At 43.3% G+C, this 72,089-nt stretch overlaps 4 protein-coding genes across 4 annotated transcripts; 1 reads left to right on the top strand and 3 right to left on the bottom strand.

The window, feature by feature from the left end:
- Window positions 1-2,794: 2,794 nt before the first annotated feature.
- On the bottom strand, window positions 2,795-5,428 carry LOC128717846 (nuclear pore complex protein Nup153). The gene has a single exon (XM_053811519.1). The coding sequence runs from the start codon at window positions 5,426-5,428 to the stop codon at window positions 2,795-2,797; it is 2,634 nt and encodes an 877-aa protein (XP_053667494.1).
- A 26,205-nt stretch (window positions 5,429-31,633) lies between these two features.
- Window positions 31,634-40,573, top strand: LOC128719856 (ataxin-2 homolog). Its single transcript, XM_053813494.1, has 8 exons — window positions 31,634-31,809; window positions 37,013-37,289; window positions 37,361-38,449; window positions 39,060-39,209; window positions 39,286-39,821; window positions 39,939-40,144; window positions 40,223-40,335; window positions 40,505-40,573. The coding sequence occupies exons 1-8, from the start codon at window positions 31,634-31,636 to the stop codon at window positions 40,571-40,573; spliced, it is 2,616 nt and encodes an 871-aa protein (XP_053669469.1).
- Window positions 40,574-51,148: 10,575 nt separating this feature from the next.
- On the bottom strand, window positions 51,149-53,033 carry LOC128708257 (beta-catenin-like protein 1). Its single transcript, XM_053803218.1, has 3 exons — window positions 53,004-53,033; window positions 51,522-52,925; window positions 51,149-51,430 (listed from the first exon to the last, which is right to left on the bottom strand). Exons 1-3 carry the CDS (start codon window positions 53,031-53,033, stop codon window positions 51,149-51,151), a joined length of 1,716 nt encoding a protein of 571 aa, XP_053659193.1.
- Window positions 53,034-61,840: 8,807 nt separating this feature from the next.
- On the bottom strand, window positions 61,841-67,437 carry LOC128710302 (acetylcholinesterase). Its single transcript, XM_053805352.1, has 7 exons — window positions 67,107-67,437; window positions 64,970-65,110; window positions 63,382-63,919; window positions 63,098-63,295; window positions 62,317-63,024; window positions 62,050-62,222; window positions 61,841-61,962 (listed from the first exon to the last, which is right to left on the bottom strand). Exons 1-7 carry the CDS (start codon window positions 67,435-67,437, stop codon window positions 61,841-61,843), a joined length of 2,211 nt encoding a protein of 736 aa, XP_053661327.1.
- Between the last annotated feature and the right edge of the window lie 4,652 nt (window positions 67,438-72,089).

Below are 72,089 nucleotides of genomic sequence, written 5' to 3'. Positions count from 1 at the left end.
TTTTTTTTTTGCTGTGGCCAATGGAGCATAATAATCGCTTCCATTTTTCATGCCTATATATGAACCCTTAACCCTACGATGGGTCGTGTATGGCCGGGACGTATAAGACCCCCTTTGCTACTTCGCAGTCGGGGCTTAAACCCGTTTATCGATGATGCAGGATTTGCAAGGATTTCGGCCCGAACCCCAAAAGCAGACAGATCCAAACACTTTAAGGCCTTGAAAGGGGGGGGGGGGGGGGGGTCTCTCGCTTCCTTTTTCACCTTTTGCTCATATTAACCGGTTAGAATAACGCACCATTCTGGCCAGGGGTGGGGGGGTTCGGTGGGAAATTTCTTATCCAACGATTTTACCGTTTCGCAACACGATCCTTTTTTTCCCCTTGTGCACGCTCGTGGTTATGCTGCCCCATCATTTCACCAGAGATCGCGTTCGCGTTTGTTGTGTTTCCTGCTCTCTTGCTTTAACTCCGTCCGTTCTGTGTGTATGGGGGGTTGTTTTTTTTTTTTGTAGCGAGCAAGATCTGACGAAATGATGTAAAGCTGGCCTCAAATTAAACTACAAACATAGCTGAAGGGGGGGCGGCCCTAACCCCTAACCCTAATCAAGTTATGCATAGTGGTGCGGTAAACGTGTAAAACTGCTGGCCGGGCCTGAGTGTGAGTCAGCCGCCTTTGGAAGCTGTTCCCGACTGTAGCCTGTGTCCCGGAGACATAAAATTTGATTTCATTTGCAGCAAGGGACGCAGAAGATGGAGAAGAGCAATTTGATTTAATGTCCTAAGGCTTCGGCAGCCTGGGAGGGTTGTCCTCTGTTGTCTATACAGTTGAGTTTTGTCTTCCACAAGCTTAAATTTATTTCGTAGACGAATGAAAGCGTTATTGTCCTTCGGTTCTTCTGCTCATCCGTCATCATTTAGATTCGCTACGATATAACCCCCCTCCCCCCCCCTCCCCCCATCCAGTGGATCTACGGTCGGAACAGTTGGTGTTTCGGTTTGCTCAGCGGCGTGGTTATGAAACTCTGCTTAAAGCAGCTTTTAATGGAATTTCCATCCCCGTTTCACCAAACATCCAACAGCAGGACAGTGAAACAGGCACCAACAAAGAAAAGGCACAATCCCTACCGCGAACGTCGAACAGCAAGTAGAATCGAGCAAAGGCCAACATAACTAATGCCGCTTCCTTGCTCTCGCAGCACTACTACCCGCACTGCTGTAGAATCTTTTCGCCTTGTACGCTACACACGGCCAGATTATGTTCGTGTAGAAAAGTGAATTCTGTACAGGTCCAGACCCAAACACTGGATGGGAAAGTTACCCCTTCGGGTTCCCGTTGTCGGCGGCTGTCGAATGATTTAACGCTGTTACGAGCTGGAAAAGCGAGAACGCGTCGGTACTACATGACGTTGAGAGCGAACCGTGTGGGGATACTTGGTTTTCTATTCCCTTCCTTCCGAGCGCTTCCTCCACACGCCTAGCCGACCGGCACTTAAAGGTGATGGAAATGGTCATCACCGCACAACGGACATACGAGAGCCACCAACAGTTGTGTAGCAGCAGTGGTTTCGTTGCTGGAGATGTGTTCCTTCTTTCACGTAGTGGTCGAGTGGTTTGTGTGTGTGTCCTCCGGTCGTTCCTTTTGGCTTTGGCCATCGTGTTGTTAAACTAGCAAGAAAATCGATAAGCGTGCTGTGTAAGAATGTGTTGTGGAAAATCGAAACACAGAGACAAATGTTTCACACCGCTAAATTGTCGCTTTTTCAAGCTCGACGATCAACAACAGTGGCAAATGGACGATTGATGGGGGGTGGTCCCTCTCGTGCTGTAGAACATTTTAAATGTCGATTTGAAGGATGCTTGGGAAAATTATCACACAAAACCGAGGAAGACCCTGAACGTGGTAATTGTACTTTCTTTCACTAACGCAATACAAAATGGTGTCCGTTTCATTTTTTTGTTTGATGATGTGTTTATTAATATATTCTGATTTAATAACACCAAGCCATAGACCACAACGATCACGTAGTATTACTTCTTTCCATTTGAATTCAATATCAAAATGATCAACCCGTGCTGGGACTAACGTAAATAACGAAAGGGCGAGTCGTTTAAGAATGCATGTAAATTTTCAGTTAAATGTATAAGCGTTTAATTTATAAAGTATGTCCTATTTCCGGTAGATAAATGTAATGTAATGAAAAAAAAACAGTTCGCTTTATCATGCTTTAACAACGAGCAACTGCCCCATCCTGTTCAATCATCAAACATAATTATGTCTTTTCGTATTTATTTATCTACGTTTCATTCTATGGTTCTGTGTTCAATTTCCTTTCTGTTCTAATATCCTGCAGAAACCAAACCATTCGGGAGCATTTGGTGCATTGTGTTACCGATCTATTTGCCGCACTTTTGCTTTGGGACTGTTTTTCGTACCCTAACGTTCGTTTTACTGGGACCTTCAGTGTTGTACAAATCTTCAAACATTTTGAAGCATTTGTTTGACTGTCCTGTACTGGTACTTTTATCTATCAATACCTGCGCTTCTTGCAGCACTCTTGGTATGGCTAATCATTCTCAATTAGCATGGAAAGGTGCAAAATGATGGGATTTTTTTCCCAAAACCAAAAACAAAACAATGCGATACTATAATCCATCATATGGCGCACTGAACAATGTTAATCCTCAAGCGATTATGTGTCTTATTGAATCGGATCCTGCAATCATTTGCCAGCATACCTATACTGCCCACTTGCTTAATGCTCCTTCCTATGAACTTTGCATCCTAATCCTCTTCTATGCCGTTTTCCCGGACGGTTTTTCCGTTGCACAGCAAACACAAACCGTTGCCGTGGGATCGTTTCGTACGCTGCATGCCTCACATTCCCAGCGACTAGACTGCGCGTTGACAATCGCAGTAAAGCTGCCGGAAGTTGTGGTATTGGCGATGCTGGTACCAGCTGGAAGAAACGCTTCTTTTTGCTTCGCTGGCTGCGTGGCCGGCTTGGGACTTTCGCATGCAACGCACTTCTGCTGGTGTGGTTCGTTACGGATCATACAAACATCACACGCCCATTTGGTGGCTGATTCGGTCATCAGATCCTGGAACGAACGTACCTTTGGTGCGTTCGGAACTGCCAATGGTTTGGGATTTTCACATGCAATGCACTTCTGCTGGTGTGGTTCATTACGGATCATACACACATCACAGGCCCATTTCGTGACAGATTCCGCCACAAGATCCTGGAATGAACGTACCTTCGGGGCGTCCGGAACTGCCAACGGCTTGGGGCTTTCACACGCAATACACTTCTGCTGGTGTGGTTCGTTACGGATCATACAAACATCACACGCCCATTTAGCGGCTGATTCAGCCATCAGATCCTGGAATGAACGTACCTTCGGGGCGTCCGGAACTTCCAATGGCTTGGGGCTTTCACACGCAATGCACTTCTGCTGGTGTGGTTCGTTACGGATCATACAAACATCACACGACCATTTGGCGGCAGATTCTGCCATCAGATCCTGGAACGAACGTACCTTTGGTGCGTCCGGAACATCCAATTGTTTTGGTGCTGCAAATTTGAACGACATGGTCGCTGCTTGAACTGGTTCAGTGGAGTTACCAAGCACTATAGTCGAGGCAAACACAAATGTTGGCTTTTCGCGAGGAAAAGACAGAAACTCGTTGGACTTTGTGGGACCTGAATTGGCGATTTGAGATGAATCATTCAGCAGTGCAGGCGACTTAAATACAAAAGTGGTCATCTCACGGAACAAGGAAAGGGAAGTTTGTGGTGCAGATGAGTCCGAAACAGCAGGAACAGTATCGGTAACTTGAAATGCGTTATTAAGCGGTATCGGTGATGTAAATCCAAACGAACGAATCTCCGCAAAGGTTGTAGGTGTCGGTGCGTTCCTTTCCAATTCACCATGTTGCTTATTCTCATCATTTGCGGGCAGCTTGTTCCCATTGATACTCTTGGTATTTTTCAGTCCTTCCTCCTTATCGGCCGAAAGTAATGGTCCCTTCATCGGCACGATAAAATCGAACTTAGGCATTCCCTCAATCAGTAGCGGTAGTTTCAAATTTGGCAGCTGAATCGGCTCCACCGTGTCCACATCTCGCTCCTTTATCGGGTCCGCGTGCAGGCGTGTCTTTTTCGTCATCTGCTTGCCACCGGTCGATTTCGGTTCGTCTTGACGTATCGGGTTGGTCGGGCTATCGACGTGCGATGGAAGCGTATACTCCATCAAGGGTACCGTCGGTGGCTGAGGCGGTTGTGTCGTATTTTCCGACTGTTCCGAACGTTCCGACTGTTGCGAGCGTATTAGATTTAGCATTTGCAGTGTTCGTGGTTTGCGTAAATCTGGGTATGAAACAATTTTCTCACGTTTGGCTGACGAACTTCTCGCGGCATATTCGTCCACTATCTCAAGGATTCGCCGCGAAGGGTAAGACATGGCGGATGTATATGTTTCCGGCTTTGCTTCCCTCTGTGCATCTGGGAGCGATTGCGCTTTGACGCCTGGGTGCGACTTTTTCACCAGTACGGTAACGGCCGGACGCGATGGACCGTGGGTGGCTAGCGTTCGTGCTGAGGATGCACCTCCGAACCGGGTAAAGCCTTCGTAAAACGGTGATCCACCGTACTCGGGCGGAATCCACCCATTGCTCAGCGATTTTGACATCTTGGCAACGGAAATGTTAAAGGATGGGCGCCGAGAAGACGCGACCGAATCGTTCCTGTCTTTGGTGGATTTAAGGTGCGAGGAACCGAAAAGCGTCTGGTGGGTATAGCCACTGCGCGTCTGTTGCATTCGTCTGACGTAGGCTGTGTTACTGCTCATCAATCCACGAAGACGTTGACTTGTGTTGGACGAGTTGGACGTTTCTGTTCGTGCTGTCTGTGTTCTGAGTGTAGCGGATGTAGGGCGTGTGCTTTCCTCCTCGTTGGCGTTCCATTTTTCACGCAGTCGGGGTCGTTTTCTGATCATTTCATAAGTACGGTTATCGCTAATGACGACATCGGCATCAGCCGAGTTTGGTGAATGTGGTCGCTTCCTTAGATCGATTGATAATTGTTCTTCATACTGCTCATCTAAATTGTCCTTCGTGTTGGAGAGCGGCTCCGATGGCTGGCGTTCCTGTGTCAACCTACCGCTTTGTTTGCGTTGACGCACCGGTGGTAACAGTACGGACAACATACCCGAGAAGTTGGAACGAATTTTGCCAACAAAGGAACTATTCCCATCGCTGCTATTGGACCTGCCATCGTTTAGAGAATGATCGGAATCATTTTTCGCTTCACTGTAGTCATTAATGCCGGTCTGTGCGTTCACCGTCACGGCATCCTCTACATCAGAATTTTCACTATCGCTATGTTCCGTACGGCGCATCGAAGGTGAAGCTGCACCCGTGTGAGGCATTTTGCTACTGTCACGCACACCAACACACACGAGCGCGCATTCGCACACAACACCGCTTGCTGCCGAGGTCGTCCCGTCTGCTGTCGGCAGCTACTGCAACGAAATGATGAACACTGACGATGGAAGATAAATCATTTGGCCCCGAAAGTAAACTAACACCGCACTCACGTTTCACGGCACTGTTGTTGCACTGCCTGCTGTATGAAGCTTTTTTTTTCACCGTGCGTATTGATTATTTCTACTTTTTCACATTCAACGTGCGAGCACGCGATATACTCACTGACATGGCGAACATGTCATGCCGGGTGAACTGGTGGTTCTCTCTCTCTCTCTGTCACCGCACTGTTTTCATCCTGCTCGCTCCGTTCTTCTGCTTGAACCGGTTGTAAAACTGAACCGGTTCCTACTTTCAGCTGTCAGCTTTGACAACGTCATGCAGCCGTTGTTTACAAATAGCAGTGGAGCATTTTCAATTTGGCCGTTGACGTTAGCGTGTCGGGTGATTTGTTGCAATCTTTATTCGAATATTTTTGCATAAAATATTGCATATAAAAAAGAAGTCATATTTCTTTCGTATTTGAAGTCGCATATTATTGTTGTATCTATGTTTACTTAGTTTTAATGTTTTTTTTTTGTAATAATTTTCCCTTTGGTAAGTTATCATCAATAAAATAAAAAGACCATTGAAAAGTAAAACCGTAAGGATCACAGAGGTAGAATTAGTTTCTTATTTTTCAATTGAACTAAAGTGAAGAATAAAAAGCTATTTAATTCGCCGAGTGTCAATGCAAGAATGGTAGAGATTCTGGTTGTGTCCGGGGCATTTTAAATTCCGCACACTCTATCACCAAAGGTAACAACGAATAAAAAAGGATGAAATCACTGCCCCAAGGAACGCGTCCCTTCGTTAAAGCACACAAAAAGGTTTCGGGTGGGTTCGGGTTAGAAATGAGATTTTAGGAGCAAGAATGTCGAAAAGTGGCCTCGTTTAAGGGTTGTTCCCACCCCCACCCCGCGCGTGTAGGTAGGTGTTAAGAAAAATAACAGACGTGTTTTTAAAGGTGGCCAAATTCCGGTGACATCGGCAAAAACAAACCCATCGACAGAAAGGTTTGGAAATCAGTTTTTTTCCCGTACGATAAGACAACCGTTAAAAAGGCGAACCAATTTCGCAAGACGTACCGTCCGCTGTTCGTGATAAAGGAAAATGTTCACTTTCCTTCCTGTCGTGCAGAAGAAAGTGAAATTTTTATATGCCGCACGATGATAGCGAAGAGACAGGAAAACTTCAAACGTCGCGCTTTATTTTATGAGTGCTGTCGATAATTGAACTAACACATACACACCGCACAACAGCCCTACCATTTCCCTGCTGCATGTGGGTGTGGGTCGGGGTAAAAATAAAAATGGCCCGAAAAAAAAAAACGACACCACAGAGCTTTCTGTCGAGCGTGGATAAGGATGAGGTTGAGGTGCTTATATGATGTGATGATTGGTAATGATGATAGCGATGGTGTTGATGATGATCAAATCGTATTTGCGGTCATATCGTGTACTAGTTCTTCCTTTTTTTTTATACACCTCTCTTCCAATAACTTTTCCTTACACACGCGCACACATTACAAATACATGCAGGCGGAGAGATCCCATTTCGGATTCGATTTCCCACAAGCCACAAGTTATTATATCCTCCCCTATGTAGTCACCGTTCAACATAATTTCCTTTCCATACATGCACACAAAACACACACACACACACATCGGCAGTTAAGGGGGCACCGTGAAAACCAAAATTGCTTTGCGTTTGATTTTTTCCTCCCCTGTTGCTGTCCTCCGCTTTTTATGGGTGATTTTAGCTCTTTACGGAGATTTACCGGGCCCGTGTGCCCAGGATGCCCTGCTACTACTGTTTGCTCTATCTGCAGCTGACAGCAGCTGATAGGAAAGTTAACGTCGTCGTTGTTGTTGTCGCCGTTGATCTTTCGCTCGTACAGGCCTGCCCGCGGGGAGCTTTCATGCGTTGTGTAGGTTGGTTTTGGGGCTTGTCGAGCTGAAATTGAACCCGAACTAGGGCAGTGGAAGAATCGGAGGAAAGGGCGGAGTGTACATTTGTGGTTCGTGTCAAAAATTTTAACAAATTTTTATCGCAGCCGACACGTTGAAAGATTGTCGGAGTAAAGATTGACACAAACAGGGGGTTTTGCGTTCCTGTGGCAGAGTTAGCTCAAAGCCTGGAAGTGGAATCAAAGCCTCTTAAAGCCGTACCACACATACATAGACACTTCTTGAAATCTTGAAATCGGTCCCAATGTCTGGAACTTTGAAAATTTCAATACAAATCTGTGCAAAGCTCTCTCAATTCAGGCACTTGCAAGGCCCTCAGTGTTTTAGTTGAGAAAGCTTTGAACTGTGTTGTGCTCAATGAATTTTTTAAGAAGAGTCATTCATACGAATCTTTAGTAAGTAAGGCGTAATCGACTGTTAATAGACTCATGAATCCTAAAAGCAGAGGCAGATCATGCTCCTTGGAGCCCTATAGCGGATCGATAATTGAGGTTATGTTTGGAGGATAATGTCTTGGATGATCTTAGTGAATGTGGATCTTAGAGGATTATATTCCATTCGATATCTGATCGTATATCATCAGTTTCTGGAATATAGTAAGAATTTCAGAGCTATCTAGAAACATTCTAAGTTCAAGTAGAGGGGAATCAAGAATCCGCTATCGCTAACTTTGGCACTTGAACTAAAAAAACCTTACAAAGCGGTTCACATTGGTGTGCCGTGTGGTAATTTGGTGCCTTACCAATTTAGCTAAAGCAATTCTTGATGTTCCAGTGCTCGTATAAAATCCACCCATCACCAGGAACCATCAAACGCTGTTACGACCCATTTGTAATCTAATTCAATGATGTGACCGGCATTCACCGCCAATCATCAGCGTAGTCATGGGGGTCGGCAGTATTAGGGGCCCGGAATCGTACCATTGCCGAACAATGCTCTGTGGCTGGTAATTACACACGATTCAACGTTTCGATATAAATTCGCCCAACTATGACAACCGACACGAAACCCCCCTGACCGTGATGTGTAGTTGCCGACGAGCGGGCATTGGTGTTCCTTATTAAATGGTTCGATCTGGTGGTTTGCTGTTGTATCGCTGTGTCTCCTGCTGGTCCCGGCAGGAGAGAACTTTAATTAATCAGGCTCATCATTGGCGGAGACATGGAAAACAATCTTGGCGCACAGCACCGTTCGTTGGAAGTGCGTGTGTGATGGATTGGGTTGAATAATTAAATTCAACCTACTCCCGTGCCGTTTATGCTGGTTAACGTCTTGCGCCTTGTTTGCTGTGACATTCCTTTCGTTTAAGCAAAACATTTTCCCGAAAATGGAGAAAATTTCCCATTTACTTAAAGCGATACGGCGGGCGAACTGTGCAGCTAAATGCACAATCACTCCACTCGCTTTAAGTTAAACGATGAAGCTAAGCAACCCTATATACGGCAATCATCTGTTTAGCATAATTTTTCTCTCCCTCTATGCAGCAATGGTAGCAAAAAGTTTTCGGCGAGCAGCCAGCTTTATCGACAGTTCGCGCTAAAGCACGCGAAAGAAAAAAATGCGGAAACGTAAAGATAAGCGGAGTGGGATTGTGCTTAAACTCGTTGCCAGTCAAGGTGGAAGGAACGGGAAAATATGCAAATAATACCTTTGCCATAAGTGTTTTAGATTTGCCAAACTTTCGGCACCGGCAGCACATCTTACTGGGTTGCAATAATAATAACAAAAAATAGGTTTCTTTCTGTGGCTAAATTTACATATTTTAGCATCCAACGAGTCAATCATTTTGTGCATTATTTTGGTACGGATTGCGATGACACCCGATGACAAACTTGATCGCTTTGGCTTTCGCGGTTAGAAAAGTAAAAATAAATAGTGATAAATTAGCAAAAGTTATGTAAAAGTGTTAAAAAAAGAACGGATTTGTACAGCAAAACAATAACAGAAAGGTTAAAACGTTACAAACAATGAGAAACAACCAGTACGAGTTGGAAAGAAGTGCAAAGAATGGAAACAAAATTACAAAACTGAAATTGAAATAAAGTAAATACACGCGGAATGGTGTAGTAAGGAAAGTTTCATCATTTGCTACGATCCTCATACACCACGGAACCCAAATTCCAAAGGCAAAGATTAAAAAAAGAACGAGAGCAAAAGCACACAAATGTAAACAAAAGTGGAAGAAAAAAAGCTTCCATAATTGAATTTAAAACATCAGCCCGCTTGTCACATCCTTCGAGAGCACCCGTCCGTCCGGTCTGGGATGAAAAGTAAAAGCTGTGCCTGGCTGGAGTGTCTCTGTGTGTGGGTCGCTGGATGCCACGAACTTTACCACCCCCCCGGTGGCGGCTTCCCCTTCCCGGGTGGTGGGTACACCCAACAAGTTGGCGTACTGTGGTGTGCTGTTTGCGTTCACCTGAACGAGGAAAAAAAGTGGAAAATTCGAGGAAAATCCCACCTTATCATTCCCATCACCACCCAGCAGCACACCTGTGAGTTGATGGGTCCCCGTGAGAAATGGTTTCGTTGTGAAATTGCGTTCTTGCCTACCAGAACTCCCAGAAGCCAGCGGCTACCTATATGGGTGTTGGAAGGATGCGTGTTGGGCGGGGTGGGGTGTGTGTTGGGGGAAAAGATTTTCAATTAAATTTCCTTTCCACCAGGCAGGAAGCAGTACTGGGGCAACGTGGATTGTGCGTGGGTTTGCGGAAAGCGTGAGTTAGGAAGAGATTCTCACACTGCTCTCATTTAAATTGAAAGGTTTTTCTCGGTGTTTTTTTTTTGTCTGCAAATGTTCCTAATTTGCAAGTAAGGAAAAGCTCTCCGACCGAAGTACAGCAGCGTGGCCTGGGTAGACAAATCTGCTGTAAAATAGGTGGCGTTTGTTTGTCGCAAAATCCCATGGTACTACTCCTGCAACGCGAACGGTGATGGCAATGTGGATGACGATGATGAAGGTTGAAGGATGTTATCAATATTAAGCGTTAATCGCACTAATGGATGTGTGTAGACGCGCTGTGCGCTGTGTACGCAAGGAGATATTAAGTGATATAATTTCCATACGAAGAGTCCATTAGTGTGGTTAAGCTCTATGTGCCGTGTGGTGTGGTGCTTGATCTTCCCAGTCTTTGCACGCTGACTTGGCTGGTTCAGATGCGTTGAATTATACCAACATTTGCTCAAAACGGTTCCGCTTGGAGTAGAAAATTAGTGCTCAAGTGGAATATGATGAGGATAGAAGCTCATTTGCAACATAGAGGAAAGATTAATCACCACCCACCATTAGAAGGCATCGGGATGACGCTTGTCTACCAAACATGTAGGAAAAACTGGGAAAAAGCTCTTTTACCACGAAACGAACAACACCCTTTCCACCCGTGGAATGGGCATGGGGGGAACCTCAGGAAATACGGACAGGCAATTTTTTAAGTCGGGCTGACCAGCAATACGGTAAGGAAATTCTTCAAGAAAGCAAGAAAAGTCTCGAGATGTCTGTGGTGGTCTCTATTGACTTTGCCTGACTATATTACCTACCCGTAGTTGAATAATCAATCCTGTTTAAGAATTGTACTTTGGTGGTAAATGATTCAGTAGCCGCTACTACAATCCACCAGGCCACTCCTAAAGTTCTAAGGCCGATGAGAGATCAAATATAGTATATTAGTTTTTCTAAAAGCGATAACTTGATACACAGTCAAGTCTCTCTAACGTAGTATCTCTCTCAAAGATAGCAAGTCTCCGTAAGATGAACATTTTTGACAGTCGCTTCATTTTCAATACATTTTATGTCTCTCCAAGCTGCAAACTCTCCCTAAAATCACTTTCTCTAAGCTGCACATGATGTTAGTACACCAATGACTCTCTAAAGTAGTCGTGTCTTGGGGTTTGACAATGACAATGACAGTTCGTGATGGCGTGATAGCCAATGACAGCTCGTAATGAATGCGTTTACAGAGTATGGTTGAAGACTTTCGCCATACATAAATGGTATACTATCCCATTGTGTTTGTTTCCAAAAGCTGCAGCGGTCCCTTCAGCTAGCAGGTTAGAGAGAAAGTATGCTCCAACATGTATTCTATTATTTCCTGTATTATTCCTTACTAATTTATTTTCCTTTTTGTTATAAATGAATACCATTTTGACTAACATGTTCCTATGTGTTTCTTATTTTTTTCCAGATGTTTCACTGCCATCATTGCGAAGACAGGCTCTAATGCCCTTTCCCTTTTTCGGGGGAAGTATCGGCAGCCGCAACATGTTCGTGTCCTAAACCCAAACTAGGTCGAATAGCACCAATGTCCCGCAATTCGTCGTAGCATCGTCGGTTTGCAGAGAAATTCTCGCCTCTGGCCACATCGCTGGCCACCACCACCAACCACCCCTGCCAACCTGCGGAGTGTCAGGCGCCACATTTAGAGAGTATGTTTTAAATATTTATACTCGCCAGTACTACGGTGTGCGTTTGTGTGTGTGTGTGTCTCTCTCTCTTTCTCTACGTTTGTGTATAAGCTTTTAGTAAGAAGTTTTTCTTTACAACGTCCCCCCCCCACTTCACGGCCCCTTCCTCTCATTTGCTACCCTGGCCCTATCTAATCGATCATAGATACGATATGGCGTTATGACGCCATTGCGGGAAGGTTTTTCTTCAGTTGGGCCCTTTTTCGATTTGAACGATCTTGGTGTAGCTCCTTTTACCGAATGTCCTAATTTGACGCGAATTTGCTAACGACCAGCCTAATTTAAGCTCTTAATCTTTCGGGCTTGTTAAGTATGTATGTATGTGTGTGTGTGTGCTTATATGCACACACATTTCATTTAAAGCCGGATATCTAGGTTTGGCCACTGTTCAAACATATGCTTTTTTGCACCTCGAAAAAAGGTATTAAATGTCAAACATGTCCGGTCAATCCGGTCCACGGTTCAAAATAGTGCCCAGTAGTGCTGGCCCCCATCCCGGTTTCACCTATTCTGCGAAAGGCTCATGTTTAATAATGAAAATGCAATTTGAATTTCACATTAGCATGTTTTGTGCCTGGCATTGGGAAAAGTATGCTCCAGAAGCACATATGTTTTTGCCGGGTTTTAGACAAAAGATTACTCACATTATGATGTGTGTAAAGGGAGGAAGGAACAATGAAAAAAAAAAATTCACCCTCTAGAAAAAGCCATCGGTGGGTGTTTGCATGCGAGCATGGCTAATCCTTGGGTTTAGCCACCCCTTTTACTGGTGTCTCCCACTTGCACCAAGGTTGAAATTAAACTCTACTACCTTCATAATATCGCTGGAACTACACCTGTTCCCGGTAGCACCATGGCAAGGTTTTCCATTTTTCACCCTTCAAACCACTGACCCGTGTTAGTAGCGGAACCGAAAACCGTCACACAGTAACAGGGTTGAGATTGTTTTTTTCTGCGATCGTGTTTGTGTGTGTGTGTGCTGTGGTGGGGTATTGCTGGCTGAAGGCAATAACGAAGCACTAGCGCTTTAGCGCGTTGTACAGAACCGAAACGAAGGAATGCCGTTGGGTAAAGGTTAAATAATTCATTGGCAGTTAAATTAAGTACCACCACAACAGGCCCTGCTCTACCCGCTAGGTCGCCCCATGCCATGGTTGTACAGGGGAGTCAAATGAAAAGAAAGACTAAAGTATTTAGTGAACAAGTGTTTTAGCATATACCGTGGGGAAAGAATCCGAAACAAGAAGCAAATAGTTTCGTTAGTGAGCTCACGACAACCATAATACGCAAATTTACCGCCAGATGTCGCTTGGCAAAACGGTATTGTCAACTGTCAGCGCAACGGAACTTTTTCTTGTTCAAAACTCTTGCCAGCGAATTTACTGTGATAAGATTAGCGGTTTATCCATCGTTCTTGCCAGAATAAATGTACGGTACGTGAAGTAAATTTATAAGTAAAGACCGGACAGATTTACCTGAAAAACACCGATACCGATTTTCGTTCTGTTTGTGCTGCGTATTTATTTGGTGCTAAATGCCGGGGCGCGCGTTGATATCAGTAAGCAAACACGGCAAGCGTAAGCTTGCCGCTGCACCGAATCAACACAGCGCGGTTGAAATCTTGATTGTGATCAACGGCAATGGGGCTTTGCGTGCCCTTTTCCAACGGAACGCCAAAGGCTACCGATTCAGCGGTGGACCGACCGCGTGCAAAGTTAAACAAAAATTATTATCTTGTGCACACACAAACGAAAAGGATACAAATATAAAAACAAAAAAATCCCGGCGTTCTGTGCTTGTGGCACGGGGTGTCTCGATGGGAAGCGGTTGTGGAGCGTGAACGGTTTCGGATCTTGCCCCCGATAGCGTTCGTGCCAAGGCGCGTAACCGCACACGGTCTGTTTATCGTAAATTTACTTAGGTCTTATAGGTTCTCGTATCGAGTTTGTGATATCGTTCGTAAACGTCCCAGTGCGGTGGGTGGTGAGAACATCTTCGGGTGTTATTTTAACGACGTTTGCCCTCACGAATGCCTGCAAACATCCGGCCGCAGACCATTTGTCAAACTATCTTTCTGATGTTTGCCCCAAACGTTGGGCGTTGGCGATAAGACGTCGACCCCAAAATTCGGATGGTAGTAGTTGATTGCGTTACTTTGATGCACTCCCTGCCGAACGGTCCTGATTCGGTCCCGGACTGTCCAACAGTGATGTCTATTTTTTGTTGACGTTCAAAATCATTGCCGTAAGCTGCTTTTGGTGAGGAATTATTGCTGCACAGGAAGCAGTCGAGTCGAGCGGTACATCATCTCCGCCACAGACAGAGTTTTTTTTCCGGGGTGGGTTTGACTATGACCAGACTATGGGGGGGAGGGGGACGGTATTATCGCGTTCCGGCTCGTGTGACGGTTCCCTTTTCCACGTGGCGTCTACTGGGCTGAACGTGTGCCGGACGTGCTTGGAATTACTGATAAGCGGCGGGCACGGCCGAATGGCCTGGTTGAGAATGTTTTGTTGGCCGTTTGGTTGTAACAACCGCCTGCCAAAGCTTAATTTCCCATAAATGTAACGGGTGATGAAATTAAAATCTAATCATATGACAAATGGCGCAACACTCCAAACATTCGGCGAGATTGTGTTCCTAAAGGCTCCGCCTTAGTTTACTCGCGTTGTGGTTTCTCGCTTGGATTGTGAGAAATAATGTGGTTTTAACCTCAAATATTCCTATTCCCGATAGATCCCCCAAAATCACTCTTTACTTTCGTTCAGTACTTCACATTTGGCAGAGTGCTTCCTGACAGGTCTTTGTTGCTTTGTTTTCCGTCCTCTGCGTTATGAAAACACTCATGCATCGAGTACAACGCTCCGAAGGAAAAACAGGACCGATTGAGCTGCATAACACAGCAGCAACAACCCAACAACTAGTCAAACCATAACTCATGATTATGATGCTCCGTTCTGTGGTGCTTTATTTCACACCCGCGCCCGTGTATACCCAGCGGCGCTCGATGTTGATTATGGAAATGGGCGCACAATGGTTAATGCAGTAACGCAGCATAAAAGCATGATGGTGCATGAAAATCAACAACCATGACCCTACCCGGTCATCGACACTGTGCTGGCGGGGGGGTGGCGGAGGCAAGTACGTTACTTGCCGATACCGATGGCACTTACTCGTAGTGGGGCTGTGCGTCGTCATCCGGATCGTTGACGCAAATGATTGTCGAGCGGCAGTGTGTTTGTTGCTGCTAGGTGCTGGCCGAGTGTATCGACAATCCGTGCCACATAACATTCATGTTGTGTTTTGTTGTTGTTGTTGAGTGCACTTTTTTGATAAAATTCAGCCATTTTCCATCCCATCGCTTAAAGTTCGGAAGGATGTTGAATGATTCCTCTTTATTAAGTTAAGAATTTTCACACCCCACTCGAGCACTGACACTTAAAAGATTTTTTTTTAAACTTTTGAGGTTTATTTTCCAGTTTCCTAAATTGAAAAACGAAAGGATTTTGATCCCTTAAATGTTCGTGGGTTCCCGTAAACGATAGGTAATTCATCCATCATCGGTAGGGCTACAATGCAATGGAAAATTACATTGGATGACGTGCATTTTGTTTTTTTTTTTTGCGCTTCCTTTCGTCGTAGTTCCCACATTCCTCTTGGTGAAGCTCTCAGGATCTCTTCAGCATACGGGGTGCTATTAGTGGGGTGCACATACTTTCGTTGGGAGTGTTGCGTGTGTTTCACTGTTTAACTTTTCGTTCATATCGCCATTTGACGAAGGATGGCGGGGACGCCAGTTTGCCGGAGACAGAGGATGATCGATTGGTTGCCATTGAAAGCGTATCAATCCTTCCGGTCTCGCAGCGTGATATGGCATAAGTGTTTTGTAGTGTTATTCCTTCAACTTTGCCATATATATATTAAATGCCTCTTCGTAACAATAGCTAGTTTAGTGTTGTTCACTATTCACTATTTTTGGTTTTAGTTTTCTGTCCTTCTTAACCCTTCACACCCCTTGTGCCCTTGTAGCTTATTCGATGCTGTGTTTGGTGAGAATTTCTTTGCTTTCGGCTCCATCTTTGTATAATGCCCTGTAACTGCACAACGCTCGGTTGGGGATTTGCTCGCTCTCGTCTGCCACACGGAACCGAACGCTCTAACTTTCTCCCTTCAAGCACCCCGGTGACAAGTAGACGATGATAGTGGCCATACATGTTTTGGGGATGTAAAAATGTGACACAGTGCCATTGTTACGGGCCTACGCCTGCACAAAAAAGGGGGTTTATGATCAACAACAAACAAAAAAAACTCTTCTCTTCGTATCGCAAGCGCACCTTCCTTCTTCATTCTGCACACACACATCATCATGCTCTACCGCCAGGCGCGCAATAATCACTCAATGGCTGGTTGACGCTATTTCCGAACCCGGTGCAACATGACTCACAACAAACGGAAGTGGATAACAGTGGTGGCAACATATGTTATTAAAGTGTATTTTTCTAATGAAAATGAAATTTACAGCATCCCATCGACACACCGTACTGTAAAGCGGCCAAACGATTCTCAAACATTAATAGTTTTTTTTTTTATAGGTGTTTGCGTGTGTGTAATTGTTTGCTGGAGAGGGATGTGGGGAATAATTTGGTAAAAGATTTTTGTAGTTCCCTCCCCATAGGATATGAAGCTACCTTGGTCATATTTGTGGCGCTATAGGCTCGAATTGGTTATGGAATGTGACTAATTAAAATTTTAAGTGGTTTGCTTAAATTTTTTTTTCCGTTTGCTCTAATCGCTACAAACGATGACGCTAATGAAAATTATAATAAATTAGAGAAGAAAATTTTGAAAATATTAAGCGATGAACTTTAACAACATGAATGATATCATGATTTTCCGATGATGATGTAAATAATAACATCAAAATGTTACATATATTTAAATGAATATCTTTCATTACAAAAAAATGTTAATTAAGATTTTTTTTTCAATGAATTTATGTTTAAATGATAGGTACATTTTTTAGATAAATTATAAAGAAAATTCGATTCGCCACGGAAGTATAAACTTTCAGCAATAAAGCCCTTAACTAACAATAAAATACATTTTTTAAATTTAATCTTATCTTTAACTAACCTTACCCCCTATCACCCTTTAAAACTACCTTTGCAACGGAAATTTATTAATTTTTATTTGTAACCTTCCATACAACCACGCAGTGACCCATAGTGCCAAAAAAAAAAAATGTGTCAATTGTAGCTTCAAACTCTTTGTGGGGGGTGGGGGTACTACAATTGTTTTTACCGATAATTTTAAAACACTACTATCATTAACTGTTATCGTTGTTAGCTGGACAAAAACAAAAACCCCCAAAAACCATTACGATTCTATGTACGCAACCCGTTTGATAAGCTTATTCATAAAAGATTTAACACATAATTTAGTTATTAGCATTGCGACTATAATATTTTATTCGTTTTGTGCAATAGTTATACGGTTCATCGGTTCGATTCTGTTGCATTATGTGTACTTGATTGCGTGCCTCCGTACCACAACACACTGTAGGTGGGTGGATAAGTGTACTTGCAATTATTGTTTACCGTAATACTAGCATTAAGTGCGCATTATGTGAACATGTTTTCTTAGGGGTTTTGCGAATATAACACTTTACTGATTTAATTTAATTCGTACTTATTTATATACATGCATGTTATATACTATCTGTCTTACTATCTTTATCCCGCTCTCTCTCTTTCTCTCTACCACTTTCGCTCTTTCTACACCGATTGAACGTTTCGCATACTACTTCACACAGTGTTAAGGCTACGGTATGAGCCAAAATAAAGTAATGGCGCTTTTCTTTTGTTTTGCGATATGCATACTCCATTATAGAACTTTTAATACTTAACCGTAATTGTGGCTTTTCCGAAAAAACAAACGTACAAAAAAACAAAAATACCGAACCCATCCCATGTTCTCTCGATGGCTGTGAATAGTTTTACGAATGCATTTAGGAAGCTTTTACCTTTTTCACCGTTGCAAATCGATGCCCCGATATCATTTAACAAACAGCTACGACACAACACACACCTCGTTTGTTGTATGCTGCGTACGAGTGTTTAGCATACATCACATTCGGTGTACTATTTTAAAATGATTGTTATTAACCATGGCTATAATAATGCGAGTGCAAGGAGAGGAACAACAGCGAAAATGGTAATACAAATAGTGGCTTTTTGCGTTAAATTGTAAATCAGTTTCATACCAAATAACCCTAGTACCTTTTTTTTGTGCAAGTTGAACGGCAAAGCATAACACCGACCATTTAGAAACACGCTGTTTAGAGCTGACGTTATTAATTTTGTAATATATCTATATTTATACATTTACGCATACACACATCTACCTACACACGTTACAAAAATAATACACACAAACACACACACACACAGACGCTCGGAATAATGATAAATTGTGTATGTATGAATTTGAACTGTATTGTATGTATGTGCAAGCTATTGAACAAACGTGGAATAAAATGTATGTTTATAGTGCAATAAATAGAAGAAGAAAAAAAAAACTAGACACCATTTCTTTCGTATCGAACTTTGTTTCTAAAATGAATTTGCATCTGTTTGTTCGTTTAATCTACCTTTTTTTCCGACCTTCTTTTAATTTTTTTTTGCTATCCCTATTGCGCTTCTCCCAACTGCCAAAATCTATAAGGGTCCGTTTGCTGTCTACTAACCGTAGTGTGCCCTTTCCTTTGCACATTATCCACTCCCACCGTTAGCCATTACACCCGCAAAGTACCAGAACTAATCTTACCACGGTCGGTGGGGTGGCTTTATGTTGTGTCCTGACCGAGTCGTTGCGAGTAAGTTTCGATTTTTTCCTCCCCCAAAGTTGTGGTACATGGATTGGTGGTTAATGAGCTCTAGTATGTAAATGCCTTTTTTCATCTTTTGAGTTCACGATTAGCGTGTTATGTAATATGTTACGCCATTTTACCGTTTGGGATTTGTATGTGTTCTTATGGAGTGGCTGCAGTTTGGCTGATTGTTATGTCCTACAATTGATTAAACATATTCTCTCTCGCATTAAAGAAATTGTCGCCGCTCTTTTGAATGTTTTGCCAGTCTCGGTTGCCAGCTTCGTTTCAGTTCCATATTACGGGATAACATTAGGTGCACATTTTGTTTCTGTCGGCTTGTGGAACCGGTGCTGGAATAGTAGCTTAGCATATGCATGTACTTCTACGTTGTGCTACTATCAGGTTTGCTTATTGTTTTGGGTTAGTCAATTGTTCACTGTTAGTTGGTCACTTTATTTCGCCAAGTCTTGCCTTGTCTTGCATGCACACCAGGCGTTTGCTCGGCAAGATATGCGGCAAATTACAGGGTTTTCGAGTTGATCTGACAAGATCCGGACCAAGTTTCCGGTTCAAGCTAAGACTTAATTGTACCGAGGTAGATTTAGAATACTGAATCGCATAGTCTGTGTTTTATTATTAAATGAATTATTAATCTGAATCTTACACACTTTGCACATGTATGTGAAATATGTAAATTTAATTCTGTCAGTGCACAAGTAATGAACTTTTTTTTTATAGGTTCGATTTCAGCTTTGAACAGTTCCAGAATATCGGGAAGTATTTTAGACAACTAACTCGACACATTTTTGTTACTTAACGTGACCAGAACCTAGAAAAAGGCTCCGACTTTAGGCTCTATGACACTTTCTATTAGTGTTTTTGAATGACTTTTGACGTTTGGAAGCTTAAACAGTGGAGTCTCCTCTTTGAAGGCTAAAGATCCAGGATAGACACATGGTTCTCATATATTGTTTAAAAAAAAGATTTATTTTGCATGATACTATGTTGAGGATTCTTCAAGATTCTTGGCGTGTGTATAAAGTCACAGAAAGCCAGAAAAGGCAGACCTAGACCTCTTGAGGTTGTTCGATAGAGAAGAAGAATTTGATACTGTCAGTGCACAAGTAATTAACTCTCTTTACAGGTTCAAATTCAGATTGGAACATTTCCAGAATATAGGGAAGTATTTCAGATCTATCACGACAAATTTTAGTAAACCTTAACCAGAACCCAGAAAGAGGCCCGACTTGACTTTAGGCTCTATGACACTTTTTACTAGTGTTTTTGTGTGACTTTTGACGTTTCGAGGCTTAAATACTCCGGTGGAGCTTCCTCTTAGGAGACTCCTCGATCCAGGTTAGACCACAGTTCACTTATATTGTTTAAAAAAAGATTTATTTTGCATGAAATGTATGTTTGAAGATTCTTCAAGATTCATGGCTATCGGATAGATACTGTCCGGAGGCTTAAGCCTTCTAGCCTAAAGTATCGTAGACCGCTCGAAAACCCTGTAAAATGGGCTTACAGAATAAAGATTCAGACATTCGAAATGATGAGGCATGACACGATCGCTGAATAAAGCGTTGTATGTACGTGTGTATTCACACGTGGTCTTAATTAAAGACACATGACACATAACTCCCTGTTGCACAATTTAAAACAATGCTAACAATCATATCCCAGCACTGGTTTTGCGACCATTTTCCGAAATAATATTTAATGTTCAGTTTAAACACCGTCCACATTCTACTTCTGTATGTGACTCCACATTGTTGTTTTTTTTTTTCGTCGCTGATCGTTCGCACTTTAGCGTGCTCTCAGTGCACGGCTCCTTGCAGCACTCGGTATTTAACTAATCTCGAAAGAAAATTTACTTACTCCGCACTGGAAAACTTCTGTTTGTTCGCAGTGAAACAATGAAAACAGAAGGAAAAACTCTGTTGTTTCTGGGTATGTTTCAAAGCTGTTTTGCACAATTCTTCCCTTGATGGTGTGACAAGTTTAAACCCTAGTGCATCACGGTTGCGTACTATGTCGTAGAAGGTGTGTGTATGTGTCTTGTTTGCATTACCTCTCCATTCAGCTGTTCAAACGACAACACCGCTTGTACAGTGACCCGTTCCTCCATACCGCGTTCCGTAGTGTTTGTTGAGAAGTACTAATAAGTACACGTACACGTTATTGCATCCCTACTTACCTCCACTCGGCTGCGTGACGCTTTGTTGTTTGCCATTAGAGCCATTACTTCGTTCCGGTGCGAATGCTTTGCCACCACCGTCCGGGCGTTGGGTGTACGGTGTAAAAGACCTGCGAAGGTAACTATAGCTTGTAAGACAAATTTTAATAAACCGGTAGTAGCATATTTCCATCCCAACGAGCGACCAATATCACATTCCCTCATGTTGCTTAGCATTCGACGCTTTGGCAAGCTCTTCCATTGCTTTCGGAAAGAAATGCGTATGGAGGAAGTACATGTACACTAATAGTATAACCGGGTGTAGAAAACACGCACACACACACACACTTTCCTTAGCAGCACATTTTCCGCATCCTTAAGAAAAGACGCATTCCATCATCATAGTGTTTTATATTAAATTGTGTTCATGTAAAAAAAAAGTATCTTTACGGTGTGTACGTGCGGTTGTGCATTTTTTTATGTTTCTATCAGTTTTAGATCTGTTTTTTTTTTTGCAGGTACTGGTACTAGTTTACGTCTGTGGAGACGCTTTCTGACACGCCAACATTGATAAACTATTAGCTCTGCTGCATTTCCTTCGGTTTTGCACCCATGTTGTTGTGGTTAATTGTTACATTGCTAAACTAATCTAAACCCTTACTGTTCTATTTTGTTTTTTCCATCTTTTTATTTTAGTTTCATTTTGCTTTTATTTATTAATTTTTTTATCTACTTTTTGACTACTTTAATCGTTTACTTCATTCCAATTGGTTTGTTAAATAGTTATATGTATTATTTTACTTATTTGTTGTGTTCTATTGTATTATTTATACATTCTTATTTTACTATTTTATTTCTTTTATATTTCTTGTGTACTTAGTTTCCACACCTATTTCTCACAGTTCTTTCTTTCTTTTTTTTAACTGCAATAGTAACTTATTAGTTATTTTACACATTTCCTTGTTAATTAGTAAATGTTGAGCTCTATCTTACATCTTTCTTCTAGATTATACTTTAATCGCCTACAATTTTCTTGCCTGGTGTTGCCTGGTTTCAAATGCATGTAGTGACGTGTGCTTCAACAAACTTATTCATCCAATGACCCATTAAGCAATGCATTAAAACGACCATCGAGATGTTAGGGGGGGGTGTATGGCGGCACGCATCCACTATGGAGGCGCTGCAACTACTGCCGCTACTACTTCTTCTACTACACCTACAACCACTGTCAGCTCATCAATATCTATCCACACTCTAGCGCTTTCACGTCATGGGTTGGTTGTTGCTCCACGCAGGCGACAGGTTCGTATAGTACTGGGTAATACTAGTTAGTTTTAAGTACTTCATTGTCACGGTGTAGTAATACAGTAGTCACCATATCGTGTGTTATGTGTAACAGTATTTATAGTTAGTGTTTAAACATTTTCCAGCTTGTTTTGCTTAGTTTTGGTGGGTCCGTTTGATGTAAGAAATGTTCACTTCATTGCGGCTAGTTTTACACTAACCTCTTCCAAACCCCTTTTAACGTTCAACATTTACTGCAAACAGCACAAATACGACCATTTCTGATCCTAATGTGACATTGTTTATACGGTGGAAATGAAGGCACCCGCAAGACTTTGCGTTCGTTTGTTTGTGCCTCATTTGGCGCCACATGAAGCACAAACAGAATGCGAAGGAACGACGAACGTCGCAGTGGGAGATGATGTGCAGTCGGTCGCCACACAACGTTGGCAGGCGAGCGCTTTGTTCGCGTTTGAACGTGACACTTTAAACGAAACGTCCCGTCCCTCGGGGTGCGAGCAGAATGTGTGCGGATGATGTGTGATGCCACTTAATCCGCCAGTGACTGATTGGCACATAACCGTGCGTGGTAAAGGGATGTTCCCGGTTCGGTGTGGGTGTCCTTTCACCGTACGAACGAAAACCGAGGTATGGAAATGATCCGTATCCGTTCACTGCCGCGCCTCTATGTTGTGTGAAACAATGGGAAAATAAAACCAACCACTGTATGCGCACACAGTTACGCCCGCGACTTTCCAGCGACTAACGAGGTATGACATTTCGGTTCACGTTCTGTATAACAGTTGCGGGGTTTTTTTTTCTTTTCGTTTGTCTCTCGAAGTGGATGAGTGTGATATTGATACATTTTGGGGCATACATTCCTGATACCACGTGCGAATTGGGTGGCGTCTATTCGGGCACACGTTTGACCTATTCGGTGCAATGGGGAGGGGGAATAAATGCATATACGATATGGTTCTGTGCGGAGCCACACATTTCGACACGATAATAATCCCTGCCTCGGTGTGTGGTGCGTACTTTGATGACTTTTCGATGAACGCATTGATCCACCCGGTTCGATGAAACTGAGCGTACGCGGGACGATTATTGCTATCAGTATTCTGTGTGCTATCGAACACATCGAAACCGTAACGACGTAATTGATTGATTGGCATCCAACCATTCCAACCAAGGAAAATGTGTTTCCAATGGAAATTTCATCACTTAATTGAGATATGAACGAGTCGGTATAGGTAACGGTTGAGCGGCGTGCGAATCTATTTTAGGCAGATTGACGCATTGATCCATCTCCATCGATCTATTGAGGTTCACAACAAGTTACACTAATAAATTAAAAGTCGAGTTCTAAGGCTTTTAAGTTCTATTGGGAAAGTGAGAGTCAGCTCTGGGTTCGTTCAAGATGAACTACAGTAAGTCGAGGCACTTCTGGAACGCCAGTTGATCTCGAAAATCCTGTATGTCATCTAATTTGAATGGTATCATTCAAATCATTCAGTGTATCATTTTAATTATGATTATACACCCATAATAATCCGCATGTTCCTAGTACTCGTCACAACTAGTGTTGGGTCAAGTAGACCATTTTAATGAGCTTAGCGAACCGCTCGCGCTCAACAAGGCGAGCGGTGAGCCCGAGGTAGCTCGAAGCATTCAATCAAGCGCTTGAGTGCGTCAAACTCAAACAAGCTCTTTGAAACTTGTACGAATGAGCGGTAATTTTACTCGAAGCCGTAAAATATTTTTATATACAGAGACTGTATTAACTTATTTTATCAAAGTCGAAAGGTAAAAGGGTGTACAAAAGAACCACGGTCTTACTTTGACAAGAGCACATACCGAAGAGCCGTTATCGATCCGTTGATCGATCACACGAAGCCTTCGTTGACAGCTCACGCAGTAGGCGGTGAGCGATTGCTCGTTTGAGCGATCGTTTGAGCTTTGAGCTACTTATTTTTCTGCTTTGAGCTACTCTGAGCTCGCTGTTAGTTGAGCTGAGCGACTGAGGTTGCTCTAGTGCTCACAACCCAACATTAGTCACAACTAACATTCATCTAATGGAACACTGCTATAGTGCTACATTGCTTTTCGGCCAGTAACTTTGACACTGAAAGTCTCATGAAGTTCGGGAAAAATTAACGATATAGTAAACAGGATTGTTCCAAGTTTGTAGAATTTTTGCCTTAAACTAGCCGGGTTGCGCAAAATATGGAGCTTTGAAGATTGTGAACGAATTCTTTGATGCTAACAGTTATCAAAATAGTAGTTTAGACCTAAAATAATATCATTTGACACAAACAAAAAAAAACGCATTTCCACTGAAGATGAGGAGGAAACCCGCTTATTTCTTTCCGTATCTCATTTTCAGTGCTTTCGATTCGGCAAATTTGGTAAATGTCTTGCCACTCAACTGTGACTCCGGACACCGGACCGTTAGTGTCAACCGGCATTTGCTTGCGTTCACAAGCGTTTGTTAAGGTTTTTGCAAAAACATTTAGCTTGAAGCTGTTCTTACGTTACCGGTAAACCTTCAGAACGATCCCCGGGTTCTGCCCACGTCCAATGCATGGTTGAAAAATGGGCCGAAAGTATGGTTTATCGCTAGGTTTCCAGTTGACGCGGGTCCAGGGTGGGTTTCGTTCATCTTAAATTTATGTCCTTCGAGGAGCTTAGTTTTTTCTTCCTGTTGTTTTGGGAATTTTAAACGATTAAGATGTGTGTTTCTGTGTTGAAGGATGGCCAATAATCGGTTGGTAGATGATATAAAGCACTAGAAATGATAAATAAGGCCGAATGCTACCTTAACCTTTCATTTCTGCCACCCCTGCAGGCACGATAAACTGTGGTGCAAAGGTTTTTTTTCGACTCTTTTGCTGTTTTTTTTTTTTTGGGGGCAGAAATACCGCAATCTCGGAACCATTTCCACCATTTCACGATGGAAACCGAAAGCCGTTATAGGGTCGTGTTTCATTTTGTAAGAGCATTTTTATGATAAAAATAAAACGCAAATGAAAACAAAGGGCGGCAGGCAACAGCAAAATAGCTTAAACAATCTTTCTACACACAGCGCCAACCACTGCGCCATCATCGTTTATTCGCGGGCTGGCAGCTGCAGGATAATAAAAAAGAAAAGAAAACGGCACAAGATGAAAAGCAAACAGCGGCAAACGCTGGTGCCCAACGGTGGGCAGGAGATTAGAATTTTCGGGAGAAATTATTTTTCGCATCATCCTAAACATCGTTATTACCGACCACCGGTTTCAGTGTTTTTTTTTCCCCCTCCATCCTTAGTTCGCGGCGTGTTTTGTTTTTCCGCCATGAATATTGCGTAAAATGACGTAAAAAATCGGCATTGACGCAAACGCGATAGGATTTGATGCCGAGCTTTGATGAGTTTCGTTCGTGTGGGTGTGTTTGCTTGACCGGCAGCAGGATTGCACCGGGTTTCGGTTTCGCTGGTGACATTTACCGGACGATCTCGTCTAACGGTGTGGCTCTGTGTGTTTCCCGCTAGGGGGCGCTTCTTGCAATTCAATCAACAACTCGCCCGGCAATCACATTAAGTAGTTTCGCTAGCCCCGGAAGGTGGCGATTTCAGTATTCAGCGGAACGTGCTTACGTGCCCCGTGGAGTCGAAGCTTCCCAGACGACAAATGTGATGCGCGTTGATGAATCACCCTTGGACTTCTCGTTTGTATGAGTGGAAAGCTTAAGCTCAGGGATGTTTTGTTCCACTTCCACGAAGTGTCCTGATGTTTCTCGGGTAACGTTGCCTTCTCTCGCCATGAATAATGATGTCAGTTGCTGCTAATGCTCATATTTACGAGTTGCCAGTGTATCCAGCTGGATTTTTATGCGAACCAACAGCAAGATTTTCAAGGCCGCTGCGTTTGGCTATGCAAAACAATTAGCGCATCGTACTGGTGATCCGCATCCTTGGTAGCTGTTGCCGCTAGACTTTTACACGTTTCGACAACCACCTACAAGGATTCTACTGCGTGGCAGCGCTCATCGATGGTTTCATCGATAAATCATCGTCTTTGCTCCACGGCTACACAGTAACAGGATCCTTTTTGGCCCACGGGAGGTGAGGGACTGGTGGGGAGCGAACAGGGGAATGGCCAGCACGGTAGGCATTAGTGCTTCTGATTCGATTAATTTTGAATGGTTTTAATGAGTATCATTCTCCCGGAACGCGATTTCATTAGGAATTAATGTGCTTTCCATTATGCGCGTTGCATAAAAGACCCGAAGCTTAGCCAAAACAGGAAGCTCCACCGTGTCTCAATGGTGTGGAAATGGGTTTCCCCTGTTGGAATGGACCTCCCCCTCTTCCCCCCTCGCCTTATGGTAATGTGATTCTAATGCTGTGGCGAATAGGTGCGTTAAATGTGTGTGTCCCTCCCACGTACGCTTGCTGCAAAACGGCAGGAAGGTGTTCCTCGTTACGTGTCCTGATGATTGGGTGACTTCCTGTTGAGCGTAGCGTTGGCCCGTGCGGTCACCGTTGTGCTGTGATACGCCATGCCTTGCTCTCCGCCAGCTAAACGCTCCCTATTGCCCACCTGGAATCGCCACAATGGAATTGTATCGATAAAACTTTATGTTTCTGCTTGCGCGCGCGTACCCGTCCTAGATGAGAGCGAATGAAAGTCTAAATAACGAACTAATTAATCAAGTGTCGTTTTGTTTTTTTGTGTTTTTTTTGGTTCCCGTCCAGCGCACGTAAACAGAACCCCGGCGCAGAGGCGGAAAATAGAAATAATGCTGATGATATTGCTTTTATGCACGAAACGTGCCCGTATCATAATCGATGCTGTGGGTGCTTTACCCCCCCCCCCCCCCCCCCCCCCCCCCCCGGTTGTGTTCTTGTGTTGTGATCCTTTTTGCACGGAAGGCACGACTCCCGTTTGCCCTGCGAACTCAATCTCCCTGCGCCTTGGAATGCATCTGAATTCATTAGTATTTGATGAATTAATTGCCATCGAAAATTGAGTCCCATGAAACGTGAACACTGGACGGAACCGGAGGACCGAGTGGAGGGGGGTTTACGGTTATTAGTGACGCACGGGCCTGCATAGCAATTGAGTGTGGATTTGATTTGTTGATTTCGGGTGGCTGATTTTGGGGTGCAACAAATGGGGAACAGATTCTCAACCCCCATCTCGTCTTAACAATTATATTAAGAGATCAAAGATAATGCTGTCGATGATGAGAGCGACTTACGGTCGACGGTGATTTATTATTATCGGGGACACTTTTATGAGTTTAGATTTATATCACCAGCGATAAGACATTCTAGTGACGGATAATAGTTTCAGTTGTAATTAAAATTTAACTAATTTACACTACCGTTTATCTGGGTGATCTTTGCCCCTTCGCATCACTATCATGATTGTGTTGCGCTCTTCAACAACAGACCTCGGAAGAACTTTCATCTTCAACGCAGTTTAAAAAGAAAACGACTCTACCCGTTGGTGGTAGTGTTGCTGATGTGAAACCAAAAATACCACCAAACATAATGTGTGCTGCGGTAGGGTGGACAAAACCCCACGCCATACGCCATCAGCATCGATTAGATCGTTAATACCATATCAAAGAAAAGATAGGCGAACGAAGACGGACCGGTCTGCTAGTCGGTCCTCTTGCATGCTTTCGAAAAACACTCGCTTTTCTCATCAAACTACCGATTTAATCCCCCCTTCAAAACCACCCCCACAGGGGGGTGGGAGCATTATGTGATGCTGGCGGTGAGGTTTATGCTCATAATCTTCAAAGCTGCTTTTGCTGCACCAACAGTAGTCAAATGAGAGCAGCGGTACGGTGTCTTATCGTAAGCGGGGCGAAGAAATGTTGCCCAAGCCAATCTGTTCATCGGATGAAGCGAGGCCGAGCGAAGATCTATCTGCTTTTACGGGGCGGCGGGAGGCTTTAGTAAAAGCGGTAGGTGTTAGTGTTCTATCATTCAATCTAACTTGCAGAGCTTAAGACAGGGTGTTAGGCATATCGAGGCAATTCTTCTTCACAGAAAACCCCCCGGACCCATCGCCCCAAGTTGTAGCACTTCAGCAATTCCCCCGCTCCAAGCACTCAAGTGCTCGGGAACGTACTAACGAGCTAGCATTGTTTCACGACAACAGAGAATCCTTTTCATTATGCGCCTCTGTGTCACACATATACAACCCGGTCGATTTTCCACATCGACCCGAGCGTAACGCGTACTGGTTTTCCTATGCTCCCGATAATTGCCACGGTCCCTGTCCCAACCATCATCATCATCATCATCATCGTCCGTTTTCTTCCCAAGTGCGGTTCTCACCAACACGATAGCGGAGTTAGATAAGGAACACCCTCTTTTCCTATCATTATCATCAACGGCTTCACCACCGTCCTTCGTTGATGGAGATGGAGCGTGTGCAGCATTGGTACACTAGTCCTCCACGTAGTCTTGGTTACGTTTTTACCACTGTTGTGCTTTGCCTGCTCGCAATGAACCGCATGCTGTCCGCTATCCGTTTTACTGCACACCCATTCCGACGGTTGATTTCAGTTTCATTGTCACGTGGGGCGGTTTGCTGGTGGGCCAAGGAAAAGGAAAAGCATATCGCGTATGAAAAATACCATCAATTCTCAAGCATCATCCATAGTTGCTATCATCAGACTTTCCATCACCTATTCCCGGTAGCCGTACGCGTCGTAAAGCAAGAATAAAAGCTTAATCTTCCTGTGTTGTCCTGGTTCTGGTCGACCGACAGCACCGAAGCCTTTCCCTTCGGCGAAGGATTCTTGTATAAATATTGCATTGCCTCGCTTCTCCCTTGTTTTGGGTGCAACGGAAGGGCACACGAAATATTGAAGCCCTCGGTGTTTCGGCGCATGTGCCTCACCATTCTTTTATTTGCCGGGGCGCGTATTGCGCAGCCGTGCGTCAACAGTGACGGATTTTAGTAGCTTTGGGGTTTTGTGTTTTTTGGATCGGAAACTCTACAGCTATTGTTTTTAATAGGGCTCGCGGAAAACACCCATCCGTGGTTGCGCGGTTGTTCATCGTACGTGAAAAGCTTTTCGTACGATAGAACAATTCCAACGCTAAGCGGTACCGCATTGGTACTGCTTCGAGTTCTGTGCTCGGGTTGAGTGAGACCACGAAAGGCTGGTGGTCACAGTTCTCTAGTGCACTGTTTGGGCAGGTGACAAGTGTGAAGAGTGCTCTACCACACCGGAATGGTGGCTTTTGTAGCTAACGATGAAGATGATATTTTATTCGCGTTGATGTACTCCGGAAACTAATCGTCCGAATTGCTGCGAATTGGTGGAAAGACAGGTTAAGTGTTTAGTGTGTACATCAGGGTCACCATCTTCACCAGTCGGTTGCCAATTGCACCGAGAGAGATTATGTCGATGTGTTTACTTTCGTTGCGTCGTTGTTGTGATCTCCCATGATCTACATTGGCAGATGGAGGTTCTCCCAGATCTACAAAACAAAAGCTGAAGATGCTTTATCAAAACGTTTGGAAGGGTAAAAAGAAACTTTAACATAGAACGAAATCCCCACATTTATTTTATCGATTCGAAAACCGGCTACGAGATAAGCTCAAACTTACCCCCATGAAAGTGCTTGCGCGTCGTCCTGTGTATTTGTTGCGGGATGTTCCTTGACAGAAAAAAAAAACATCAATTCCACCAATTTTCCTTGCCAGCTCTCTAGTGCCACCAACACACCAGCAAAAGAAGCCGTGGGAAAAGCGAATCTAATCAGTGTTAGTTGCTTTCTCGCCGCCTTCCGTCGACTGGTTTTTGTGTTGTGCTGCTCTACCGTTTCGCCCGTACGCTCATTTCTCTTTCCTGTGTGCTTTCGTTTGGGCTCTTGCGTAATAGTGTGTGGGAAGGGAAGGGACACACATTTCTAGGGCGACCGTGTTTAGACGCCACATTCCACGTGAAATCGAAAGTCGCTGATCGCGGAAAGTGTTTGTGTGGGTTTGCGTATTGCACGGGGCCTGCTGTGTGCTCACCGTTGCGCTTCTCTCGCACGGTGTACGCACACATCGAAGCAACCCCCGGGTGCGCTCTCCCGGTTTTCGGGGCGAATTGGTTGAAGTTTGTGCGTGCCGCACTGTAGTAGTGGTGCGGCGTGAAAGCACTCATCACACACGGAACACGCACACACATGGGGACGCATGATGCGTTTACTTAATTCCACCGCGTACCACATGCGTTGTTCGGTTCGCGGAAGACCGTCTAGACGGCTAGTGTGTAAGCTAAGGGTGGCGCTGTTATAATGTTTTACTCACAAAGTGTTTGTTTATTTTGCATTGTTTCTTTTCAGGCAGCACGGCCACCAACCAAACGCAGCATGGTGGCATGTAAAAGGAGAGATGGCACCGTAAAATGTAACAATCACCATCAAAAAGCTCTCGCGCTATGGCTGAAACCGAGTGATGTGATATCGTGTTGAGTGTGTATCGTTGTGGTAGTGCACGGATGGTGTACCATATTTGTTTTGCGAAGGCAAACCACGAACGAACGAAACATCCTTTCCGGTGTAGATAACGGGCTGCGATAGTAGTAGTGAGAGCTATTATTGTTTACACAGCACGCTGCGGGGATAGTGCGTGAATGAAAGCCATCTGGGAGCGAATTATGTTCGCATCGTGACTGTGTAGTGTCAAGCTAAATATATATTTTTTTATATCTTTCAACAGAGGCCTGTGCCCTTTTTCAGCAAGCATCGTGTGTCATCGAGTGTAGGAAAAGCAACAAAAAAAAAACTATTTCAAGCGTGTGCGTGTATGTCGTCTGTTAGTGGTTGTCTGAAGAAGAAAAAATAGTGTACAATTTCGTGTGTGGCGTAGTCATCTTTTCAAGCCTTTCTGTCTCGTTTTCGTCATCGTCGCAGCGTATAGTGAAGTAGAAAGTCATCAATAGTGTATCAATATTACCGAAACGTCAAAAGGACCGAAAAACAGGTCAGTTGTGCCGATGGCGCTACTGTAAACAAACACCAAGCAACGCAGTAGCCGAAGGGAATTTCATTAGCAACGCTGTCTAAAATGGTGTAGCAAAGTGAAGTTTGCCAGTAAGTAGTTGGTGCGGTAGGTGTGATACATACATTCCACGAGCACCGGTCGTTTTGCTCGCATCTCGGTTTCTGCAGAAACATACAACGGGCTACCATCAAGCCAAGAACCGTGCGTCAACTGTGTCTGGTTGCTGGCGCGTGAAGTGAAGTAATTCGGAGAAGATACGAAAAAAAAAACAAAAAACAAATCCCACAAACCGTTCTCGTGGCGACGACGTCCCAGTCCATCCCCGCTAGAACTCGCCGGCAGCAATGATGAATCCGAACCATTCCGGTGCGTCACGGCGCCCGTACTCACGCGGGGCCGTACCGCGCAACCGTTCACGGATGCCGTTCTCCCCGCACCATACGCATCATTCGAACCGGAACCATGGTGGACACAACCAGCCATGGTACAATAAGGATATGGAGAATAGCTTTAACTATGGGTAAGTTGTTTCGTTGTCCAGGTTAGCGCTTCGTAACCATGCTTGGTTTAGTATACTTGTCAAGGGGTTTTCTTTCGTACCAGCACAAGTGTAGTAGGCCATCTTTCTAGCATTTGATACGCGGGTTTGCATTGCTTTGCACACAAAACCCTTTACACACATATACCGCAAAACACATACACAAGCACACACACACAGCGATCAGTGTGTGTTTCACTTAAGTTAGTTACGAAATAAATAGGAGCAGATTTCATACATATATTTTCAACTAGAACACTTACAGTAAGGTTAAGGTTGCTCGGTAGAGGGTGGTAACAATTATGGAGGCACATGAAGAGAATGGTATCAATCGGAATAGAAGAATAACCTATTTGCTATCGTTGCTCAATGTGTTAACAGTTTATCGCGTGGAGCAAATAATCGCTAACATAAATGCTGAAAATATATCAAAATATTTTCGATAGATACTAAAGTATCGTCCACTGCAACGTGTGCAAGTACCTTACAGGGTTTCGCAATAGTTAACATAAAACGAACACACGGTAAAGGTAATCTCCGAGATACACTTATATAGTGGACCGTGGAAATGTGCGTAACCCGAATTTCCGCGTTTTCTTGCATTTATTGTATTAATTGTATCTAATCCGAGTATCTACGGAAACCGCATCAGGCACCTTCAGATGTTCTATTTGTACAGACATGATATGCACGGCAATTGATATGGAAACAAAAAAACAACTTTACTGACTCTCGAAAGACAGATTATGAATTTCTGGTGCACAATTTAGTGAATTTCAAGGAATTAAACGACTGTCATTGCTGTGTTTTTGGTCACTAAAGTAAAAAATGTTTAACTTTTCAAACTACATTTGATGGAACTGCACATGATGTTAGTACACCAATGGCTCTCTAAAGTAGCCGTAATTTGGGCTTTGTCAATGACAGCTCGTGTTGGCTGCGTTTACAGAGTCTGGTTGAAGACTTTTGCCATACATAAATGGTATACTATCCCATTGTGTATGTTTCCAGAAGCTGCAAATCTATCTAAGATACCGGTTCCTTCAACTTACAGGTTAGCGAGACTTGACTGCATAATGTTCTTCTTATTCGGATATTCTAAAGAAATCAAACAGGATATCACAAAAAAGTGCTAGCTAGTAAATAGTTTGTAGTTTGGTAAAAGATTTTTTCATTGGCAGAGTGCACACCACTCCCATCAGACAGAAACCTGCTCACCACCTTAACTGTTCTACTTAGCCACTTTTGATACCATTCTCTCTACTGCCGTTTCCTAGCGGGTGGGAAATGTATTTGCAATCGACTCAAAGCAAAGTAAAACTACTACCGCCATTGCATTTGAATCTATTGCACATACTTGCAACTGATTGCGTTGTGATTGTGTTTGTGCGAAAATTTTAGAAGAAAATCTAAAAAGGTACTCTTAGGTGGGGTAAATGTATTTGTCAATCAAAAAAACCAACTCTTCACACCTGCAACTGTCGTCCTGTCTGTCGGCTCCTCAAATAATAATACACACCTGCGATTTCTCTCTCAGATCCCATGAATTGTTTTTTTTTTGTTTTAAATGATGCAAAGTATAACGTTGTGTAATGAGATCAGTGTTGCTACCCACTCTTGTTAAAATATATTTACTATTATTGTTATTGCTACAACTGCTACTACTACTACCACTACTGCTACTTACTACTACCACCATTTCTATTGTTATTGCGACGCATATTTATGTAACTGTTGATCACTGTAATCGATGCTTGACTTTAAAGTGATGGTTATTTAGTTTTACATTAACAATTTCACCCTTGTTTCAACGTTTTGAATCGTTTAATGTTTCGTTTAGAAATGTTTATTTTGTTTTCATTCAAAATTTGTGTCGGTGTAATGCTGTAAGAAATATTCCTTTTGGTTTTGTTCGTTCTGGCGAGGTTATTTGACATCGTTTTGTGTTATCATGATTTTTGATAAGATAAAGATTTATTAATAATTCATTTTATGTACTATTTATCATTTTTTTTTTGTTCAAATAGAATTTTGGACTGAAATTGATTTCTATTTAGCATATATTGATGTTCTAAAAAAAGGATATGTTCTTAAAAAAAGGACCCTAGTTTTATCGTCCAATGTTGGATGTTTGTTTTTTCTTTTATTTTACATTGAATGTAAATGTCAAAACAATTGCAAGCATACTTTTTCGTGTTAGAAAAAACTATACGTTCTTTAGGAATTACTTTATCTCTTTGCTTGGCGATCTAGCAAACGCTAAATACACCGTACAACCGCATCCTTCTTCAATACCGTACATACGTATGAGCAGCACGTGCCTAATTTCCGTTTGGTGACCTATTCTAGCGACTGTGTCACTTCCTATCAATTATCATCGGTTGAGCGTATCTCGCTAGTTTGGTTGCCATTTTGCATTGGAAGTTATCAATTATCTTTTTCTCTCATGGCATGTGATGCGTTGATGTTGGGCAAGATTTAAATGTTGGTGGTTCGTTACCTTTCTCCCAAAATGTGCGCATTACACGTTGTTTAAGTTGCATAGATATTAACATACGCAGAGCATACGCCCATCCACCCACTGGTGCCGCGGTAGTTCTTTATCAGCAGCAGCACTATTACCTTCATACACACCCAACACACACTTGGTAGGCAGAATTCAGAATGAAATTTACGCTAGTTGTGTTGCCCTTGTTCCTTACGATTGCCTTTCTCCCAACCGCCGCAGGTACTTACGTTGCTATACTACGATGGTTCGTACAGGATTTGTTAGCAGTACTGTTGTGGTTGCAAAGAGTGGTGCCATTTGTGATATAAATTCTTCATTTCTGTAGCACAAACATTACTGCTAGAGCTTGTTTTAGTTTGTAAACATGACAACTTTCATATTTCGGTTCACCCAAGATGCATACATAGTACAATGTGTTTACTTGTTTCTTTACACACCTTCATACCTCTACTGATCGGTATCTGTTGTTGCTCGTATGTTTGCAATTAGCATATGGTTTGTTTTTCTTTTTGGTTTACTGTTTCATGTTCACATCGTATTAGGCAACGAACAATTCGCTTCCAAGTGAGTGCTTGTTAAGCTCTAACTTTTTCTTTGTTTTCTTTACATGTTCAGCTATGTATCTTACGCATATCAGTATAGATTTATTATCAAGGACATACTTTCTTATCCTAGTGTTTGTAGCTAATGTTTCGGATTCAAGTGGTTTCATTATTGTTAAGCAAGTTATTATTAAATTTTGTATGTTGAGAACTATAATACTGCTTACACAAATTTTTCATTGTAAAATTCTTTCAATCGGCAAGCAGTTGTTTGTATTAATCATTAAAAATCGTTTAAAAAGATGAGAAATTAAAAAAGCATATAATAATTATATTTATGTTTTTTTATGTTAATAAACCAAGCGATAAATTGTGTAAAGCTAATTCGATAAAATACGTTCTTTTTGCCTGCGTGGGGCTAACGCTTTTGGGTCATAACACCAGCTGCAGGATGACAACTTTAACGGCATTCTGCTGATCGGCGGACACCATTGAGGTCGCACCGTTAGAGCTAGTACAAAATCGTTGTTTTTTTTCCTTAATCTACGATTAACATCCTGACATCGTACGTAGGATTTTTACATTAGCCTGAAAATTGAGAAGGTGAAAACGGTTTGAAAAAGAAAAGCTGGGTTTCCCACTTAAAAATGAACGTTTTTATATTCTATTTCTATGTTTTGTAATAGTCGGTTATAATTTGATGATTATTATAACAGTGTCCTACAGACTGCTAGTACGTCAAATAATAAGTTGCATAGTTATGCATCATATATATATTACATAAAATGCTCATCTTGTTCAAAACCCAAAAAAAAGGTGAAACTTGCTACCTAATATTTGTAGCATCGAAACACTAAACCAAAAACGCATTAGTTAATACACACACAGATACAACAGTCGTGTTTTCTTCGTATATATCGTGCATCTACCGCTCTTACCTCCACATTCTCCCATGCTCATGTGCAAACGAATGTCATGTATTTTATATCACAAATAGCTTTTTTGATTAATAATTTACCGCAACCCACGTGGTGTAAGAGTTTCCGTTTGTGGTTTTTCCTCTACCCCCGGTATAACAATTTCTTCTACATGTAGAGCAGTGCAGTGATTGTGTGTATTGTGTTATCGTTTGTACAAGTGCAAGAAAAATTACCAACAACAAAAAAACAAACACATACACACAAACAAACACGCTGGAACATATTTACATAAGCTTACCGTAATTGTAATTGTAAATTATATCATTTTAATTAATACATAATTGTTTTTAATTTTTTCTTCCGCATGCTTTTTGTCCTTTGTGGTAAATTTATTGCGAAATATATCAAACTGAACTGAAACTGAACTTCAAAAACCCTCCCAAAACTCTGATATGTACAACCTGCCACCATCACTACAACTCCTACCACCCAAATATTATCTTCTGCAATGTACTGCGTACTGCTACTACTATTATTACTACTACTACTACTACTACTACTACTTCTACTACTAATCCCTACCTTTTGCTACTTCATCTTCAAAATGGACACGCATCAAACATACCCTGTGAATGTAAAACCCAACCTACCACACACACACACCACACATGTTATCGTCGCAATTTATTTGGTTGAACTCCCTTGCCCTAATTCCGGGTATATTTTGGTATTTTTTTATATAATTATGCTATCGATTTGCGATTACGTGTTTTACTCTGTATTACTGTTTTTTTTATCACTTACGCTCCATATAAAATGCGATAAACTCTGTATTTGCCTGGTTCTGTTGCGTTGACACCGGTTGCAACACGTGCTTTAATTTCGTATCTTTCTCCTGTACAATATTACGACGGTTGGTTTGTAATTGTTATTGCCGTGCTTCGTATTAACCCCCTTGTGCACCTGTTTCCATTGTTGGGTTTTTTCCGTTTATGTTACTTTGTTGTTTTATTTTTTTAAATGTCTTCATACGGTGGTGCATACCAACGTGATAACTTATTTTTGAATTATGGTCTCGGAAAAAAAAAACAAATCAACCACAAAACATTTGTGGGCGAATACACACGCACAACACCATCCATTTTCCCAAACCCTTCCTTGCGCCCCTACTAAAAACACATAAACACACACACACACACACACACACACTGCAGTGATAATGGAAGTAGTCCCAAAGAATCATCCTTCACCTACACGTCCAAGTCCCCGCCGGTGCAGTTGCATTCCCCTCCTGTAGCGGGCCGCCAAACGGCGGCAGCCATACTCATGCCTTACGGTGCTGCTGACGATGGTAGTATTAATAATAGATCTCAACAAATTCTTAGAGCCGGCCCGAGCCACATTGACCGACACCGGATCAATATGGGCGGTAATAGTATGCAGGATCGCAACCGGCACACGATGAGTGCCTCGACGATCGATCGCCATTCGGTGAGTGACAAGCGCTTACCGTTTTCTCCGCCGTTTCTAATGATTTGTTTTCCATTCCCAATTCGCATTAGAACCATTTCGAGGGACCATCGAATTCGACGCGCGGTTCGGATCTGCACGGTGGTGACGCACGTTCGGTACTGTCGATGGACTCGATGCGGAACAGCCGCGATAACAATGGCGGTGGTGCTCGGGAGCGGTACAGTCCGCATTATCACACCGGCGGTGGCAACGGGTCCGGTCCGGCAGGCGGTGGAAATGGCAACCAATCGTCCTCGCCCCCGTACTGCCCGGTGGATGGGATCGGTGGTAATGGTGGCATCAAATCGGACAGTCCGTCCCGCAAGCGGCGCCGTGTTTCGTCCCGACTACCGAGCCAATCACCGCCCGCCGCCATTTGGGAGCATCGACGCTCACCGCGCAATGGCGGCGGCGGCGGCGGTGGCGGCATGATGTCGCTGATGGGAACGAGCGGTGGTAATGGCGGTGTGAATGGTGGTGGCAATGGTAGCAATGGTGGCATGGGCAACCATGTGATGAACGGGCATCATAATCTGCCATTGCAACAGCAGCAGCAACCACAATCGTCGCAGGTCTCTCAGCAGCAGCAGCAGGTCCATCCGCCACAGTTACTCCATCGGGACCATCCTCAGCAGCAGCACCATCATCACCAATTACACCACCATCATCATCTCTCGCAGCAGCATCAACAGCAGCAGCAGCAACAGCAACAGTCACACCACCACTCGAACGGTGGTGGATCTCATTTGCATCCGGGGTCGGGCGGTAATCTGGCTGCTGCCATCATTTCGCAGCTGCAAACTCACGCCCACCACCCGCAGGGTAGCCCACCATTACGGCGACCACGCTTTCACCGTGAGCAACAGCAGCAGCAGCAGCAGCCTCAGCAACAGCAGCAGCAACAGGCACCACCGCAGCAACAGCGTCCGTGGGAATCGCTCACGCAGGTATTTCAGCAGGCACCGGCGGCCCAGGCACAGCACCAGCATCCGGCCTCGTCACTGATGGTCGATATCAATCAGGTGCCGGTTAGCTTACCGCTCGGCCATCACCATGAGCAGCTGTGGACGTACTCGGCGGGTCCACATATTTCGATCTGCTCCGGACATCCAGTCGCACCGCATTTGCCACCGTGTCAGGTAAAGATGTTTATTGTTTTAATTGTTTGTTTTCCCGCCGTAGGACCCTTAGGAGAACTTAGGCCGCCTTCTTAGTAAGGAGAGCGAAAATATATCACTCAGAAGAGAGCGGACTTTGAGTTAGAGGGAAATCAAATTCCAAGAGGTGATGTGACAAAGAGGTGAAAAATGATTATGGAAGTTATCCTACGTGATTGAGTACTGCACAAAGAATAATTGCGCGGAGTCTTTTAAGATTAGTGATCAAGCGAAATAATATGCCATATATCCAGATATAACATTTGACGCTTAGTTAAGGAAGCGTTGACGTTGAAGTGGATGTTAAAATGCTCTGACCATTAGCGAATAGCAAAACAGCACTTAGTAGGAAGAATATTTACACGGTCATTGAGAAAAAGTGGACAAGGTCTGCTCCTTTTAGGTATCAGGCTGTCTGAGGGACATGATATCAAAAGAATCAGAGAGTGAGAGGGAGAGACCTAGAGCTTTACTATAAAATATTTATCATTGAGGCAAGATCTAATGTCATGCTTGTCGAGTTCTAAGAGCATGAGATCTATGCAAATACAATATGATTGATATCGTCGGTTTTGGGTTCTTTCGCTCACAGGTTCATGGAGTCTACCCACAGCCTTTCGCGCAAACGTGTGGTATCGGAGGGCACTTTGGAAGCTATACATCTTCCGCAGGTCCGGCACTAGCCGTTCCACATCCAGCACCGCATCAAGCGCATTATCAGCATCCACATCTGGCGCAACAGGTAGGACAGTGCGCATACAAATGTATAACATTCCACAATGCTTACTTATCGAAATGTTTTTCTCCTCCTTCGGCAGCGTACTGATGGTCTTTCGCTGGACGGGTTGGAGCATGCGGGTGCGTCACCGTTGCACCTATCGCCGCTTACCACACACGCGCACCATCTGCACGGTGCGTCACCGCAGATGACGCAACTGACCGCGGCGGCCCAACCGATCTACATCTCCACCGAGGTAAGTGCCGTGGGTAGTGAGGTGCCCCGTACGGGCGTCACACCCGCTGGAACACTGATCCCACTGATCGCGAACGTCCCGCAGGGTCGCAACTATGAGATACTGCACCGGACGGTTCGCCGGGCGATCACGGCACCGCGGCGCAACTTTGCCCGCTTCCACTGGCCCGGTCCACCGCCGCCGCCTCCGCCGCCACCACCGCCGGCCCATCACCAGCACCATCATCCGGGCCACCATCCGACGCATCACCATCGGGCACATGCTGCACCACCGCCGGCAGCACTGCAGGCCCATCCACAACCGCTCGGCCATCCGCAGCCGGCCCACGTCACGCTGTCTGCCACGACGTCCGCCTATTCGGGCATTTTGCTGAACTTCCTGTAAGTGTGCAACTGGCGAGCTACGAATGGCTCTGACCTCTCTCTCTCTCAAACTTAAAAAATCTTTCCTGCCTTATGGCGCCACACACATACGTCAATACACTAACGCAAACTCAGACCCGTCCGATGTCCTTTCAGAGCGATGTTCCCGTTGTCTACGTACGGTCCACCGGATCTCAATTCACCGGATTCGAACGAAACGGAAAACTACGAAGCTCTGCTAAGCTTGGCCGAACGCCTTGGGGAAGCAAAACCACGTGGTTTGGCACGGCCCGAGATCGATCAGCTGCCGAGTTACAAGTTTAATGCGGAAACTCACACCGGTAACGTACATTCTGGATGCGATAGTAGGCTGGGCACTTTGCGTGTTTTTATTCATGTGTTTCGTATTTTGGTTTTAGGTGATCAAACATCGTGCGTGGTTTGTATGTGTGACTTCGAGGCCCGTCAGATTCTGCGAGTTTTGCCATGCTCGCATGAGTTCCATGCTAAGTGTGTTGATAAGTGGCTACGGGTAAGTATAATCAACCGGTTGTGATAATACATCAGTACGTTAGTATGTAGCATACCGTTAAAAGTTACCATTTAAATATCATTGTGCTGGAGAATTTAATCCGTACGATAAACAAAGTTCAAGAAGTGCACCCAGTAATCCCTCTTTCATAATAATCCCTCTTTTGCAGTCCAATCGTACATGTCCAATTTGCCGTGGCAACGCATCGGAGTACTTCGAAAGCAGTGAGGAGCAGTAATCGTGTTCCATGGAAAAAAACCGTAAAACCTAACCGAAAATCAATGTTCTGGATTATCCCAATTCTCGGTATGTTGTCGTGCGATACACGGAGATGCACATTCGCGGTAAATTTGTCGGCGTGTGACACATTTTGCAATAATCCTCCAATTAGAGTCTCAGTAAAACATTCTGCCTCATCGGAAAGATTGAAGATTGTTCGTGAAATCCAAAGTTTTATTTTGTTCAGTAGGAGCTACATACAACATGCAATCAATTGAACGCCAAGGAGTGTGATTTGCCGTTTTACGCTTTAATTGTATACGTTTCCTTCACGCAAAACCGTTCCCTCCGGCCCCAGCCAGTACCGAATAAGAAAAACAAAATGTGGGCAGCTCGTAACTCATAATCGTCTATTAGTTAGTTACATGCAAAACAAAGAAACTGAATATTTTCCTAACTAGTGATTTTTTTTTCTTCAAAAGGGTGAACAAGAGGAAAGTGCATGTTTCAATTTTTAGGAAAACACAGTTATAAATAACTTGAACTCACGTTACACTTAATCATAAGTTGAAGCACGCATAATAGCTGCTTTCTATTTTCAATTCGCAATGTTATATATACTTTTTTGTCGTCAGGAACGAAGGTGGATTTACTGCTGGGGGACCGATTTGAAATGCTTTTTTTTATTTTCTTGCTAGCGGAAACTATATAAATGAAATATATCATAATCTACAAAACCCACGTTTATCACAAAGATAATTAAAAACGATAGAGAAAACGAAATGATAACGCAAGAGCCATTTCGCAAACCACCCAAGAGCAATAATTCGAAAACAACAAACACAGCAACCAGCTCAGTCAACGTATACAACAAAAGAAAATGTTTTCATAGGCCATAATATAAGTAGCGAATGGGAGCGAACTAATATTGCTAACTATGTATAGCATTAGAACAAATATAAAAGGGGAAAAAATACAATTGAACACAAAAGCAAAAAAAAAACCAAGCCACGTTACAAAAAGGAAGCGACTCCCACACACACGCGCGCTTTTTTATGCCAATATTAGAGCGCTTGGTGATGTACTAACGCAATGGTCAACGGTAGCAATCTCGTTTTGCTACGTGTTGCGATTTTAATGCAAAAACAAACACAATCATTTTATTGCATACGATTGTTGATTTTAGCTTTGATTTTATTATACTATTCTATTACTCTCATCTATCCTTTTAATCGGCATGCCACAGTCGAAGGTACTTTCGTTTGTTTTTACTCCTTCAAGTAATCTTTAATAATTTTTCTGTTCGATTGTTTGACCCAAACTACGAGTCCGGGTTGCGTCGAGTATAGATATATGTGTGCCATGTGTATGTGCGTGTGTGTGGACGGAGGGAGGGGGTGGCTCTTATATCGGGTTTTTATGTTGTCGTGATTAGCATAACTTGTACACATCGTTCATCGATTGATATAGCTACATTGCATGGTTGTGGTTTTATAATCAGCATTACTTATTGAAATACTTGATCAACGAAGTATCAAAATGTCCCCCCACCATCCCTCCCGAGCTGGCTAGGGGAAGCTGGTATCAATTAATTGTTAAACATACGTAGGACCAATGCCATAGTAGCCACGATTCAATATATAGTCACCAATGTTATGACTAAAAGAGGATGTTACGCAAAAGCTTTTATCTACGACACTAACAAAATCTCAGTACGGATAAATTTCAACCAGAGTTACCTTAATCAATGGGGTTTTTTTGTGTGCATCGGTAGCATTTAATAGTTTTGTTTTGTTTTATTTGCAATAATATTTAGCATGAGCTCGTATTCTATAATCACTATTCACCAAATGTAACGTTTTGCCTACGAGAAACGAACTAGTAGTAAGCAGCAATTTTAGTTCTGAATTTAGTTTAGGTTGCGGGTAATGTGTTTTTTTTTCTCTCTCCACCCATACACATACACGATGAGCTTCAAAATCGTTATGCTGCTTGTACAAGTTATGTAATATATAGGAAACCTTTTTGGAGATATGTTTATATTGCTTCTGTTTTAACATTATGGGTGCACGCGTATTAAGCAAGAACTGACTATTTCAACAAAACAAAACAAAAACATTCCAATTTGTTTTACTATTAAGGCAGTATCATTTATTGATTGGGAAAGGATTTGCGATCCTTTTCCAACCTGAGCATATTTTAATGATAGTTTTTCTTGTTTCTCTCCATAACTCTATGTAGCAAATGCATTTTAAATTTCCCGCTTGTGTACGTTTTTGCACATTATGCTGCTGCTAATGTTAGCGCTACATTTCGGTTTGTGGGAATTTGCTGTTTCGTAATAGTTTTTTTTCGTGATTGTGCTAGATGTTTATGCAAAACTTGACTCATGAGCTATGTAACAATCATTTAAAAGCAATATGCTAGTGAGTTCCTGGCACAGGGTTATATATGTATTTTTTTAAACCTCTGGACCGCTTAATGATCTCGAGTGAATTGTGTGTCTAAAGGTTCGCTAAAAGTAATACATGATTATCATCACCTTTATTATTCATCCTCTTATCGTGTGCATGTGTGGCGTATTTCGTAACCTACCTTTTCGACACATTTTCAATGCCATGCAGCTTTATTAAGATAGAAACGTAGTAGTTGTTGGCCCGGTTCCGTGGCTCGGCAACTTACGCTTCAACGATTAGCTCGTCCTGGGTAATCACACGCAGAATTTGAACTATCGTCGTATTTAGTTATGATATTTAACATAGGAAAGGAAAATTATGCGTTTATTGGTTAGTTAGTTCCCTTTTCTAATACATTGTTATTCCTTGGTTTTGCTTGGGAATTTCTTTTAACACGACACGTATCACTATTAGCTGGTAAAATGCATACGATAAACTGTTTCGGCGTGTGAAAATCGGTATTACCACAAACCTGCCGATGATAGAACCTTTTTCATTCATAATGCGGAAAAGTCCCATTCTGAAAATATGTCTCAATCAAAATCCATTTTTCACTCCCTTCCCGGTAGTTTTTAGTTGTTAGTTTTTTTGTACTGTTGTATTTCTAATAAATGCAAAACGAATTAAAACGCTAATCCTATTGAATGTGATTTTGGTACAATATTAGCTTAGAGGAACGATAAATCGAACCGTTTTGTATGTAATGTGTGTGTGTATGCGCATGTGTGGCGAAAAAGGAGGATGTAAAGGGAAAACAAATAAAACAAAATCATACACATTTTAAAACGTGTAATAAAATCCGTCATAGAGTCCAAACAAAATCGCAATGAAAGTGTAAAAGACAATGAATGTGAAGGGAATGATAAACTGAAATAGCATTTCCTACAAGAGCGACACAATAAATAGGCCGACACGCAACGGTTTGGAGTGTATGAAGCAGGAACCTAAATATATCTGTAAACAATTATGCATAAGAAGAGACAAGTACATTTTAAAACGGGATCAATGGATAGGTTTAACGAGAATCACGCTTATGATCGCGCGCTTGTGATGGGTTTTTCGTAGTACTATCGTTTTCGAGTTTAGGTTGACCCTTTTGCAAACTTTATACCACTTCCTGTTGTTTAAAATAATAACCCTAACCGAACGGTAGTAACACGCAAACGAAACGAAACGAATGAAGCATGGTTTGATTCGCAACAGCAAGATACACCTTTGTACGACGGACTGTTTTTTCTGGACAATATTCGAATCCTATTACAACTTTCGACAGCACAAAAAACTTCTATCGCTAGTCTACACACTGTTGTTGTAAAAAATAAAATAAAGTAAAATAAATGCAATCTTGTGCGCTCACCTCTATCGAAACCACACACCACACACTCTGCACGCTAAATGTTGTAATATTACCGCCTGTACCAGAACTGCCGAATGCGTTAGTTGCGTATGAATGTGAGGCGCGTGTGGTTGCGCACAATAACGGGGGCCCGCTTATCAGGCGGGTTTTTGGTTGTGTCGGGTGTGAATGGGTTTGTTGCATGATCGTGAACAATATTAACACAAAAAGAAAACCACAAAAAAATGTTTAAGTAAACAAGGTAACAGCAAAGCATTATTGTGTGCCCCTCCTACATTCTGGACTGATCTTTATATATATACATATGATGAACAAACATTAAAAAGGTACATATTAATATACATTATACGGTGTAACGCAGAAGTCGTATCGATGCAATGGGCGCAAGTGAACGAATATATAAAATAGTGGCGTGCGAAACATATGCGTAAAACCATATATCGATGCATTGTTTTTGTGTTTTTTTTTCACCCCACACCCGTGCGAACAACATTCCGCAGTATTGTCCACATTAACTCTACTCCCCCCCCCCCCCCTCCTCCTCTTTGAAGCCAAATAGCGAAAGATGCATGTGAAATTTAATTACACCAAATAAAGGAACAAACCACTGTGCAGAATTTAAGGAAATTAAACAAATAAAAACAAAAGCGGCATTAAGTAGCATATGCGCCAACCATTTAAATTGGCTGCTTATAGCAGAGAAGAAACGAAAAGAGGAACAAAATACGGAGAAAAGTATAGTATGGTAACAGTTTTTGTGCGCAATCTTGCTGGTAGTGCGTCGTGTGTGTTGTGTTGTGTAGCGTGACGACTTTTAGTGGTTTCCATGTTGAGTATTGTGCGAAAACAGAGTTAAAAAAAAACAAACCAACAAACAATATTATATATAAATCAAAAACACAGAAACGAAACATAATGAAGAAAGTACATCCGCCCTGTTTAAAAGTAGTCTTCAACGGACCGCCCTTTATATTGTTGCAGCAAAGGTGTGCAATACGAGCGAAAGCGTTATCCCCGCGCGTAACCTTTCCAAACCATCGCGGGCATCGCACGATCGCTCACAGTATATCTTGTATCTTCCTTACATTTTAAAACGATGTTCAATATTTATTAGCAACGTGAAATGACCGGGCGTCAGTAAATCAATAATCATTGACGCCGAAGGACGCCGACCGAGCTGTCGCAACGAAACAGGAAATTTTGGAAGAAATAAACAAAGAAAACACCCAGAATACACACACACAACTAAGTGCACTAGGAGATGTGCCGTAGAGTAAAAGAAAAGTACATAACAGAAAGAAGAAGTGGGAAAAAAACACACACACACAGCATACAAAACAAAAATTAAAATGCATTTTCGCTGCTGCTAGATGTGATAAACTTTAATGAAGAAAAGCAAACATTATATATATATATGAAACAAACGAAGGAGGAAAACGAAACACAAAAGAAAACATGGAAAAACGAACAAAACAAACCCATTAACAAATAGGTTTAGAGTAATACCAAGATGTCCAAGAGAGAGTGTGTGTTGCTAACAAAACAATAAAACTAAATAAACCACCAATGCAAATCTCTCTTTCTGGCTATGACCCCACCCCACCATCCTCACCCCCCACTTCTCTACCAATATTTGCTATTTGCTACCGATATGTGCATGTGCACAGCTATGCTGTCTAGTTATGTTCGATAATCATACTAAACTATTTGTCGTAGCGAGCACGCACTACCTTTGCTTGAATCGTTTTGTTTTTGTTTAGTACATCCTGCCAAACCCGAATGTGACCCTCGGTTTCTCTTTCGCCCGGGGTGACTGAAACAACATGCATTCAACACGGACACACTACTAATATACACACCTACTGTACTGTATGTTATATATTATTACTGCTTCCCACGCACGTGTAACCTTCGGAAGATTTGTGGTTGCGGTATTTGGTTGTATCAAATCCATCTGAATGCGTACACTCACTCACTCACTGTTTGCGTCCGAATATTATCATACATATATGTACACACGCATATGTTTCTGTCTATTATGTGTTTTTGTATCGGGTGGTGGTAATTAGTGCGTGCGAAGAGAAAATGCCCAAACAGACCAATCGTCGTGTACGATCGAAGGCTTCATGATCACTGTCTGTTCCCCTTGTTGTCCCCCTGTTGCCCTTGTTTTCGGACAATGGAAATTCTTTTTTGAGCTGTTATCGAACACATTTTCACATTGTACTTTGCAATCGAAACTATGATGATGATCCTCCCCGTCTGCTGATTGATCGGTCCAGTGGATCAATTAACGCTGGAGTCCGTGTGGTAGACTGTTGGACAAACTCAATGTAACGGGTAGCTGTAAATAGCTTCGTGTTTTGCAATACTCTGACGCTTGGTATCTGCATTTGTCAACGGCAAGCTTAAAGTTACAGAGCAGTGCGTGATGAACATTACCAGTAGGATGAAACAAAGCCACAACAACAAAAAAAAAAAAACAAAAACAAAAGAAATTCGTATGGCAATAAACGGACATTGTTGCATATCTTGTCGTAAACAAACATGTAAACAAACCAAAATTACTAACAAGACACTACAGATAACAAACCCTCACCACCACCAGACGCCATAGAGCCTATCTTCGCCTACCAGAGATATTAATTTACCATTGATCGTACATGCCAACGGCTTCCGACAAGCGATAAAAGCGTATAAAAAGCAAAAGAGAGAAGAGAACAAAATTAGCAACCACAATATAACAAAAAAATAATGAACACATGAATACATGAACATGAATGAAAGACACGGACGGACGAATGTAACAATTTATGCCCTTACGGTGTAGTAAAAAAAAAAAACACTGTAATATATACATAAATATATATATATTTTGGGTGTGCCTTTTTATATACATTGTACAATTTTGAATGTGGCCACGTAATAATTGTATTTTAAATTTAAACCAAAATGGAAAACAAAGAAAAAGAAACATTAAAACCGAGAGAAAAAAGAGATCGAAAAAAAGAAGAAGAAAAGATAACAAAACACAAAAAAGAAACATTAATACCAAAAAAAAAAGTATGAAAACTAGCATTGTCTTTGTATTGGTTTGTTTTTGTCTTCCTTGCGTTTGAACGTTTTCTGGATTGATTGTTGGGCTTGCCGTTTATATACTGTTTTTTTGTCATCACCTGTTCTCATGTTTAATATACACGTTTTTTTTTATTGTTTAGACTTTTTCATTGTCTTTTCTTCACACCTCACACGTCTTCTCGTTCCTATTCCGTACAATACACTTGCGATTCTTATTACTTTTGGTGCTTTGTTTTGTACAAGCATTGTAGCTGTGTTTTCGTTTGTTCTTCGTTTTCTTTCATGTTTTTTTTTGTAACCATTTCAATGAAGGTAGGAAGTTCTATGGTCTATCGCTTCTTTATACGTTTCAATGGCTTTTTTTTTCTTAATTAATGCACATAAATACAAACATATCGCGCTGAGCACCGAATTAGATTTGTTTGGTACTATAGGAATTACTTTCTTTCTGCGCATAATAACTAACAGTTTATGTTGACATTTTTCGCATCTTTAACAGTTGTTTCATCTAGTGTTTGGTGTCATTTGCGTAGAGTCATATAAATCGTCATTGAAACCTTGCTCAAAATCATTAATTTTTTCATCAATTCATGAACCTTTCAGGATGTAGGATTCTGTGAGGAGCGGTGAATCTTCGGGGATTTTCAGGATCTTCGAGGAATCATAAAGCCTCAGGGAATCTTCTGAGTCTGTGGGGAGTCATGAAGCTCCAGTGGTTTCTGTATCTTTGAGGAGTATTGCATCTTTAAGGATATTTGAATCATGTGGGATTTATGGATCTTCTGGAGGAGTCTTAAAGCTTCAGGGATTTATGAATCTTTGAGGAGTCATGAGTCATCTTGGATTTCTGGTTCTTCCTGGTGTCATGAAGCTTCAGTGATTTTCGGTTCCAGGAGGAGTCATCAAACTTTAGGGATTTCTGAATTATGGCAAATTTTTCGATTTTTGAGGAGTCATGAATCTTCAAGGATTCGTGAATCTTTGACAATGGATTGTGCTTTGTGGATTCGATAATATATGAGGAGGAATTTTTGACGATTAATCCTAATCTTCGAGATCCTCAAGATATGGATCATTCCATCATTCATTCATGAATCTGATTCAATCGTTATTCGCATCTTTCTATATTAGTTCGTATCGGTGTAATATGCTAAGAATGATATGCTGTGCACCCGGTTAAACATGCTTATTGTTTCACAATTATTCCATTAGCTTGGGTTTTGGGTTATTTTTTTATCACACATTTCATACGTTTACTTTGCAAACAGTAGTTACTGAAGCTATTAGTTCTTGAGAATGTGTTGGGCGCGTTTTTGGATTGGACACCGAGGAGTTTGAAGCGTTCCGACACACGGGGCGTTGATGTGTTTTTTTTTTGTATATTCTATTGCTTCGTTTACTGCTCGGTATCATAAAATTGGATCCAGGTCCTCTAACTCCCCTCCCCCATACACACACACACACATCACCCAGCAAAGGTGGGTCGTCACAGTGCGATGGGAATCATCAACAAAGTGATTAACAAAATAAAACCCTTCATCGCGCCTTCCTAGTTGTTCCTTTTGAATGGTTCTGTCTTTATGTAATGAAGTCGTCAGTCATTTGTTTCGTAGGTACTTTTAGGCAATGGTTTCACGTTTTTTTTTCTTTTTAATAACACACACACTCACACCGTACCAGCCCCTGCCCGGGCGGTTAGCGGTGGTAGTAGTAACGCTGCCGAGAGCCACACAGTAACGCTGCGCAAAGGCTGCGCAGGACAAGCATCCAGTTTACAAGCAAGCGAGAATGAACACGTGTCGTACTGTACTATCCAACCCGTTTGTTTGTGCGTTTGTTTCATTTTGCATTGTGCTACTATTTTAATACTACCTACCCACACTGCTATATATATCTACATATATATATATACATATATACTACTTATTAACAATAGGTGTTTGGAGCGTTCTTGTTTCTTATTCGTCCTCATACAATTTACATACCTAGCCGTACTTGTTTTCGTGTAGCGCCAATGTTGTCTAGTGCCGAACGTGTCATCATCATTTTTTTGTGTGGACCGTGTTTGTCCTCCTTTATTCACACCCTTAACGCGACTAGGTAGTAATAGGAAAGGCAGTAATTACGTGGGTGGTTTTTGGTTGTTCTCTGTTTTTGTTCCCTTTAGTTTCTTTTTTGTCTCTCTTTTACTATCTTTCACTCTCTATACATATATATTGCTATGTATCTATTGATCTTGCTTGTGTATACTGGACATATGCGTTTAAAGTTTGTTTTTATTCATATCCTGCAATATACCCTAGCGCACTTGTTTATTTTATAGAACGAAAAAGTAACCCCTGTATACCAGATATTACTAGCCATCCGCGTTGCGCTTTGTGTGGATGATCGCTTTACAAAAGAGCGAACATAAACGCGTAAGATTATGGCACGTAACCGTGCGCACACGATGATGTAAACGTTGAAAGCGAACATAGTTTAATGAGATTATGCTGCTGCTGTAAATCGCCTAAATACCTTACCGTGTCACTAGCACCCGGTGTATAGCTTTCGGGTTCGTTTGCCCAGTTGGTAGTACCGGGAGGTGCTACAGGTTACAGGGAATGAAAGGAAGCAAGCCAACAGTGCTCCCAACAAAACACACCTGTGGTTGTATGATGAGGAATGTATTGTAGAGAAAAGCAAACAAACAACAACTCTTTAAAATAGCTCCCAATGCCTATGTGATAATGTTTTGTGCAGTAGAACACAATGGCTGAACTTCTGGAGCGATAAAACAGCAACCAACAATTCAGAGCTATGATTGTATATTAGTAAACCGAGCATAGTAGCACAGCAGAATTCGAACAACCGGACGTATCCGACGACGGTACGGACGTGGACGGATGCGGTATTTTAATTATTTCTTCCATACCACCCCATCGCCAATACTGGGTGGCGATGAATCAGATTAGACCGAAAACAACGCATTGGTGAAGCGTTTTGTTTCGTTTGTTCGAAGCGATATCTTACGTATAGCAAAGACAGAACTAGGAAAAGGAACAATCGAAGGTGAAGTTTGGTAAAGTAAGCGTAAGAAAGCGAAACAAGTACACCATTTATTCGTTCACTTCCACCTGGCAACGCTAACCGGTATTGAATTCAATAAAGATGCGTATAATTGTGAATGAGGGATTTGGTTTTCTTAGTACTTTTTGTTTCATTTTTAATCCTTCCTGCCTTCAAGTCAAATGTCTCCGAACTGTCGTATGCAGATATTACATGTTTGGACCACGTTCATTCTCCGGCCTGTGGCTACACAACACAACCGGTAGGCAAATTTTACGGCTTGGACGTTGTGCGGTATAACCTGCATGTATTGATTTCGTCTTCGTTGATCTTCACCACTTTCTGCTATACCCTCTGGTAGGCCGCTGTTACGCAGGATTGCCGTAAATCAATGATGTATATGGCATCAGCGTATGTCAGAATCTGGATTGGCTTATAAAAGTTGGTGTCCGAAGTTTCCACATCCGAGTTTCGAATGATCTTCTCAGCAGCTAGACTGAAAAATAGGCATGCTAGACCATCCCCATGGTGATTTTCGGTTTCGGGATCCTCTCTTATGGCTTCCAACTATTCTACGTACAGATGGCAGCACCGTAATATTCCGACCGACTTTATTGAAGACATCTAAATGGACTGCTCACCATACAATATCGCCCTAGAAACGATCGATGAGCTGCAGTATGTGGGCCTGCTCTTGTTCGCGCCAATCGCTATCGCTAGCATCGCCCAAATTACCAGCATACTCGCGCATAATGTTGCGTATCATTTTCATCGAACCGTTGTGCAGATTCAGTATCTTTAGGACGCGCTGCTTCACGACATCCATGCAGCTGATTTCGAGTATCACGTAATCGACCAGCTGCAGTGTAAAGAGACCGCCTGACAGACGCTTCACGTACACCACATCATCGTTCTGCTCGTCGTCTTCGTCGATTTGCTAAAACGATGCACACAAAAACGCGTCCCAAAACAGATTAGTTACATTCAGAATGCTCGGGAGAGCAAAATAAAACAACGATGGAACTAACCATTTCCTGATCAATTTCCCGGTCCATCGTTTCCACCTTTTCCAGATACTTCCTATGCAGTTCCATCAAACGTTCCACCTTTTCGAACTCATTCTCGGTAAATTTGGACAGCAGCCGCTGTCGCTGGGATCCTTTGCAGTTGCGCAGCATGCTGGCAATAATCGACACGATATGCTCCTCGTGCTCGTCCGTGCTGAGCAGTCGCTTCTTGCTGCGTTTCGGTGTTTTCATGAACAGTGGAAAGATTGTACGCAGGCCAAGAATGTCGACGAACTTGTTGCAGTTGTCACGCCCGTCCGGTCCGGCCATTGCGTGGTCCAGCACCTTCAGTGAACCATTGCGTGACAGTTTCTTTTCACGTAGCATCAAATTCATCAGCTGTAGCCCTTCGCCTTTCAGGAACTTTTCACGGTTCTCCTTCGCCATCAGCGCTGAGCACAGGCTGTTGAACAGATTCTCCATGAACTCTTGTTCCTCGGCCGAGCTCGGATCGTGCCGCTTGTAGGCGGCTAGCTGCTGTAGCAGCACATCGATACCGTCTATATTGCCCAGCGTGATACGATTTTCGTTCGTGTCCTGTAGCAATATCGAAAGAATTTCGCTGCAGTAAAGTTTGTTCGCGTCGAACGGGATTTTCGCTCGCAAACGTTTCATAATCCACTGCAGCAAACCCTGATCGGTCACCTCCTTGGCGATGTCGGCCCTCACTTCGATGAGATTTTCAAAGATAGCCAGCGTATTGTGGACACCGTCCGCTTCCTCTTTCACAGACTCATCCAAACGTTCCAGGTTTTGTACCAACAGTCCCGCGGCCTGCTGACTACGGAGCGCTTCTATCAGTGTTTCTGTACCGTCCAGGCTCTCGTGCAGAATGTCCACATCGGTAAGCTCCTGCAGTAGGTTAACAACAGCCACGCTGATGTCCGAATTTTGGTGAGACAGCAGGTCTAGCAAGCTGGCAACACCGTTCAGTTCGACTAGCAGTGGATACAGATCGGGCACCGTAGCCACCGCGTGAAGCTCCTGTACGGCGTCGTTCAGCTCGATCTCACTTTCCATAAATTTTTCCGCATTGTCTGGGAATTTGATACGCATTTCTTGATTTTTCAGGACACGCTTTTCGAACAGCAGCAGCATCTTTTTGAGCCCACTCTCATCCAGCACCTCACCGTCCGGTTCTTCCGTTTCGACAAACTTTAGAATGTTTAACCGCTCTTCTTCGCTAATTTGCGGCTCCCTGGCAGGCAGAGCTGGATGCTCACGGGCACTTGCGCTCTGTTCGGACCGATGCACTTTTTTCGGCGGTTGGCTGCGGGCCGGTTCCGGTTCCGGTGAGTGTTCATCGTCGTCGTCATTATGGTGATCCCGTTCAAAATCGGACGGGCGCTTTGGAGTTTGCTCGGGCTGAAATAGATGAATCCGACGTTTGAGATAGTATTTAAGCACTGGGCTATGCGCCATTCATTGGACACTATGGCTGACCTTAAATGATAACAACTCTCCTACGTCCATTTTGCGTAAAAAATAGCTACGGAATGATACGGTCGTGTAAATTTGGTTGTTTTTCCGGCAAATGTTTCTGCAGCGCTAAACGGTGTAAACAAAGCTGTACGAACAAACAGTTCGACGTGCGTTTACAGCGTACGATCGAAAATATGTTGACAGTTCAGCTCTTCATGTCGGATATGGGTTATTTTGACAGCAGTACTTTTGCACGTTCATCCGACAAAATAACCCATAACCGGTTGAGAATTAAATTGCCCGTTCGCCAACACGGCAGTTGCGGTACGGTAATTTATTTTTCCCAAAGCTATTACATAATTATCATGCTTTTTAACAAATTTTATACATAAAAACTTGCAAGCTATAAAGTAACAAATCGATCGAAATGGTAAATAAAAGAACAACTAAGAATTGTTTAAAATTGTGTACTTTTTATTTCCTATACACAACATTTACATTTAACAAAGCATTATATATCTCATATATTTTCCTCATTTTGTTGCTTTTATTATCCTTATTCTTATGTGGTTTTGTTTTTCCTTTTTTTGTTTTCTCTCTTTGGGTATTTTTTTTTTCACCAGAACATCCCCCTGTCGTTGTATGCAAGGGCCATTTGTGTTGTTTGCTGTCGTTCCAATTTCTTTCCATTAGTAATATTCTTAGTAAGGATTCAATTAATGAATTAATAAATTTAAATATATGCTATAGTGACGATCATCTTTCATCTTGCTGGATCACCATTCCAGTGACCCCTGCAAGATGGCTGCATTCTGCTAAGGATAAATCTCGTGAGCGAGTTGAGTTGTTTTTTATTGTTTTTTTAGCATTACTCCAATCCTCCGGTCGGTCTCCTTTCACGCTAATGATTGGAGCTAACTTGCTACATCTGTTAATGCTGCTGCTGCTGCTGCTGCTTTTGCTGATTGCACACTTTAACGTTTTTATAATTGGCCAATTACTACTTGCTTCTAGTACTGATTATTTAAACTACCCATCGAACGTAACAGCTGCTGCCCCGCATACATCCAGGTGACTGATTTAGTTTTGCTCAATTTCTTTTGGTTGTAGGCAATACAAATGACAGAACGAAAAACCCAAATCGGTACCATTTTAATCCCCGATGGCACGTGGTGAGGCGAATGTGTTACAATTTTGCTACAAGAACCAACCTATAGTTTCACAGTCTCAACTCAACAGTAGGTAGATCAAACGGGATCGAAACTTTATTTTATCTCTGTTTTTTTTCTTTTTCCACTTTACCTATTCTGTTTACTCACTGTACTATTAAAGCGATCCTAGTTATGAAACATGTATGTTGAATTCGTTGCAGGGTTACTCGTTACTTTGACCGCTACTCGTTTTACGTTGGGAGTAAATCAAAAGGTAAAAAGACGGTAGTAGTAGTACATTTTTTGAGTATATAAATGAATGCAACACGTGTGTAGTAACTGGTAGTGGTAATTTGCCGTCTATTCCTGGTAATAGGTGCTTTACATAGTGCCGGCTCGTCGTCCCGCTTGACGAATACGGGTTGCCGGTAGTGCTGCTGCTTTTTGTCACGCATTGTGTTACTATTTGATTTGGAAAAATCGTAGCCCGTACTATTCTCTTGTGTTGCATTGTGCACATAGCCTTACGGAAGGCCAGATACCAATAGCGCAGCCATTGCTCTGTGGAATGCAATAGATAGTTAGTTGTTTTTTTGTTGGTTTGTTTGACTTTGTTTTTTTTTTTTTGTTCAGTTTTGGTTTTGTTGGTTTGTTTGCGAGTGAACATCGCCCAATCCATCCTCCCGCACTTAACTACCGCTAATAATGTACCGCTAATTGAAGCTTAAATGTTAAGGACCTAAACATTAGTCAGCTAAAACGGGAGCCCCGATACAAATATGTAGGCTGCATTGGTAAGAGATTACTGTAAGGTTAGCCCATTTGTTATCTGCGCCGTTTTTGTCTAATGAATGATTAATTACTACTGCTGCTGATCCTGGGGCATACTACTACAAAGAGTGTGATTGTTTCGTATCATAACACGAAGGAACGGTTCCTTCCCGCCGGCCGAATCCTTTGCCTTTTGTTTTTGTATTTTGTTTACTGAATATCGCTCAGCACAGTGATGGTTCGCTTATCATTATTATCATTAGGCCTACTACTTAGTTTCGAGGTTTACTCTGCATCTAACTTCAAACACAACTACGTACATAGCGATTGATCTGCTTGGGGGATTTCATTTGGAAGAATAACGTGAAAGCAATGCAAGTGTGCACCTGGGTAGCTGTACGGTGTGGAGTTGCTGTCCATATGCCTTGGAACAGAGGGGTACGAAACATAACGATGAGGATGTTATAGCATACGAGTAAATGGTGGAAATAAGCTACACTTATTGTGCAGTACATTGAAGCAGACCACAGGCAGCCACAAGTAACTGGCGTACTGGGGTTACGTCTAATCAAGATACTTCTTCTACTGCTTAACTAATGGAATGTAAGCTGTTTTTAGTAAGCGAAATTCAATCTGTATATATAGATATACTACTATTTACTAATTCAAATTTGAACAAATGGACTGAATCCATCACCCCCACACTCCTAGTGCAACGCTGCTATTTTTGATATCTTCGATTTTCCGCCTCCGATTGATAAAATCTATTGTAATCCACCTTTGGTCATAATGATCAGCAAGAGCATTTTGAACTCGTCTGGCTCGATGTGTGGCACACTGTAGCTTCCCCTTGCTTAACTTTAGCCCGTTGTAGACACGGGTGTCTTTTCAAACTGGATTTGCTTGCTCTATTCACCTTACGCACGAACTATAGCAGACGAAACAATGTACCAAATAAATGGTATGTGAAATTGTAATATTTATACTACTAACAGGCGAGCAACTGCTGTTTGCTGCTGGGGCTGCCGGTTAAGTGGATTTCGCTTCCTTGCTGATTGGCTGTTTGGGTGCTTTGCTAGTATGTTGTCACCTATATGATTGCCCGCTTCCCATTCATTCCGTACGACTGTACCATTCATAGTAGTCTTTCCTACTTTTGCGTGCATGTTCAGAGCAGTGACTCGTTGCGATTATTACTTTCCTCCATCATCAACCATCGGGCATCTTGACACATGTGCCCATCAGTGTGGGATTCATAATAAAAAATATACATTTCATAAAACGGTCATAAACTCTAAGCTTAAATGATATGTATTATGAACATTACTTTTTACCTTGCTTCTTCTTCTGCTGTTTTTCCATCCTCGATTACTTCTCAACCCACCATGTAACTTTGTCCAGTGGAACTAGCTTGACGTGGTGGATCCGTTGGTTTGGTTTTTGCTTCCTTCGGAAGAAATACATCCGCCAGATATTTTCTGTAGTTAGTAGAAGCGGTTCTAGGCGTTGAACAGGTAGATTTGATAAACGTGAAATGAAAGTAGCACTTTTTCACGGAAGAAGCGATAATTTTACGAATGGCTTCAGCACTGTATGTGCCACGTCCGAATGACGGCGACTATAGTGCAATAAGTAAACAAACGTTTGACAGCTGACGTTTGTAAACATTTGGAAGCGACCCCTTTGTTGTTGGTCCGGTTTATCGTTTGCGTGGGGAATCAAATTGCTTGTAATCGCATTGAAAGTGGTGTAATGCAAGTGATAGAAGTGCATAGAAGGTAAAGGAAACATACCAATGTTGCGAGAACCGAACATTACATGCGTTATGTTGCTAGAATGTGGTAGCACTGACTACCCAGTAGAACCGATAGTGCAACAGGAAGCAAACAAACTTTCAGTCGTCTGGTGTGGGTAAGTTTTGCGGTGAACGTTTTTGTTGTTGTTGATATATTAACTAAACGAATATTTATCTGATTTCTGATGTTTTAGGTGAGTCTCAACTCCACTCAACTCCTAACGTGTCGTTACCGTACGTACGTAGTGTAAGAGCATGTAAATAGCCAATGATCAAGCCACAATGAAGGTATAATTGTATCGGAAGCCATGTAGATTATGCACAGCACATTTCACGTTTACCTTTACATGCGTTCAGTTGCCGGAACATAATCTACCATTATTCGAACCCCAATCGATCTCACTTATACTGTCTAAACCCACTGGCAATGAAGGAATTTGTGGATGTCCTTTCGTTCTGAAGTATCGTTTTTTGTTTGTTTAGTTTCGTTTTCTAATACTTTGACCCACGGTGCTAGCGTATTTATGCATCGCTTTGTGTACGTGGCTGTAAATGTATGATGAGTGCGTTTCCACACCGGTTTGCATTGCAGTGTGCTGCATGATCATGCAGCATGTGTGCACTATTTGCCCATTTAATGTACTTTTCTAGTGTTTTTTTTTTTAATTTTTATAATACTTTTTGTTTTCTCATTTGAAAATTGGTCCATTTTCAACGTGAATCATTGGCCAGGGAGGATGTACCCATCGTGCATCGGAAACGAGTGTTTGTGGCAACTCATTAGCAGTCGGAAATGAATCTCATTTGGTGAATGAGCACTTAACTGATTGATTGACACTTACACTACTTAACCAATTCAAACAATACGCTTTAATCGTTAAACTAGCGGGCTTGAATGTGCAGTACCTTAGATTTGACACAAAATACTTTATAAAGTAGGGTTTTAAGACAGTAACTAAACACGTGCCTGGGGGGTGGGAGCTTTTTTTCGCACACAAACACACCAATTGGGATGGTGTAAAATCAAGCGGCTAAGCCCTGACGACAGGGGGGAGGGGGCGGGCCTTGTTCACTTGGGTTGGGACTACGGTTATGTACGCGAGAAAGGACACGATACCTACGCGATGCATCGACATACGACTTGAACTAGAGAGATGATCACGATCACGATGAGCGTTGAGTGCGCAAGGAATGGTCACCATCTACCGGTGACTGCCACTGTTTTACTGTACTCTATGGCACCACCCTATTCTGTGCACCAGGGTAAATAAGTGCGTGTGGGTGTGGGCGTGTGTGTGTATTAGTGTACATGTGCGCGATGCGTACGTGCGAGATGGTGTTTACTGGGCTTAAACACCTTTCTTACTTGTCGACAATTGTTTGTATGTCTAGTTGTGTTGAAGGGAACCGTTTCTAACAGTTACTTTCAAGGAAATCATCACAATAATGCGCGTTAAGAGCGTTTGTTTCGTGTGTGTTATTTGTTGGTTGTTGTTTTTGTTTGTTTCTGTTACTTTTCTATAATAATTGTTGCTTGTGGCTGTTAGCTGTTTTGTTGCTACTGGGTTTGCTTGCGCGATCTTTCCCTCCACCCCACTTTAACGACAATTTTCCCAACCATAATAGCATGCTTACATATTTATATGTATGTATATACTACTATATGGATGTATATATTCATATATAAGACTACATAATTGAACAGCGATGACGATGCCGTTTGTTATTGTTTTTCACATCAAGTGGCGTGCTATACACACAGGCCTTGTAATAGCAAACACACAGTGGGAATGCGAACCGCTAGCAGTGGCTGGCTGTGGGCACATTTGACACCAACGCCAAAGCCCTGCTGTTTTCCCGCGCCTGTCCAAACATTCCTTCCATCGTGTCCCACCGCGACAATAGAATGTGGTGCAATATATTAGCAACACAAAATGAAAGATCGTACATCTAAATTGTCCCATCGCGCGCGAAAAGTAAAAAAGCATTGCCACAATTTAAATAGTTTGATTAGCTTGACACAGTCGACAGTCGATTGTAGTGGTTTGCTGCCTATTCTCTCTCTCTCTCACACACACACACGCTCTCCCTTGCTCTTCCTCTCGCCCTCTCTCTCGCTATCTCGCTGCAGGTGTCCAAAATTATTTTCTCACTAGCTCCACTTGCAGCTTACTAACACCATCGCGGGTTTCCCGCTTGTGCGGCTGTCGATGTCGCGATTTTGCACTTTGCACGTGGTGTTACATTGGTGATTGATTATCGTGTTTTGGTTTAGATTTTGTTTTTGCCTTGCTTAAATTTCCCTTTTTTTTGGCCCATCGGCTGCAGTTGGCTTTATGGAGTTAATTAACGCAAACGAATACAGGGTTTTTAGGGTGACAGGACAATGCAAGCGCCTATCACCACAAGGGCCGCACATGATACTTCAAAGGCCTTACTAGACATGTGCTTGCATTGAAGTATGCCTGCTGCGTTTGTGGTGTTTAGTAAGGCCGTTGAAATGTCATGTGCTACGCTTGTGGTGATAGGCGTTTGCATTGTCCTGTCACCCGAAAAACCCTGTAACGCACCGGCATTGGCTGAGTGCTGAAAATCCCTCCAGAGTAGAGCGAGCAGTAGGTGTAAAATGAGGTTTCTCTTTTATTTTGTGTTGCGCACTCGCAGCTGCGTATGCTATATATTGCGGCCTTAGTTAGCTGTGATCGTTCGCTTGCTTAGTTTATTTTTGTGTGCATTTGTCTCATTTTTGGTTTGTGTTTTTTGGAATACGAGTTGGAAAATACGGCTCAGCTTTGTACGACTTTTTTAAACTTAACCTCACCTGGAACGATTATAGCTGTGCCCCTTTTCGCTGCCTTCGTTTGGGCTTTGGTTTGACTGTCCATCGTGGCATCTACCCTTTTGCACACCCGTGCGTGCGCTCTGTTCGGCCCATGTTTGCGCCTCCCACCTGTGCGCAACCTTAAAACTATTCGATTTTTATCATTAGATTGCAACAGCATTACAAGATATGATATGTTTTCGGTTTTTTCTTCTTTAATTTAATTTTTTTATTTTCCTTAACTCATGCTCGCCGTACTTCAGCTTCTTTTTGTTTTGTTTGGATTTCTTGCATTGTTTACTGCATCGCTAGGTTTTGGTATCTAAATAACTTTTTTTTTTGTAATTTATCTTTATATCTCTACTTTCCCCCTTTAAAGTGTAGCTTTCTGCTTTTTTCTAGTTATTTTTCCATTCTTCTCTCTCTTTCTTTCACTTTGCAGAATTATCAGCTCATGGTGTAGCATTCCCACGGTTGTTCTGATGCTTTCCTGCCCTTTTTTTTTTATTTGTAGATACAACTGCAATAGATTCCTTGGTAGCTGGCGGGCAAGGAATGGGTTTAGCTTCACTCTCCTCGAGCTACCCAATGTCTGGCTAGAAGGGAAACGCTAAACTATTTGGTTTGTTTTGTTACCAGACATCCGAACGGTCTTATCCGGCGCATATTGTTACAAATTAAATCGTTCGCGTACAGTTTTTTTTGTTGTCCCCCGAATGTGAAGATAGACGAATGGTACTGACGCGGCGAAGTTTACGTTTCGTGCCGTACCGTGTTAGTAATCTAATTTGTTCTTCTTCATTTGGAAAATGTGTTTTGTTGCTGTCGTTCTTGTTCACCAGTTTACTGTGCTTTGCGCATCGCTAGTACTAAAAGGTTGCTATAGGTTCATCAGTTACATCTAATTGATTGTTGATAGTATTTGTGGGTTTTACTTGCAGGTATTACGCCTAGGTGTATTAAGTTTTTGTGTGGTTTTGATTTTTGTCTTTAAACATCTTCTTCTTTTGTTTCTCGCCTTTTTTGTTGTCGTTTTATTCGCATTCCTTCGCAGCAGGCTCGAGATAATCCAAGGCTTTGTAAATTGGGTTGTTTTCGGAAAAATAATGTTTCGCTTTATTTTAAAGTGTATGCTTGGTTTAGAATGTTTTGTTGTTGTTGTTGTTGTTGTTGCAAGTAATTCATTTCGTTTCGTGCCACTGCCTCTAGCGAACATAAACCCTTTTCCGTTCATCGTGGCGAAATTTACTAACATTTAATAGTACTTTTTTTTGAAGGGGCGCGCGAAGGAGCATTTGTGGTTGGTTGGTCTAGGGTAAAGAAGTGCGTGAAAGAATGTGAAGTATGGATGGTCACAGGGTGAAGCTGTTGACCTCAGCCGCATCGCCAGATGCAGAAATCGTCCTCCGATCGATCGCTTCTCCGTACGGTGAAAAATTCGCCTTTCGCCTCTCGTGCAAAGGGGGAGGGGGGGAGGAGGTTGTTGCATCCTTTCGTTGGCCCACTTCGCCCACCTGCTAAAACGCCCGTTTCCGAACCTGATACCGAGTTACTAAGCCTTTACCGGAACCAATTCATACTCGTGTAGTGTAAGCAACGGACAAAAGGAATGTGTAGAGAATATGAGGAAATAGTATTTGTTTGCTTATATATGTGTATATATGTAGCTTTATATATTAAGGGTTTAACATTGTTTTGCTTAATGTTCCGGTGTTGTAGTTCATGGTGTTTAGTGTGCCGCCGTGTGCCAATCCTGGCCCATGGTCATGTAGATCCTGCTACAAACGGCGTCATGCTGTGTGCGTGTGCATCGTGTGTAGAAGATAGAAAGAAGTATTGCTGTGGTTGGCATGTGTGTGTGTGTGTGTGTGTAATGGCTTTTTTCCTGCACGCAAAGGTTTGCCCGCACAATTCTATACGGTGCTCCGGTGGAGGTGATCCACCGACATACCGGGTTAGTTCATTTGTTGTTTGCCTCAATAAGTTGCATTAATTGCCATAAGAAAGTTGTGATTTAGTTCGGTTCGCTTTGCTACTCTGGTTTTACCTTCTTGGTTGTCTCTGTTTGTCGTTTTGCTACTTTCGGTAGTTGTTCCGATCAATGGTTCGCTTCACTATTTTAGCCTCGGTTTGTCCCCCACATACGCTTTCTTTCATTTCTTTCTCACTTCCTCTTCTTGTTCTTCCGCTTCTTCGTTTATGTATTCCTACGTTATCTTCGCTTCTGCGCTACAGGGCAAACTGTGTTGGGAAAAAAATTTGTTCCTCACTATCTTAAAGCTTAAACGAACTCTAGGCCATGGAGAGGGGGGAGTAGTAATTATTGTATGAATCTGACCGTGACTGTAAGCAGTGACACTAGCAGCACAATCAGCTCAGGTCGGTAAAAAAATGCGCTGCTTTCGCACGGTGCACTCGGCAGTGGTTCCCCTCCAATGTTAGCTGCGAAAAAGGAAGCACGAAGGTGTCGGTTTAGAATCGTTTATTGTTGCGACCCAGTTACATCTTACGTGACGCGGAGATACTAACAGGTAGCTGCAACGAGCTGGGGAAGATATTTCTTCCAGAAGGCACACTGCCTCAACCGGGGACCCCGACCGACGAACGACGTGTTGAGGCCGAGCTCCAGATAGTGCCGTCCGTGGGCCGTATGTTTGGGCCATTCGGGAAATTCGCTACTGGCGGTGTTGGGATTGGGATTGCTGTAAGGAAACGAAAGGGTGGTATCGTTAGCGCAGCACTGTACGCCCCTCCACCGCGGCCCGTATCGTGCACGTGCGCGGCCACCGGACTTACCCCGTCTTGGCAAAGTTGGACCAGTATCGCATGATCTTTCGGCTAAAGTCTTTCTCGTCCTCGGTGTAGCCGAGGCTGGGATTGAGCGGTTCCCCGAACACGTAGTTGATCTCATCGCCGTGCATAACGCCCGTCCAGCGTGGCCACGGGTTGCCTTTGCTTCGGTGCGTGTACAGGTACATGTATACGTTGTTGCCCTCCTCGGCGTACCGCTGGGCGAACTCGTTCACGTTGCAGGTGAAATGGTAGTCGCCCACCATCTTGTCCAGCGCGTCCCGGTTGCTGTTCGGGTTGTCCGGTTCGGTCCAGTCGGTGTACTCGAACACGATCGCCTGCCGGGCGGCACCGTTAACGTACGGGTTCAGTTCCCGCACCGCCTGGAGGAATTCTTCCCGCGACACGGTTACGCCTTCCTCCTTGCGCAGCAGCTCCGTCAGGTAGTAGATGATGAAGTAGTACCCCTCCTCCGTGTTGCTGCCGGTGAGAATTTCCGTCTTTTTGAACCGTCCGCTGGCCAGCGACCGTTGGGGCGTTTCGTCCAGGAACGCACCGTCGACGACCGGCACGAACGGGAACTCGCATATACCGAGCGTGCCCCACTCGTTGTTCACCAGCACGTGCGGATCCTTACCACGCAGACATTCGACCGCATCGCTCAGCTTGCTCGGTTCGTGCGGACATCCGACCGCCTCCGCTAGTCGCAGCGCCCTGTTGGAAGCACAAAGATGAAGCTAGGTAATGTTTGGGCGCGAACGTAAGATCACATGCACAGTGGACGCACCTGAGCGTCGCTTCCTCGCGCGATACGAGTGCCCACGGTGCCGTCGGTGAGCCGCTCTGCAGGATGGCGCGCTGGAAGAGATCGCGCGAAAGCGCGGACAGCAGATGTAGCGAGACGGATACTGCACCGGCACTCTCCCCGAACAGTGTCACTCGCGATGGGTCACCACCGAACCTGTGGATGTTATCTCGCACCCAGCTGTTTTGTTTTGTTTTGGTGCGAAAAAAAAGGCAGATTATTGGGCAGAGTGTCACTCATGTTTTAAGCGCGTCGAAAAACCCTACCGTAGCGCAAGGTTCTGATCGAACAGTCCCGCATTGCCGGGCGCTTCCGGCGTGCCGAGAAACAGGAAACCCAAACTTGCCACACGGTACTGCAGCGATACGACGATCACGTTCTCCTCCGATGCGAGCGCCCGGTGATCGTACACGTCGAGCGTGGCCGTGCCGGAGTAGAACCCACCGCCAAAGATCCACAGCATAACGGCCGCATTCTTCGGGCGGGGTCGCGGTGCCACCACGTTGATGTACAGGCAGTCCTCCGACAGCGGCGTGTTCGGGTTCCACATCGTCGCACCCGGGAAGTCACCGAACACGGTGTCCACGATCTGCACGCAGCTGTTCGGCGGTGTGGTCGCGTTCAGCACGCCGGTCCACTTCTCCGCCGGTCGGGGATGGCGGAAACGTAGCGGCCCGACCGGTGGCTGTGCGTAGGGAATGCCGAGCCACACATCTACCTTTTTGCCGCTGGGTGCCTCCACCGTGATGCCCCGAATGCGACCCTTGTCGGTGTTAACTACCAGCGGATCGTTGTCGTTAGCGTCTGGAGAATGATAGAGAGACAGAGAGAGGGAGATAGTTGTTGGGGCAAATTTAAAGTTTATGAGGATGAGTACACGAATGCATTTAAAAATGAACCGAACCGTTTAATGATTTTTTTTCAACATTTCGAGTTTTTTCCTTAGAAATTCTTTTTCGTTTCTCAAATTAGAAGAATTTGCTCTGTCAATCCGAGATGTGTTGAGATGTAGCCAATTTAATATGTATTCACTACATAATAACAACGATGCCTTAGGTGTCCGTCATTCATTCCGTAAAGGTATTTCGCCTAGCTAATCATGATATTATTGAACAAAATATTCTGGTTGAGGTTTGTCTAAAAGAGGCCCGTCACATCTGAGTACCATTCGGAGCGTTGACTGATAAAACATTATCCTTTATCAGCGTTCTTCCTATTAGACTTCTTGGACTCTCGACTTTTTGGAATCGTATAGGCGAAACGAAACTGAGTAAGCTCTCCAGTCTTCGTCTAATCCTTAACCAGTCAGAAAGCAATTTTCTTCATAACCTACAGCTGCTCTTTCTGGAGATTCTCAGCTGGACAGATGCAACTAGTCTCCGCTGACACATTTAAAGTCATAATAAAGTCTATTTTGTCGAGGTACTACTTCATCAGCTGGCCGAATTGCAATAATCTCTAGGGGAAACGTAAAGAACACTGTGCCCTCGATCCATAACTTTAGATTCTGCTGCACGTTACGGTAATGTCTGATGTCTAGCCGTCTTCTCCCAGAAGAGACTATCTGATATGGAAACTTTTTCAGATATGGTCACTCTGGCTATTCTTGCAAAAACTTCTTTGAGCACGGAGTGACAATTGCCTTGCGGACAAGTTTGAATGCAGTTGTCAGGCTGTGTACAGTGATTGTTATAAATTAACTGATACCGTTGTCAAATTTGATCTATACATAATAATATCATCACAAAGGACAAATCCTATGCTTGATGCACCATCAGGAGGGAACTCGTATGGAAAATCCCTCGAAGCGGTTCATTCTTTTTAATGCACACGCAACCTGTGCGGTGTACTTACCCGAGTTCGATTCACGCCTCGTCAGACCGCGCCGCCGCGGTGTTGCGCCACTGTGGACATGCTCGCGCTCGAGCGTGCCCAACTCGGGATCTATAATTCGTACGGACTCACCGTGACCTATATATGGTGTAAAAAATGCATCTGAAAAATTGGAACCACAAAACAACACACAAACATGTCAAAAGAAAACCAACAAACAACAACAACGAAGGAAATTCAATCTATCGCAACAATGCGCATTCATTATTGGCGGGGCGAGTGGTGGTGGCGGCGCGGGCGGCAGCGGCGAAGGAGAAGGCACAACACAATGGTCATGGTGGTAGTGGTGATGGTTTTAATGGCGTCGACGTTGTCGGAAGCGATGGGGGGGGAGATAGGTTTGATGGGTAGTATTAGATGGACGAATATAAACACGTCCTTTCAACCGATTGCCGCTATCTGTCAGCTGTCAAATTTGACAGATGTGCTTTAGCATGTTAGTGGAATTGTGAGTGAAATCACTAATTCAAACTTCCATTACTGTTTTAATTTGCCGTAATGTCACTGCAAATGTAAATTTTTAGTTAAACGGATGAATAGATATGATTTTTCCCATGAACAACAGAAAAATGCTGTCCTCAGGTGAAGTCTAAGCCTGTTTTGGAAATTGTTCGCTGCCTATAAGACACACACCCACACGCACACACCGCACGCTCACGTTCTGGTTGTGGATGAAGAACATCCGTAGCGGAAGTAGTAGTAACGAATCAAACATGACGAAGGATAAAAGAACGAAGAAGAATAAGAAAGAGACGTGAAAAATCGCTCCGAACTTGAGCTTGGCTTGGCATTTGCTGTATATATAGGTATAGGTATATTATTTAAAAGAACAAAGAAAAGTGCCTAACGCTTTCAGTTAATTGCACATTCAAAGCTGCCGTGGTATGGGTGCTATTGCTGGTGCGCATTAGGTGCTGTTCGAGGTGTGGTACTCGCCGCTACATATGGTGGTGCAGGTGCTCAAAGTGTGCTAATCGTGTTGTGCTAGTTGCATATGGGTGCATAAGGTGCGTAAAGAGAAAGGATATCTTACCATGTCGGAGCAGGGTCATCGATGAAAAGGTTAGTGAGTTAATAGGACTTGCTTCGGACAGTGAATGAGTGGGGTTGTTTAATGGTTCGAAGGCAGTTTGTTTGTATGGCATTTAAAGGTTTAAAGAGGCATTGATTTTGATGTTGTTTTCAGGACCGTTTTTAGCATTAACTTTACCGAGCAAATTTTGCAGCTTAATTCTAGTCTCTTCGCGATCGTATTTAGTTTTTTTTAATCTCAATTTTGAAAACAATTCATTATCACGTTGCTTTATGTGTACAGATCAACTCTATATGGTGGGATTCTTTTATATCACGATTTGGTAGACAAGGAACGCCCGCCTGCGATTGTCGTTAACAATATTTTGATTTCCTGTTGTTCATGCAAACTTAACAGTAACAAGCGTGGAGAACTGAAGATAAGTTGGTTATTTGCCCCTGCAAACACACATTCGCCTGAACAATGCATGCTTTTGCAATGTGAAATAGCTTCATATTGCAAATTGCATACTGCACGTTCAGTCTGGGGGTTAGAATGCTGAAAATGGGTTGCAAACAGAAGCAAAAGTAAAGCTCATCTACGTACTCAATGCTACTACTACATACAATGTTAAAGTACAATTACTTAGGGGAATGTAAATAAATAAGACGGAGAAATCACATCTCAGTACGGTTAAGTAAAAAAAAAAAAACAGTGACGAAGTAAAGGGTGCCATTAAATCACAGATAGAAAGAGCGGAATCAAACGGACAGATATAGTAAGCAAGTGGTGTGAAAAGTATTTGAAGACTGAAGGGTGTTTGTACAGTTTCTTATTCTCTGCGCTTGATTATGTTTTGTTTTCTTTGGGATTTGCCCCCCCACCCCCCCGGAACTTTATAGGCGGCAGAAGAGAATAAGAAAGCGCACAGTGAGAAGGCCGGATACGGTCAATCGGACCCATCGTTTCCTCGGCCGGGGGCGTTTGCCCCCGCGAGGCGAACGGATAATGGCACGCGTGACTGTGCCGTCTATGTGTGGTGTTCGTGTACGTGATGGTCCTCATTGCGGACGCCATCCAACCGACCTGCATCTTTGCTGAGCGTAATCCGTGCCACGTCTTCCTCGCCCGACGATGACAACGACGAGGCGGAGGATGCGCCGCCGGCAGCAGGTGCGGACGATATCACACCGGACGCGAGCGATCCGGACTGGGCGGATTGGGAGGATAGGCCAGCGCCGGCAACCGACAGCTGATGCGAACCGATGGCGGCCCCATTGTTGAGTTCGTGGTGCCGGCCCTGCACGGTAGCGGAGGGCGGCAACAGCAGGAGTAGCGCCGTGATGCACACCACCCCCAGCGGTACCATCCGTCGTCCTAACCGTAGTCTACCCATCAGCAGCCCTCGGATCTCCATCGGTGTTGGTGGAGAGTGCTAAAAGCGAAAAAAGAAACGAAACGAAAGCCAAAAATGTCACAGATTAGTGGTGGTCGCTTGGTTTTGGATATACTTATTCCACGCTTCTTGATTAAACCGGGGCTTAGGAAAGGAAAGCGGGCGTGAAAACATCAAATCATGAATTTCCTAGCAGCATCCCAGACGAACTTCCCGTTCGCTTCCGGTTTGACACGGCACGGTTTTCGAATTCCAAGACTTTGACTGTACAATTCGTGTGTCTTTTTTGGTGTTTGTTCTTCTACTCCCGCCGGCGGAATTTTAATATTCATAGTCAATCGTGCGTTCCGGCGGAAATGGAATCGGTACGATTTCGTGCCGTGCGGCATCTGCCGGAATCGTGCGTCCGGTGCGATGGTGATGATAGTAATTACAGCTCGGGATTAGACGCTGATTTCGCTACAGGCCAGCCTCCAAACCTGCCACAGCACCAGGATTAAAGAACAAAGCCTCTAGCCCACAATCCTGCCCCGAGCTTAACGTTGGTCCAGACGATGGAATGTCTAACTCGCTTTCAGCGCTGCTACTACTACTACGGCAACCTCTTCCCTTTCGGTCCCGGCATTTGACAGTGTGAAGTTTGCAGCACGCTTTACGATCCGGCTGCACGGCAAGCATTTCTGCTACGTATTGTTTGCCCAGAGACTAAAAATGCTAATTCCGCACTAATCCACACCGGTTCTGTTCTGGTCGTTGCAATGATACCGGCAAGATGAGATACACCTGCTGAAGAACTGTTGGAGGAAGGTACGCTCGGTGAAAAATGTCTGCGCAATGAAGCACCTTTGACACTCGCCTGTCTTACTTCAAAGTTGTAGCGCTCTCTGGCGTAAAGTGTTGGAAATACGCTGACGTCATTTAAAGCTATCTGCTCTAAACAAATAAGGTCTTTTCAAATAATGTAACACTATAAGCCCGACTACCCATCCGAATGTTGATTGATTTTCGACGTAAGTCATCACTCAACACCGAGAACTTTCCCGAATTGGACCACTCGTCTAACAATGCCGTGCCACTGCATAATCATTAGTCCTCCAGTCCCGGTTCCAGCAGCTTTTCCCCGAACACCGAAAAAAGGACCAAGTCATCAGTATTTAAGGATCCGCATCGTATTCTTTCCCCTCCCCTCCCGGTGGTACGTCCACGGGAAACCCCCAAATGCCGGGTGCTTATTTATCGCCCATAATTCTCCTCTCCGGTGACTTTACGATCGGAAGCGACAGGACAATTATTTGGCTGTACCGTACCATTTTCTTTTTCGAGCCGAATTATTCCCGCCCATGGTTTTGTTGGCTCACCCGGTTGATAAGCGTCGGAACGACATTTGCTCCCTTCGCCGTGTCTTTTTTGCACAATCCGATTTTGGGACAGAAGCCGTGCCGGCACTTCACCGTACGGTGCGGTGTTGTTTTCTTTTAATTAAATTCCTTATTAAAGTTTTCCCTATTTATTCTTACTACCGAAAAACTTACACATCCGTATCCGGGTGTTGCTTTACTTGTGGGCCGGTGCTGTTCCGGGGCGGAACGAAGTAACGAACCACACCGACTGATTCATTTTTTGTGTGACGGCTTATCTGGACTTGGCTTGCGGATCAATATCATAACGCAGCTTTGCTCCCGTTCGGCACCGGAGCGCCTGTTAATGGGAAATTGGTTCTCTCATGACTATATTCAACCCTTTCCGGGGCCGGCGTATCATCTTTGCGAAAGGAAACGATAACATGATAAGGATACCAAACATAAAGCGCGTTATTTTCTCCCGGACGGCACACAGCAGTACACACGCGGGGTAATACCTTGCCATGCACCGCAACACCCGCACCAAAGAGGAAGATGAAAGTTTATTTAATTAACACCACTTTTCGTACGGGAGCGTCAATTTCATTCATATTTTATGATGCTTTCATTTCTGTCCCCAAACCAATCGGCATACGCCCAAGGGGACGGGTTCGTTATGGCGCGTGCTGTTGTGTGCACGGTTCCCACTCTAGCGGAAGCTTATCGTGGCTAGGATTTGCTTGAAGCGTGTGTACAGCCCTCGGTGCGGATTGTGGTGCAGGCGATAATATACCTGAAAGAGAATATTTTAGCTTCTGCTACACGCGGAAGATACGATCATCCGTTCGTAGCAGTACGCGTTCAAGTGGTGGCTCTTTTGGCAGTGTGTTACGCTGTCATTGTTGGGTCCATTTGTAGCAGAGTCGCATGGTCAACTTTAAGCTGTGGAAAATAGATTTCAGAAGAGTTGAAGTATGCCTGCAAAATCCTTCATTATCGAAAAATCCCCTAAATCTATGCAATTTGCGTAACAAAGCTAACCTCTTGACAGCGTTGGTAACGTTGGTTCGTTGGGCTTTGACGTTGCGTTTGTTGTTGTTTTATGGCAATTCTATCTTGTACCATGATAATAGTCCAAGTTTGGTGTACTCTTTAAACTTTAATAAAAAAAATATTGTAACATTGTTTTGATCTGCGTCAGACCAATTTTTGTATGGAATAATCTGTTGAGTGGTCGAACTGTACGTGTAGTTTGGTTGTAAGGCACTAGTTATCTGCTCGTTTTCAAGTTTTACTTGAACTATTACTGGGAGTCAGATTGATGACACCAAAGAGGTAACTAGAACTCCATTAGGGACGAAGTTATCATCAAACTGGAGTACAAGACGAGACGCTTTATCGGGAACTAATTCACCTGCACATCAATCCGATCACCTACAGAACTCATCATTTGAACGTATCTATATTTATTTGCATAATAGCCCCATAATCATATGAAGGCACGTGCCTGAAGCATTGAAACAAATGTCACGCTTCTAATTGAAATGGGACGAATCCGGATTCATCGCATCGATTTCCCGCGAAAGCTCCAGCGTCTAAAGCTCGGAAACATAGCGTTTTTTTTTTGTATTATTCAATGCCAAATAGAAGGGAGGCCGGCACTCGTGCTACACGTGCACCTAGCCACGGTACAGAGCAGTGTGACGGATCGTGACGTCAAGAGCAAATTCTTCCGTGGAACCGAACTGGGCGACACGGGGTCCATGGCGGAAACGAGTGTCCCGCCCGACGGGACGAAGCCCGGGAAAATGATCGCAACCGTTGCTTCCACGTATTCTTGACCCTTTTGTCGCACCGTTTTCCATTTTCCGGAATCACACCGACACTCAATTATAAGAACTGATAAATATTTCATGCTTCGCTGTCACTGGTATCGCATCCCGTTACCGGTGGCCGTTTTTTCTTCTTTTGCAGATGGAAGCCTTATCGAACACGTAGCGATGCGTGGGGCCGTGGAAAGGAACCGGGAAAAGAAAGCGGCAGATTATCAGCATGTTTCATCAATAATTCATGCTTCTAATAGATAAAAATAGCATTGCCATTTACGTCCCCCGGTGTGCTGCCGGCTCCATTTGTGGTTCCACCGAACAGGCACCGTCAACAGTGGTGACAGTTGGCAACAACGGGTGTGTGTGTGTGTGCGCTAGTTGGTTTTCGTGGCAAAGATGCCGAATTTGCAGAAAATAGCTTTACCATACACACCGTGTGCAGTTGACTTGGCGGGAGGTTCTTTCACCTCGAAGCCCGATCACAAGTGCTCATTGACCTCTTGGAATTGTTTGTTCCCGCCCTGCTCACCAACTCTCGCTCTGCGCGCGTGCTAGACCGCGATTTTTCCCGTTTATTGTATCGTCGGAAAAGTAAGTCCTATTAGCTGACGACGGCCATTCGTCTTACGCTGCTCCAGGGAACGGTTTTCGTTCGCTGCAAATACAAAACATGTCAATGAAGCTGAATGCGAAATCAATACCGCCCATGCCTGTTATCGGCTTGCGAGACGATTGGGGCTTTCTTTTGTTGCAAAATTGCCGGGCACGTATAATCCGATTGCCAAAATTGCCAACCAGTGGCAACATTAAGAAGAGGAGTTTGAAATTTTGATTTGAAAAATAGCTGTCCGGAAAATGCCAGCAGAGCCGTAAAGTGTTTGTTTATAGTTGTTAGTAGTATTAATAATGTGAGCTAGTATTCTATGCTTGGATTATTTTGCTGATAAATCGTAAGTTTACGTTAATTTGTTTGTTAAATACTTTGTACCACACGAGGTGAAGAGCAACGTGTGTGTGTGTAATCGAAGCAAATTATGCTCTGCCACTTGATCGCTTTCAATCACACGTACGTAACACCGGATAACAAGATAACGAGCCTGGTCGTATCCGATTATATAGATACACACAGCTGAAACACACACACACACACACACACACATACCGATAGCAAAGCCCACTGAACATGCCAGCATAGGGCAGCAGCATTTATCCTGCCGGCCCACTAGCGCGCTCCCGGTTGGGGCCGTGGGAGCACGATCAAACCGATCACAGCCACTGTCACTCAAACGCCATTTAATTAGTTTAACGAAGCGCCCCTAACGGAGATTATTCCACCATGGTGGGTAGCTGCTTATTAATGCATAATGATCGGCGGTCCACCGATTAGTCCCGGTCGGCCGATGGTGGGTGGGTATGGCACACGTACTTTACTGATGCTATACTGACAGGGTCGTAATGGTCCAGCATTAGTCAGTAGGGGCCACATTTTGGTGCCAATGTCAGT

The sequence above is a fragment of the Anopheles marshallii genome, chromosome 2 (assembly GCF_943734725.1).
Source record: "Anopheles marshallii chromosome 2, idAnoMarsDA_429_01, whole genome shotgun sequence".
In the NCBI taxonomy this organism is placed as follows: Eukaryota; Metazoa; Arthropoda; class Insecta; order Diptera; family Culicidae; genus Anopheles; species Anopheles marshallii.
Note: the sequence above shows the minus strand (reverse complement) of the source record. Positions and strands in the feature narration are given on the sequence as shown.

Bases quoted from the DNA above. Each gene is read 5' to 3' on its own strand.
- LOC128717846 (XM_053811519.1), bottom strand. From the start codon at position 5,428: ATGCCTCACACGGGTGCAGCTTCACCTTCGATGCGCCGTACGGAACAT.
- LOC128719856 (XM_053813494.1), top strand. From the start codon at position 31,634: ATGATGAATCCGAACCATTCCGGTGCGTCACGGCGCCCGTACTCACGC. The intron at 37,290-37,360 runs GTGAGTGACAAG...AATTCGCATTAG, and splicing joins CGACGATCGATCGCCATTCG to AACCATTTCGAGGGACCATC. The intron at 40,336-40,504 runs GTAAGTATAATC...CCTCTTTTGCAG, and splicing joins GTGTTGATAAGTGGCTACGG to TCCAATCGTACATGTCCAAT.
- LOC128708257 (XM_053803218.1), bottom strand. From the start codon at position 53,033: ATGGACGTAGGAGAGTTGTTATCATTTAAG. The intron at 52,926-53,003 runs GTCAGCCATAGT...CATCTATTTCAG, and splicing joins GAGAGTTGTTATCATTTAAG to CCCGAGCAAACTCCAAAGCG. The intron at 51,431-51,521 runs GTTAGTTCCATC...GCATCGTTTTAG, and splicing joins GGGAAATTGATCAGGAAATG to CAAATCGACGAAGACGACGA.
- LOC128710302 (XM_053805352.1), bottom strand. From the start codon at position 67,437: ATGGAGATCCGAGGGCTGCTGATGGGTAGACTACGGTTAGGACGACGG. The intron at 65,111-67,106 runs GTCGGTTGGATG...CCAATTTTTCAG, and splicing joins TACGCTCAGCAAAGATGCAG to ATGCATTTTTTACACCATAT. The intron at 61,963-62,049 runs GTTAGTATCTCC...CCTTTTTCGCAG, and splicing joins CCAGCTCGTTGCAGCTACCT to CTAACATTGGAGGGGAACCA.